This window comes from Notolepis coatsorum, assembly GCF_963971535.1.
Source record: "Notolepis coatsorum genome assembly, chromosome: 18".
NCBI classification, from domain to species: Eukaryota; Metazoa; Chordata; class Actinopteri; order Aulopiformes; family Paralepididae; genus Notolepis; species Notolepis coatsorum.
This window is the reverse complement of record NC_140182.1, coordinates 50,619,807-50,691,895: the sequence shown is the minus strand read 5'-3', so window position 1 is coordinate 50,691,895 and position 72,089 is coordinate 50,619,807. Positions and strand designations below refer to the sequence as shown.

The 72,089-nt window shown below is 44.5% G+C and overlaps 1 protein-coding gene across 1 annotated transcript; it reads right to left on the bottom strand.

Annotated features, from left to right (window-relative positions):
• Positions 1-42,042: 42,042 nt before the first annotated feature.
• Positions 42,043-65,805, bottom strand: morf4l1 (mortality factor 4 like 1). Its single transcript, XM_084334648.1, has 12 exons — positions 65,691-65,805; positions 64,990-65,036; positions 64,794-64,861; positions 64,616-64,702; positions 62,689-62,769; positions 62,493-62,518; positions 62,086-62,177; positions 58,717-58,818; positions 51,718-51,806; positions 46,029-46,201; positions 42,839-42,923; positions 42,043-42,509 (listed from the first exon to the last, which is right to left on the bottom strand). The coding sequence occupies exons 1-12, from the start codon at positions 65,728-65,730 to the stop codon at positions 42,425-42,427; spliced, it is 975 nt and encodes a 324-aa protein (XP_084190774.1). The 5' UTR covers positions 65,731-65,805; the 3' UTR covers positions 42,043-42,424.
• Positions 65,806-72,089: the final 6,284 nt, after the last annotated feature.

The window sequence follows — 72,089 nt, the reverse complement described above, 5'->3', positions numbered from 1 at the left end:
AGTTTACCTATCCTTAATATGTCAAACATAGATATCAATCTCTACACACTACTATCTAGATAACACTTAAGACATTTTAAATCATATTAGGATAAGATATATATCTGATTTGTCACACTCAGATCCTAAAATTCAAATTAGCCATTTCAGTTTTTGTGATCATGTGCAGTCTTTAATACTTGTTCTCGTACCAAGATCAATAGAGCATTTGAGGAGGGGGGTCCATGTTTTTTAGATTTGACCCTGCCTCTTCTTTATTGCTCAGAGCTGGTGCAATATCACGACTGCTGGGTGCAACTCAGAAAGCAAATTGCCTTTCTTATTACACCCCATCTTCTGTCAAGCACATCTTGACTCGTGGAGATCCTCTCTTAGGGGGTAGAGCCCCCTGCTGTAGTTTCTTCTATTCTTCACAGCGATGGGGAGGTCGTTGCTGGCTGCTCGACCCCTTCGCTGGTTGACCCTCGGATCAGTGGAAGAGGTTTGTGTCTCCTCCCCTCCGCCTGGTCGTCGATAGGGGCGATAGCAGCTCCCCCCCTTCGCTTGTTGACCTCCTGGTCAATAGTTGAGGCCTTGCTTCTGTTGACAGCCGGAGTTGTTGCTGAGGCCTAACTGCCTGTCTCCTCGTTGGTTGTCTGTCGTTCCCTTCTGAAGCCTCAAGACTCGGTCACTGCGTTGGCCAAGACTCTCCCGGCCCGAGATGTAGGCGTCTCCTGGTTCTCCGCAGTGTTGTGGTTCCCCATGGAACCGCTGGGTAGACACTAGCCAGTGTCCTCTCCCATCCGTATCCTGTAGTGAATATATCGCTTCGGGGCACAGTGGGGATCACTTCTACCACAACAATTGATTGAGAATCCATAATTTCCATCCCTCAGACTCTTTTTACTGGTCTGAGCTTTTGACAACTTTCTTTTCCAAATCATTTATCTATATATTTCATGGCTTCTAGATCATTAAACTTCAAAATTCTGAAAAATTCACATGGCTCTCATTTTATTATGCTGTCAAAACAGTATACTCTCCACCTCTCGATGTGAAATACACATGAAAACATCGTTACCGTCTTCCTCTGGTTTCGGACAGCTGCATCCCGGACCGGACAGCACTGACATCCATTTTCCCAGTAACCTGTGTGTATGGCAACAATCACAGTCCGCCTTAAACACACATCTTTCACATCACAAGCCAATCATCAATCGCACATGTTCACACCCTACACAAGACTAATTTGGCCAATAGCGACCAAATCTATTGAGCTTCATTAATGTACAGAGAATCATGCTCCCCAACACTATAAGCAACCACGACACACCCCCAGCCGCTAAAACTGGGTATTCAATGGGCGGAGAACAAAAATCCATAACTAGCTCATGTTCCTTCACTTTGTTCCCAGTCCATTTTACAGACACATACTACCCCGTCCTGATGTGTCGAGATCACTCCCAGCTTGCCAGGTATCCTAAGAAAAAACACACAGAAAGAAAGAAAACAGAAAACAAAACACAAAGAAAACGCTGCCAAATCAATAAATGAAAAAATAAACCAAACTTGTGAGCTTCCCAGCTCATTTTTAACTAAGAAATAAAAAGGGAAATCAAATGAATAAACGAAATGTACACTCCCGGCCTAAGTCAGGAATTGCTCATATCACACTAGAAAAGAGAAGTAAACAAACACCTATCCTATTGCTCATAACTGTTAATATGCTTCTATCAATACTATAAAATACTAGAAACAACTATGAGTCTTTTCAATTCCTTAATCATGCAGTCCACCTCTTGATCAATCTGAATGTTGACCGAGCATGGATAATTTACTGCAACATAATTTAAACAAACTTGTTAGTCTGATTAGTTCATGCATTTGTCAGTCACCCATACATCCGTTTTTAGTAACTTTCATTCATAATCTAATTAGGAGCATATTTTATCATTCAATATATCCCACCTCTACCCTAGTCAGTTGCATATATTTTTATTCTGCCGGTGGCCTCTGCAGACATGACCTTTGAAAATGACCTTTCACTCCACAGCCCCAACAACACTGGCGGTCTCCCCCGGGTTGTGAGACCCGGTGGGTCAGTTGCCTGTGACCGGATGACCCTGGGGTCATCGGGCCCAGTACATGTCCTGGTGGTATGCCATCATCGCCATGGTTCCCTGGAGCCTGTTCGGAGGAGAAAGCCACGTACCTATTTGGTCCAGTCACAGTTCCTTGAGAGGGGCCCGTGGTTGGGAGGGGCCCGGCACCTGTTCCTGCACAAACACGCCCTGTTGGGGATATATGGTCCTGCTCTGCACAGTTCCGAGCAATGTGTCCGAGGGTCCCACACGTCCAACAGTGCACCTGCCGCACACGGTAGCCAATCGGATTCCTGCCTTTGCCTACACCTTTTCCTCGTGGTTGCCACCTCGTGGGTGGTCCTATTGGGGTTAGTTGTTGTTCCGGCACGGGTTGTGGCCCCAACTGGGCCTGTCTCTGGCCATCTGGTTCTCCAGAGGGAGAGGGAGAGAGGCGATTGGAACCTGTCTCCCCTCCGGGCTGTGTGGGCTGGAGTAGGCCTTGGAGATAGTCCACTACCCGTCTAGCCTCGGCTAGGTGATCTTCGAGAGGGAGGCACGTCTGTAACTGGCAGTCATCTGCAACGGACACTTCAGCTTGGAATACAGCTGTCTCTGGGTCGCTTGCTGCAACGACTCCCTGTGGCGGAGTAAAAGACATTATTTCCAGTCCCTCCGTCTCACTGGACACTAGAGGGGAGTCGATCAAATTCCAGTCAATCAAGTCAACGTCCAATTCGGTCAATGTAATGTCTGCAGAGGTTATCGGCATTATCTTGATTTGGGTACGCATTCTACACCGGCCTCCTTTAACTACAAGGTTCTGTAATGGCCTGAATATCTTTGGCCATCTTTTCGTCACTTTTATTGTGACATCTCCAGTCGTTGAAATAGACAGATTGTCTACCCTTTCTATGGTCAGTGCATCTAACCCTCCGGTTGCTCCTATCTGTGTATTTTCCATTCTCACCTTTCCTTCAAACACTCGTAACGTCACCGTTTGGAAAGCAAGTTTCTCTGTATTCAAACTATTTTTACCAAACTTGAGTTAATTTCACTCACACTTTTATATTGGTGTAAACAGGAATTGATAATTTCGGTCTTGTGATACTATACCCCCTGACTGTCAACAGTCTCTTCGATTTCCCTGTTGGGGTTCGGAATTGTCAGCGCCGGCCATCCGTCCTGGAGCAGCTGTGAAAAGAGAGAAGCAAAAAATACACTTAATTATCAGTGACATTTGCCATTCACAATCCATCATTTGTCTTTAAGCATGGAATGTCGGGCATCTCCTAGACTATGATCATATGAGAGCATTTGTGCAATTTTCGTTTTTGATTTATCAATGACACCGCCTTAATCTTTTTTCCAGTTGTCTCCATTGGAAACCCAGATTCTCAATCCTGTTGTCAAGATCCTCCTTACTACCACTCCGGGGAACTTATTTTCCATCAGCTGTTTCCTGAGATGGTGGTCAGCAGAAAGTTGTTATTTACAGCCTATCATTTCTAAACATCTGTATCGGACATTGTAATTTAGGTGATTAATCTCACTTTTACTCTAATTTGCAAATGACTATGTGTATGTGTAACTATATTTATTTCTGTCCGTGAAAGCCTAGTATGTATTTCGCTCATATTACATTACACATATCAGTAACACATATTTTCCATTCACAATCTCTCATACAGTTATTATATATCCCCCGTAACACCTAACCCTTTAGGTGTTAAAATAACGCTCTTCTCACGGGAACAGAAATCAACTTCCAGTGCCTTATGTCACTGAAGTCCCCGTGCAATTAGAACAGTGTCACACAACCCGTTCATAACCACAGGTGGCGACACCATCCCCATATTGAAAATCCTGCCGACCAATGAGATTCCACTGGCCAACTCGTCCTGTGGCCCACGGCATCACCCCCAGTTTCGAACCTGGAATGCGAAGCCCCGGGCCCCCTATTCAAGGATATTCAAAAATCATTTCACTCACAACCCATACAACCACCGTAACCAGTCACCCAAATACCCACACAGAATATAATTCGACGCGCGTAGTGTGGCAGCGAGCCTTTGACGAGTGCACGCTTAGCGCACCCCGTTAATGCGCGGTGGCAGACAGCGAGCCCACCCCCGCCACGACGTTTAGCAGTCCCCGTACCCCTGGTAAAATGAAAAATGTGCGCAGTGTGGCAGCGAGCACCGACGAGTCACACACAGCGCACAAAGCGTGGAGGCAGACAGTGAGCCACGACAAACTGTCTACCCACACCCCCATCGCAGGCGAGTAGAGTAATTAAGCTCCAACTTACGGCCCACCAACATGAACTGGTACTGAGCCCCAGCCGGGGCCCGTCCAAATGTAAGGAAAGAAGTACGAGTGCCTTGTCGAACAAAGCGTAGCGCCAACGCAGGCAATACCACTGCCAGCACTAGAAATTCCCTAAAAACAACAATAAAACTGAATATGGAACAACATACGCACAATAAGTCCCAACCTCAGCCTACCGCCTTTGAAACCTTACAGTAAACAGCAATAAACAATATACCCAACACTACACCGCGTTTGAAACCCATAAAAAACTCCATATACAAGCCCTAACCTAGGAGAGAAAGAGAAGCGTTTCGGGGGGGGGGGGGGGGGGGGGAAGTACATGGAAGAGAGGCGGTGTTGAAATGAGGGGAGCGAGCGAGAGGGGGGGTAAGAGAGAGAGAGAGAGAAAGAGAGAGAGAGAGGGGGAGAAAGAGAGGGGGAGAAAGAGAGGGGGAGAAAGAGAGGAAGAGAGAGAGAAACAGAGAGAGAGAGAAAGAGAGAGAAAGAGAAAGAGAGAGAGAGAGAGAGAGAGAGAGAGAGAGAGAGAGAGAGAGAGAGAGAGGAAGAGAGAGAGAGAAAGAGAGGGGGAGAAAGAGAAGAGAGGGGGAGAGAAAGTAAGAGAGAGAGAGAAAGAGAGGGGGAGAGAGAGAGGGGGAGAAAGAGAGAGGGAGAAAGAGAAGAGGGGGAGTGAGAGAGGAAGAGAGGGGGAGAGAGAGTGTACAATGAAAACGTCCTGTGAGCAGAATCCAAACATATTCATCCTGTACACTTCTGCCCCCTACCTTATTCCCAATAAACTCCACCTTTCCCTTAACAATGGACGCTCGCCACCCCTACCAAAATGGACGCTCGGCACCCCCCCAAGATGGACGCTCGGAGCCCCGTCAAGATGGACGCCCCCTCGCGAGACATACCGAGAGTCCCGTCATGTCATGACGTCAGCACAGTTAGCTTAGCATGTTAGCTTTAGCATGTTAGCTTAGCATATTAGCTTAGCATATTAGCTTCGTTAGCTTCAACCTAGCGCGCGCTTACTACGTCACATCCGGCGACCGCTTTAGCCGTTTAGCGCGGCTAAGTAGCATTAGCTTAGCTTACCCCATGATCCCATAAAAACGTTCCCAACGACCCGTTCCGCCGCGCGGGCCGTCCCCTCGCAACGTTAATATAATACCACATACCCCACAACAGAATCCTATTTCCCTCAAAACGCCAGTGTAGCGATCTAATTAGAAATATAAAAACATAATAATGAAACACTAGTTTGACCCCTCCGTCGTCACTCCCGGCGAGCTTAGAACGCCTTCCGGGTCGGGTTCTAGATAATCCCGATCACCTTAAACATTACATCTCTATTTTATCCGCCACGAATATGAAAACTTTTAAGTGCATTACATATCCCCGTAATCTCAAGACACTATCGATCGACCTTACACATTTGAATTACGTCTACTTTTCGCTCCGCATGCTCCGGTGTCCAGAGGCTAATACCACAGCTAACGGCTGCTGCGTTCGACGGGCCTCGGAAAACCGGCGTTCTTCTTAAAATTCCCTACGGCCAATCGGTGCCCTAAATTACACAATAACATAACTATACTCTCACACGTCCCACCAATCACTCCTAACCATAAACATACGCCAAACATACATTCATACACGCTTCCTAACACAATTAAAAAGTACACAATTAAAAAATACAAAATCAGCATTCACGCACATTTCCGTCTTCTCGAACGCCGCACGCGGCGCGACCGGTAAACATTCCATTAAGCACTATTTTTGTTACTACACGCCCGCCCGCGCCCAAGGCTAAAACCAGACTTACTCGTGCTAACTCTTCTACTATAGAGAATACTATGCATCGGCGTGCTTCAGTCACTACTCTAAGAGACATACTACGCACGTTGTCTATCCCGGCTTAACTCTGAGCACGAATCTAAGACATGTTCCTATCCCCTTACTTGTTCCGACTGGCAACGGCGCCCCGTTCATAGTGCTAACATTTTTACTATAAAATATACTACGCCGGTGATTACAGAACCGCCCTCCCCAGCCAGAATATTTAATTTAATTGTCCCTTACATCATGATTACATGAGGTTAAATTCTTTAGTTTCTTTCCCCAACCCCTTGTTGTTCGAACTGAGCAGCCCATTCTTCTTCCACACTTACCCCTCCGTAACTTCGTCCAGTTACTTTGAAGACGATCGACCAGTTGTTCTCCTCGTCGACCGGCGTGTAGGCTGATGAGTGAAGGGAAAAAGTCTCGTCCCGGGCCGCCACTGGTTCACGGGTAACACGGCACCAAAATGAAGTGGATTCCCAGGCTGTTTTGGTTCTGCTCTGCTTCAGAACCTGTTGGTTAGTACTCTCGGCGTTGTGTCTCAATACTTTAAAGCTGGGAATCACTTCTCTTCAAACTGACTGAGCAGGCCGAAAGGCAGATGGAATTAAGGAGGAAAGATAGTTTAACAGTTGTTTAATAAGAGAGAAAGAGTGTATACAAATTACATTAAAGAATGCTATAGTTGTGATCAAAAACACTATGCCGTAATTGAACACAACCAGGCTAATATCACAGTATAAAGATAAATTGTTGCTGGTCTTTGTGTTGTCCTGGCTGACAAAACAAAGCAGTCTGTTTTCCCTCCAAAAGTCCTTTTGTTCTTCTCGTTGCCTGCTTCCTTGGTGTTGATGGTGGAGATGGTGAAAGAGGCCTTGTCCTTGTGGTGTTGGTTGGTGGTTCCAGAGTGTTCTTCTGGTTGTTTCCTTCCTGAGTTGTGAGTTCCCTCTCACCATCACACAGCCATTCTTATAGCCCAAGGCCAGTCTCGGAGTTGATGACATCATCACATTAATTGCTCCAATCACAAGCCAGCTAAGCTTGCATTTTGAAAATAGGGGTTTGGCCTATAGGCCAACCCCCTCCACCTAACTGCAAAAAGAGGCTGTCCTTTACCTTAATCAAAGTTTAAACATTGCATCATTTTCATTTCCTTATATCTTTTACTTAAACACATTACTTGACTTGTTAGTACTTTGATGTACCTCAAAATATATTGATTACCTAAACACAGCTATATTTCTAAGTCTGTTTGACTTTCAGAACATATATCTAACCATTCTGTTAGCTTAATAGAATACATTTCAATACCATATAACAAGCTTAACAGATTGCAGAATGTGTAACAATCAATTTAATCATATTGAACATTAATTGAAAATAGCACAGACACATTAACTAATTGTAGACATTTTAGTATGACCAAACACTAATTATATTTTAACTTACTTATTCAAATTACTATTTTAACAATATACTAGGAAATAGTTAGTTTGGAGATCTCCTGTGTGTGTGTGTGTGTGTGTGTGAATGTGTATGTGTGTGTGTGAATGTGTGTGTGTGTGAGTGTGTGTGTGTGTGTGTGTGTGTGTGTGGATGTCTCTGTGTGTGTCTCTGTGTGTGTCTGTGTTCCCAGGCCGTAAGCAGCTGATAACACTTCTTTGATGTAACAGTTGTTTCACTGTGTGTGTGTGTGGATGTGTATGTGTGTGTGTGAATGTGTGTGTGTGTGTGTGTGTGAGTGTGTGTGTGTGTGGATGTGTATGTGAAAATGTGTGAGTGTGTGACTATGTGGATGTGTATTCGAAAATGTGTGTGTGTTAGTATGTGTGTGTGTCTGTCTGTGTCCCCAGGCCGTCTTTGATCACTGTGTGTGACAGGAGATAACATGTCTACATGACCTTTTGGTCTTCTGCTTTGATCTACCCCCTAAAGGGAAGTCTTACCCCAGCTGCCACTATGCCATTGTCACCCCAGGAGGGCATTTGCACAATCAGTCTTATGTAACCACACACACACAAATCTATGAATTATTGTTTTGAGGCCTAAATATTTTAGTCTATGTTTGGGAATTTACTACAAAGTAAAGAATGAAACACTTTTGAGGTAGTTTATTATATAAAAATGAATGAACAAGGTATAAAAGTGAATAAGTTATAATAGGTGAAATAAACAAACACAGAGTGATCTGACCGGCCGGCCAAAGTGTGTGCTCCCCAATGAAAAAAGTGAAGTCCTCCCCTCTCTCCGTTCCCTTATCTCCTCTCTCCATGGCACATCATATAATTGGTGTGTGTGCGTGCGTGTGTGTGTGTGTTGGTGTGTGTGTGTGTTGGTGTGTGTGTGTGTTGGTGTGTGTGTGTGTGTGTGTGTGTGTGGGATGTGTTTGTGTGGGATGTGTTTGTGTGTGTGTGTGTGTGTGTGTGTGTGAGTGTGTGTGTGTGGGGGATGTGTTTTGGGTGTGTGTGAGTTAAAGTGGGGGTCTGTTCTGAAAGGGAGGGAAAGAGATTTATATGTGTCTGTGTCTTATCGTTGGTACTTAAACTCTACCTGGCCCCGTCTTCTAATCGCGGGGTAATCCTAGTCAAGTCATAATTTAGTCACTTGTGGCATTTCGTGTCAAATTAGTTGAGTTAAGGCTATATGTTCCAGCGTTGTGTCTTGGGGGAATGAATGTGTCTTTGTGTCTTAGGGAAGATGAGGATATTGCAACGTGTGTGTGTGAGTTTTTATGGTCACTGATAAGGATCTGTGAGTGGTCTGGCTGTGCCAGAGAGAGAGAACCCAAGGGAACTAGGTTTTGCATAGTGTAAAAATGGGAGAATGTCTTCTGCTATAAAACTACATGATTATACATGTAGAATGTCTCTGCTATAACTTTCATGATTATACATGTCATATTTCAACACATGGTACATACTCTCTGATATGACTGACAACGCGGCACCTGTATCCACCTCCATACATATTTTCTGATCATTACATTTCACAAACACATTGTATGGTTTCTCATACTCACAATCCATATTAGGTCGGACTGTATACAGTCCCATGTGAGTCTGTTCCTCTGAACCGGACCCGTACTCTGCCTGTTCAGTCTCTGTGATCATGTTGACTCCTCCTCCTCGCCCACCTCTGTGCTCGGCCGCGCGCGTTGCTCTCCCTCGCTGATCTTGTCCGTTGAATTGGCCCCTCTTCCTGCAAGTCCTCTCCAGATGCCCCGTCGTCTTGCAAAACCGACACTGGAAGTCCTTGTAGCAACAATCCCCCGCCGAATGCCCTCTTCCGTTGCAGCGGTAACATTCCGACGCATTGCCGCTCTTCTGCTCTGTTTCTGCTCTCGGTGGTCGCTGTCCACCCGTGGCGTCTTCACATTGTCTTCCTGTCATCTCCACTCTGTCGGTTCTGAACTGCGGCTCTGGCGCAAACCTTTTCATGCTGACCACTGTGCATTCGTAGTTGTTGGTGATCTCCAGCGTCTTGGTCCACGCTAGGACCCCGTCACAAGCTGCATTCAGCAGCTTACTGCGCAGGTCGTTACTCGTGATACCGCAGATAAACTGGTCGCGAAGCTGCTCTTCAATTGATGTTCCAAAAGCACACCAAGAAGCCAATCCTTTCAATGCCGCCACATATTCCGTGAGCGACTCACCAGAGAGCTGTTTGCGATTTCTGAACGTATACCTCTCTGCTAGCACATTCTTCTTCGGTGAAAAATAGGCTCTCACTGCCGTTAACAAGTCTTTCAAGTCCACATTGCCTGGCTTGTCTGGCGCCACCAAATCCTTGAGCAATGTAAACGTTTTAGCTCCTACCACGGAGAGAAACACAGCCCTTTGCCGGCCTGCCGCGATGTTGTTTGCGATGAAAAACTGCTGAAGTCTCTCTTCATAGGCTTCAAATGTCTCTATCGTCTCATCAAACACCAGTCCCGTTTCTAGACTGTACAGCGCCATTCCTTTTTGCACTTCCCTGCCACGAGTTCCAAGAAAAAAAAACGTGGAAGCTAGCTTGACTATACTCTTTCTTCGGCTACAACCTCTATTTCCGAGGTGGACACAAGCGTGTGTTTTCCTTTATCCTCGTCGCCACTGTTGTATCTTAATAGAAGAGACCGTGGTAGTGCTCAGTTGTGCTTTATTCACAGTTTGTATTAATACAGGTAAACAGTAGAACCGCAGGCAGTCCCTCTGGCGGCTGCCTCACACTGACCCAGAGCGCTCCGAGGCGCCTCTGGTTAACGTAACAGTAACCAATCATACGCAAGACACGTGACACAATAACATTGGGAGTTGTAGTCCTACACTACACTACAGTCTGAACTGTACTTTTTGTGTACTCGTTTGTACAATGTGTTTTATATGTCTATTGTACACAGGTTGCTCTTGAAAAAGATCTCAGTCTCATAGTGATTTACCTGTATAAATAAATAAGCTGCTCCTTCTCTCACTGGACTATCTTGTGTTTACTGCCCTGGCTTGGCCCTTTACTTCAGTCTGAAACGAAGAAAAATGATACATTTCCTGCCAGTGGCCAACCCCCCCCCCCCCCCCCTTTTGACCACGCCCCTAATCCGAGCCATCAAATAGTAGTTTATGTTTTTTAGTTTTAACGAGGCAGCATGACTCAGAACGTCACAGGTGTGATGTATGTGGCTGTGGGTGTTTGATTACCTCACCATTCCTACTCCTGCCCTCTAGGGGAGGGCGAGCACTTCTTAAGGTGACAGCTCAGGCCGCTTTGGTGTTCGTTGTTATGGCAATAAAGCTAGCTACAGCCATGGTCTGTAGTCCCTTAGCCCCTTTCGTGACTGCGGTTTGCAAGCCTGGGGCTTTTGTGACCGCAGTCACGTAAGGGGCTAGTAGTCCCTATGAACAGCGTATTCCGTGTGATTAATATGCTACCATTGTCCGGGATCACATATATAATAAATGGTGACGAGTACGGTTCATCCAGTGTGAGAGAAATCGGTGGTTTTTCAATGTATGTGATGTATATGTAACTGGTCTAAGGCCACCCTCTTTAATGTTGTGGTGTATGGGAAGTGAAGAGACAGGCCGTGATCCATTTCAGCATTTAATTCCCTGTTGAAACATCCCAGACAGGCACATATTAACATTTGGCCAGCAGATGGCGTCAACAGCTTACATAGGCTTCTCCTCGTTCAGGCCAGACTGCACGTTTTGAATGATACATTGAAATATCACATTAAAATAAAATACACAATGAAATAATACAAAATAAACAATAAGATATCTCAAATTACCTGTTGAAACATCCCAGACAGGCACATATTAACATTTGGCCAGCAGATGGCGTCAACAGCTTACATAGGCTGCAATGGGGAAATATCAAGTCACATTTCAGACTGGGGCCTTCAACACATTGCTCAACCATTTTCACTAGCTCAGTCACATGTCCTTACAACAGTTCGCCACCACAACTAAACCACATTACAAAAAGTGCACAACTGTTCATTATTGCATAGATACCATTACATACAACCCGGTTCATTTGCCCGGTAACTTATTTACAAAATGTAAACCATTAATACGTTCTTTTAAACCAAGGATATGTTTAGAGACACTGAGCCACTCTCACCTTCTCCTCGTTCAGGCCAGACTGAACGGGAAGAGGCACGCACCAAAGTAAATACGTCACTTCGGGAGGAAGTGACAACGGTTTCAAAATAAAAGACTTTGAGAAAATAAACAAATTAAAATAAAACGTGAGGGAGGGATTCTTTGTGGAATACATATTAGTATATTTTATATATACCTGCTACATATAGATTGGGGGGAGATGACCACATCTAACGGTGCCGAGTCAGAGAGATCGAAATGTGCATGGTTTGCCTTAGAAGAGGGTGGTGGAAGAGGTGGTTCAGAGCAAGCAGGAGTCACTGAATAGCAGCACACTGAGCAGGGGATGTTGACATTCCAATCTGGAACACAGTGATAACAGCGAGTGTGGACGCAGGCGATGGAGGTTTTGACAGTAATGAAACGATTAAAATGTGTGAAAGGTTATTAGCACGTCGCATGACAACCAGAAGAGGGGCGGGCTATCGCTGCTATGACGAAGATCCTATAAAGCGGACAGTGGTTCCGGGTGTAAGCCAGACCAAGAGCGGCTAAGGGCAGACTACAATCTGACTAGAGACTCTCTCCTCTCATCACGGAGAGGGGGGGGGGGGGGAAGGATGCCACATCATTATTAGCTTCGGCTACCACGAGGATGGTCTTGGCTAACGACCAGGCCTGACCACCATTGGACTGAATAGCAGAAGGATGATAGCAAGGACGATACAATTTGATAACATCTGATTATGAGGTTCTGTTTATGTAAATAAACACTGCTTCTCCTTGTAAGTTATTACGCTGTGTCAAAGTGTCGAATTCTTACGAAGGTGGAGAATTATTATGGTTTGCGGATCGCACTAACGGGGAGAGATAAGGATTGTATCAGCCCGTATATGAGACGTCAGGACCATTAAAATTACACAACGCAGAGGAATGGATGGAGAGCCAAACAGACGAAGACGTGATACTGGCCAGATTGATCAGGATCTAACAAGTGACTGCACTGGTTGAGAAGAATCCACGCTAACGTTGGTTTAATGATGGAACGGGTTGACGAGGAGTCTACACTAACGCCGGTTAGCGAAGGGGCTAACGTTGGCGGATCTACTACGGGACAATCACACAGAGAGATGGCTGGTATCATCGGGCATATCGTGGCTTTTGATGAATCGACGGAGCAGTGGCCGACTTATGTCGAACAGTTTGAACATTTTGTGGCTGCAAATGACATTTCCAATGAGAAGAGGCTACCGGTGTTTTTGAGTCTGATAGGAGCAACAACATACGAGTTACTGCGCAGCTTAATTGCTCCGGATAAACCGGGGGATTTAACTTATGCTGAGACTGTGCGAGTATTGCAAGCCCATTTTTCTCCCAAGCCCATTGTGATTGCGGAAAGGTTCCGTTTCCATAAAAGACATCAATCGGAGGGGGAGACAATCGCCCAGTATATTGCATATTTGAAAAAGCTGTCGGAGCACTGCGAGTTTGGCACGTACCTGTCAGACGCGTTACGGGACCGGTTCGTGTGTGGTCTCCTCAGCGAGTCCATACAGAAGAGACTATTAACCGAGAATGCCCTCACCTATCACAAAGCAGTGGAAATCGCTGTTGCTATGGAAACAGTGGCGAGGGAGGCCCAACAACTCAGCAGCTCCGTAAAGGTGAATGCAATGTCTCTCTCATCTACACCGGGGAGGAAATGCACCCGGTGTGGAAGGACCAACCATATGGAGAGTGACTGCTTCTACAGGGACCAGACCTGTCACCGCTGCGGTAAGAGGGGCCATATTGCACGTACATGCAGAGAGAGCAAGCAGGAAAATAAAGCAGCAAGTAACACAAGGTGGGAACAAAAAGACAGAGGGGGTATTAACACAAGATGGGAGCAAAGAGACAGAGGGGGAGAAAGGTCAAAAAGGCGGATAAATAAGATGTACACCAGGGAGAAGCAGAGTGATACGGGGTCTGATTCAGATGTGGAATTAACCCTGCACAGGGTGGATGCAGCAGATGATATGTCTCAGCAGGGCAGTTCAGCCTCATCAGTGATTTGGGTCAGGCCAAAAGTGGAGGGGCAAATGATTGACATGGAGCTAGACACGGGGGCAGCCGTTTCACTTATGTCAGAGAAAATGTATAGTGAAAAATTCAGTCATATTCGCCTGCGCCACACCCACACCCTGCTGAAAACATATACAGGTGAAGTGATCGCACCAGTGGGGGTGGTAAAGGTGAAGGTTCAAATGAACAGAGAACAAGCATGGCTCCCACTAGTGCACTGCAACCTTGCCCAGGCCCGACGGGGCCCGGCCCGGCCCGGCCCGGCGGGTTCGGGCTGGGTAGGGCTTTTTTTTTAATAAATAATTCGGGCTCGGCCGGGCCCGGGCACCGCCGTTTTTTTTTTGTTTTTTTTGCATTTTTTTTAATTTTTATTTTTTTTCATATAACTAGGGTTATAGGATAACCTTCGTTTTTAAGATTCGTTTTCTCTTTTGCGCCAAGCTGTCATCAGAGAAACATTTGGATGTAATTACCGCAGCGCGCAGGGAGAACTCAGGCCGGGGACAACTCGATTGGTTGTGTTGGAATATAGCCAGTTGGCGAACGTTTTATTTGTTCTTGGATGTATGTAGCCGGTTGGCAAAGTTTTGTTAAAGTTGTTCAACGCGTTGCTGACGTCGTGGTGAGTGATGTTTATTATTTGCTGGGTCGCGTTTTGTTGTGCTTTTCATTATGTTGCTTGCTCTGCTCGAAATCTGATTTCTGTTAGTAGGCTATTGTGTGTCGTGTGTGTGTGTGGACAGTGTGTGTGTGTGTGTCAAAGAAGATTCTATAGCCTTCAATACGTTTTACGAGGCTGCTCTATAAGCGAGCACTGGGAGGGAGGCATTCTAAGAGGAAACAGGCTATGTAAATGCTTCTTAGTTTTCAGCGTGATATGCGTTATTTAGGCAGACCTATTGGACATTTTCGTTTTTGTTTATTTATTAAGTTAATATATAAAGTGTTTAGAATATTTAAAACAAATACAAAAAAATATATATTTTAATAATAATAATAATAATATTTTTTCAGGTTTTCACGCGGGCTAGGGCTTAAAATATTATTTACAGTCGGGCTTATTTTCGGGCAGGGCCTGAAGTTCACGGGCTCGCGCAGGGCTCGGGCTTTATTTCAAGGCCCTTGCAGACCACTAGCTCCCACTATATGTGGTGAAAGGCGATGCACCCCCCTTGTTCGGCCATGAGTGGCTGAGAAAAGTGAGACTGGACTAGAGAGCCATAAAAACTGGACAACGCATGCAGGGGAACACGCTGGAAGCCGTGTTAAAGGGCCATGCCAATGTATTTAAGGACGAACTGGGGACATTGAAGGGCTTTGAAGTAGCTCTGACACTCAAGCCAGAACATCAGCCGATGTTCTGTCAGGCCCGGGTGGTTCCCTATGCACTAAGGCCAAAGGTGGACACTGAGCTAGAGTGCCTGCAACTGCTAAATGTGATTTCGCCTGTGCAGTTCAGTGAATGGGCGACCCCCATTGTGCCTATCATTAAGAAGGATGAGAGTGTGCGCATCTGCAGGGATTTTAAAGTGACTGTGAACCCGGCCCTCTGTGCTGAACATTATCCAATACCCCGGATAGAGGATATGTTTGCTTCCCTAGCGGGGGAGCAGTGGTTCAGCAAACTGGATTTGGCTCATGCATACTTGCAGGTGCCGGTGCAGGAGAGTTCACGCAAATATCTTACCATCACAACGCACAAGGGGATGTTCTGCTATAACCGACTGCCTTTCGGCATAACGTCAGCGCCCTCTATCTTTCAGCGTATTATGGATCAAGTCCTTCAGGGGCTTCCCAACGTGCACTGTTTTTTGGATGACATCTTGGTAATGGGATCTAATGATGCAGAGCACCTGAAGAATCTGGAGGGGGTGCTGGGTCGATTGGAGAAGTTTGGTCTCAGGGTGCAGCGAGGGAAATGTGAGTTTTTCAAGGACTCACTGGAATACCTGGGACATTATATTGACGCCACAGGCCTTCATAAATCCCCAGAAAAGCTCAGGGCGATTGCTGAGGCCCCAGCCCCGACAAATGTGGGCCAGCTGCGCTCCTTCCTGGGATTAATTCATTATTATGGTCGGTTTGTTCAAAACATGGCAACGACACTCAGCCCCCTTCACGCGTTACTACACAAGGGAACACCATGGAAATGGTCACAGGAGTGTGGGAAGGCATTCTGCTCAGCTAAGGATCAACTGCTCTCGGAGAAGGTGTTGACACATTACAATCCCCAACTGCCAATCGTACTGGCATGTGATGCCTCGCCCTATGGCATGGGCGCGGTGATTTCGCATGTGATGCCGGGAGGTCAAGAGAGGCCCATAGCGTTTGCCTCCAGGACATTGAATAAAGCGGAGCAAAATTATGCTCAGATTGAGAGGGAGGCCCTGGGGATCATATTTCGTGTGCGCAAGTTCCACGCCTATCTGTACGGGCGCCATTTTACCCTGCTCACGGACCACAGGCCCCTGACTACAATATTGAGCCCCAGTAAAGCTATCCCATCGATGGCGGCTGCAAGACTACAGCGATGGGCCCTAATATTAGCTGCTCACAACTACACGATTCAGTACAGGGGGGCGGCGGAACATGGCAATGCAGACGGCCTCTCACGCCTGCCACTGCCGGTTGAGCATAAGGACAAACCAGGTTCAGTGGATACCGTACTGATACATCACCTTGAATCACTGCCAGTATGCAGCACTGACATTCATAAGGAAACGAGGTATGATCCAGTGCTCGCTCAGGTGATGGACATGAGTTTGTCAGGACACTTTCCTGTGGCGCAAGGGCAGGACAGTGCACTGACTCCCTATTACACAAGAAGAGATGAACTCTCAGTGGTGTTTGTTGTGGGGAAATCGGGTGATTGTGCCTCCAAAATTAAGACCCCAATTGCTACAGGAGCTGCATGCAGGCCACCCGGGAGTAGTTAAAATGAAAGCTGTGGCTCGTAGTTACCTGGTGGCCGGGGATTGACGCTCAAATAGAGCAACAGGCCAGAGTGTGCCAGTCATGTCAGCGCAACCAGAAATCTCCCGGTCTCTCCCCACTTCACTCCTGGCCATGGCCAGGCACTCCGTGGCAGAGGATACATGTGGACTTTGCAGGGCCCTTTGAGGGTCATATGTTTATGGTGGTGGTGGATGCCCACTCCAAGTGGCCAGAAGTGAAGCTGATGGGATCCACCACAACCACTAAGACTATTCAAGTGCTACGGGGGTTGTTCAGTCGCCATGGACTGCCAGAAGTTCTTGTTAGCGACAATGGGCCGCAGTTTATTTCATATGAGTTTGCTAGAGACTAGTAGGAGGTACCCGGTGAGGGTAACTAGGCCCCCTGATCGCCTCACATTGTGAGCGGGACGTTCTGACAGACTCAGTTGGGCTATGGGGGTTATTGCACTATTGTATTTTGGTGTTATATTATGAGGGGTCATTCCGGGGCACTTTATCACTATATTAGGTACCGGGTTTGGAAGTGGGGACAGCAATACAATTAAGTGGGGAGAAGTGTGATTTATGTGGCTGTGGGTGTTTGATTACCTCACCATTCCTATTCCTGCCCTCTAGGGGGAGGGCGAGCACTTCTTAAGGTGACAGCTCAGGCCGCTTTGGTGTTCGTTGTTATGGCAATAAAGCTAGCTACAGCCATGGTCTGTAGTCCCTGTGAACAGCGTATTCCGTGTGATTAATATGCTACCATTGTCCGGAATCACATATATAATAACAGGCCTCCTTGAAAACATATTTTCCGTCTGTAGTGTGGTAGTGAAAGGGTTAAGATATTGTGCCCTATACAAATGGAAGGAACTACTGAAAACCTTAAAGCTAGAACATTTCATTCTGTTAGAAGATGTTTACATTTTGAACTCTGATATTTAGATGTTGTTTGTACCATCTGCGTATTTAGACCACTATCACTGGGGCACGTGCCTTCACTTTGAAATATTATAGTGAAATATTTCGCACTGTTGTCGCATTTATCTTGTTGAAATCCTCCAACAGGCTCTTTTTTGTAAGTTGACTGGTTTGCACACCCCTATGACAGCTAATACATGGTACATCCCATGGTGCTCAGCTGTCAGCAGTCAGCTGGCCTCGCACAGTTCACAGGTAAAATCACACAGTGCTGCGGTTGCATTCTGTCATGATGGCAACCCCGCCAGCTAAGAAAGTTAAAGCAAAGGAAATTTGGGCATTCCAGCCCTCGTGGACAGACTACTACGGGTTTGTGTGTCAGAAGGACCGTGCTGTGTGTACTTATGTTGAAGGCTTGCCAAACAAAGAGGCAATCAAATCAAGGATAAAAGATATCCCCATGTCAGCTCGAAGTGTCGAGCGACGCATCAACGAAATGTCTGAAAATATCAGAGAACAGCAAACAGCTGGATTAAAAGATGCTCCGGTGTGCAGCTTAAAGGGACCAACCAACACAGCCCCCAGATAACGGAGCTCAGTAAAGCAAAACAGTGCCAGGGATCTCAGGTAGCAGCTGTTTATTTTCCTACACATGGCGCTGCAGCATGTTAACTTGAACGTCTTTCTCTCTCTCTCCCTCTCTCTCTCTCCTCTCTCTCCTCTCCCTCTCCTCTCTCTCTCTCTCTCTCTCTCTCTCTCTCTCTCTCTCTCTCTCTCTCTCTCTCTCTCTCTCTCTCTCTCTCTCTCTCTCTCTCTCTCTCTCTCTCTCTCTCTCTCTCCTCTCCTCTCCTCTCCTCTCCTCTCCTCTCCTCTCCTCTCCTCTCTCTCTCTCTCTCTCTCTCTCTCTCCTCTCCTCTCTCTCTCTCTGGCCTTGCTCCGGTGGAGGGATTGGAGGAGGGTGTGCCATCATGTTAACGTTAGCCTCAGTTAAACCTTGCGACGACTGAGCTGTGTTCTGGTCATGTGACACTACACATATTTAATTTAGACCCTTTATTATTTCAATTTAGCTGGAAATACATTGATACATCATTCAGTAACATTTTCAGAGCCTTATAACAAAAACATTATTACGGTCACCATTGTGACCAGTGGGATTCTTTTTACTCAAAATGTGAGTATTACCAAGTCACCTTGTGTTCTTAAAACAATGACAATAAACATAGTTTTATTAGGTTGAAATAATGGTTGTGTACTTATTTTTTCTGTTAACTTATTATAGATTGAAAACTGAAAACCAAACAAAATGTGCTATATATAGCCTACCGTCTGCGTCGAATATGAAATGAAGTTGCGCTTGACTCTGTTCCACTTCTGGCGTTCCTGAAGCTGTGGTATGTACTCCCTTGTCCATCTTTTCCAAAACAAATCAGCCATATACTGCACTTGTTTCCATCTGCGAACAGCATACAAGTCCTCCTTTTGGAATTGACCAGGTGGAAAAGATGGCTGACCTTTGAGGAGAAGAAGATGGTTTGGCGTCAACGTCTCTAGGTCATTAGGATCTGTGGATGTCTTTGTTATTGGTCTGCCATTAAGAATAGCTTCAATAGGTACAATACAGTACGGCTAAATACACACAATTGTTAAGGGGATGCAGACCAGAGAAAGACGTTTGTCTTATTTACATCAGGGTCCCCCATTTTCAATTCATAGTGACATTTATGACATACACAACATACATGACATCATGACATTTATGGCATAGGGACATACATGACATACAGGTATATAGTACCTATGAACCTAAATAATACTAGAGTAAAGTACAAATCCACAAAAACAGTACTTAAGTATTGTAATGAAGTACAATTACTCAAGTACTTTACAACCCTGGTCACTCACCTGCATGCTCAGGGGCACAAGGGCCCGGGAGATGTCCACGCCGATCGAGTTGTTGATGATCGCCAGGCGCGTCAGGTTGGGGAACGCCTTGAGGTCCTCGACGTTCTCCTCGGTCCAGTTCTCCGCGGTCAGCGTGGTGAGGGAGGGCAGCGAGATGGCGAGGTGCTTCAGGTTCTCCCTCTTGCCCCCTCGCACCACCACACGGCGGGTGTTCCTCCGGCTCAGGGTGCTCCAGAACGGCCGGTTGTAGGCGGAGAACTTGCTGAGCACCACGGAGAAGTCTCTCCAGAAGGACGCGTACGACTTATCCACCCTGAAATACCTGCAGCTCCGGCGGACGCGGTGCTTCTCTTCTGTGGTCAAGAAGGAGAACACTTGGATCCATACTTCTTCTGGAAGTGTCCGCTCTATCCGCGTCATGGCGGCTGGGGAAAAAGTATGCCAATATGTCGTTTATTTTTTTATTCTTTCATCATATCAGTTGTGCATGGGATGCATTATAGTTAGGTCTGTGAAGTTGAAGTGTGAGAGGAAACAACTCCCCCCTCCGTGTGTCATTACTCGGTCACTACAGAGCTCTGACGTCTCCATGTAGAGCAGACTTTTGTTTTATTTCTAAGCCCACAAATGGTCCACACAGGATTATACTGACATTGCCGCGCCTCCAGGAAGTTCACATTGTGGTTTTTTTTGGTCAGAGAACTCTGTCCAAGTCTGGTAGTGTTTCTATTCCTGGGGGGTGGGGAGTAGATTGTCTTAACACCTCTCCTCGCCCGACGCATCTGGTTGGTTCATCTGCACACACTACAATCTGCATACTTAATTGATGGCGCCTCCTCTCGTCACTTCACCTGGACTCTCTCTCTCTAACCCACTACACACAGTTCAGCGGTATCATCATGTGTTTTCAAGTCGCACACTGGTTTCTCTTTGCTGTTAATTATTACACTGGAAAGGACGTCACGTTGGCGGATGTTTTGAACACATAGACTTATAGTAAGTATTTATTTGTTTTCATTGACTTTTGTCGTGGGAAATATTATCATGTCATTATAGATCTGTGTTGAGATATAATTTTGTCTTTGTACAGCTTGACTGGTTCAAAATGACCAGCTAGTATAATGTGTGTGTGTCTCTAGCAGAGACTCCAAAGTACCAAGGTTATCTTTCCAGCCAGCCAAAGCAAGGTCTTGTTGTTCCTGCCTACTGAGAACCCAGTTTGTTTATACTTTCATCATCATATCACAGTGGTGTCAGGAGAACTGCCTCTCCCTGAACGTCAGCAAAACAAAAGAGATGATTGTGGACTTCAGAAGGTCGGGGGTCAAGGACTACAGCCCCCTCAGCATCGACGGGGCACCGGTTGAGAGAGTGAACAGTTTCAAGTACCTCGGAGCCCACATATCCGAGGACTTGACATGGACCACACACATTGACAGTGTTGTGAAGAAGGCACGACAACGCCTCTACTTCCTCAGGCGCCTAAGGAAGTTCCAAGTCAGTCAGAAGATCCTTAGGAACTTCTACTCATGTACAATAGAGAGCATCCTGACCGGCAACATCACCTCCTGGTTTGGGAATAGCACTGCACAAGACCGTAGCAGACTACAAAGAGTGACACGTTCAGCCGAACGCACAATTGGAGGGGGGCTTCCCACCCTCCAGAACATTTACAACAAGCGGTGCAAGGGGAAGGCTAAGAGAATTATTAAGGACTCGAGCCACCCGAACAACTGCCTCTTTGAACTGCTGCGGTCAGGCAAGCGATACCGGAGTCTTAAGGCGAGCACAGAAAGACTCAGAAGAAGCTTCTATCCCCAGGCCATCAGGCTGCTAAACGAACAATAATCACTATGCAACAACCATCAAATGCACACAGCACACACACCCACACACTCACTCAAACAAACAACACACTGCAGCACCCACTCTCCACACTTTAGATCACACAAACACACTTACACTTTATATTTATTGATAAAGGATTTGCACTACAACTCGTACACCTACTGTGAATTGTACCTAAATTGCACCTCGTCCCATTTCTCCATTTCTGCCTTGCACTATATAGTATTGTATATTAGTACACTGCACAGTATTGTATATTGTATGGTAACTACGTCTATTCTGCATCGAACATTGTACATATGTCTAAACTGAACACTGTGACCTCATTTTTTTTACTTCTAATTTTACTATGTTATTTTATTTCATACTTATCTTGTCTTGCACAGTCTCTGGAGCGCAACAGTAAGAAGCATTTTGTATAAAAGTATTCTGTACTTCTGTATGACAACTATTAAAGAAACTTGAAAAACTTGATATCTGATGTATAATGTAATGTTACGTCTATTTCTGTGTATAATGTACGGTGTGACCAGACCTCTTGGTCACTTTGCTGGTCAGATTCAGTTTGTGAACACATGTTGTCTCTGACTGTAAACTGAACTTTCATTTTGTGGCCACAGATGAAATAAACTATGTTTCTATTTTTAATAACGACTCAGAATGATTTATACAAACGGCTCATCGTTTTGTCCTTTAACATTTCCCATAACACTTTTTCGTCAAAACAATTGTTTTTAGTGCCCGTTTAGCATTAATGTAGAGGAAAATGCACTTCAGTCGAAGTTCTGTTCTGTCGTCTAGTGTTTTGATCGGATGCAGGGATGGAAAAGCTGGAACCTCTTCATAACGTCTCTCAGTCTCACCAGCAGTTGAGGCGAGAGGTTTCTAACGGGTCTGAACCAGAAGTTTATTAAAAGCTCAGCTCACTGTCTGCGTAATGTTGCATAGTTTTAAAGTAAGATATTACTTTATTTATTGACCCTCTTGGGGGAATTCGGGCGTCATAGCAGCATGGGGGAGGGGAGGTACAGGTAAGGCAGAATAATAGTAGAAATACATAGATAAGCAATACAATTAGATCTGGATATAAAAATAAGGAAACATAAACAATGTAAACAATATAATTAACTGAATATAAATATACCTACGACAAGATAAGGGGGGAGGAGTTGATGGAGAAGTTGCAGAGAGTGGAGGCAGCGCATGGTGAACAGCAGTACGGGGAGGCATGGAGGGTCATCAATGAGATGAGTGGGAGGAAAAGGTCGAAGCAGGGACAGGTAAAAGGCAACAGCCCAGAGGAGAGGGTGACCTCCTGGTTCACTCACTTCCGAAATCTACTGGGAACACACTCGAGAGTGGATGAAGATGAGGAGACGATACCTGCCGTCCTCACGAATCTCACCATTGACGATGGTCCCTTCACAGCCAGGGAGTTTACCAAAGTGAAGTCCACACTGAAGCAGGGAAAAAGTTCTGGGCCGGACGGCATTCCCCCAGAGGTCTATAAGAACTGTGACCTTGACAACATCATCCTGGAGTTCTGCAACCATGCCCTGATGAAAAACAACCAGCCTGATATGTGGTCTCTCTCTAACATCATCCCAGTGCCTAAGTCCGGAGAGCTCTCGAAGCCAGACAACTACCGTGGCATAAGTCTGACATGTGTCATTGCAAAGATGTACAATTGCATGATACTAAACCGGATAAGGAATGCCATCGACCCCCACCTCAGGGAGAACCAAAATGGTTTCCGAGAGAAGAGGACCACTGTGGCCCAGATCTTGGCCTTGAGAAGAATCATCGAGGAGGTGAAGAAGAACAACCTGACAGCGGTACTGTCGAGTCAAAGGCTTTTGACTCGATACACAGAGCCGTGATGATGAGGATACTCAAGGCCTACGGAGTCCCTCCCAATCTACTCCGGGCCATAGGGACCATGCACACGGGTACAAGGGCCAAGGTGGTAACCCCAGACGGCAACAGTGAAGAATTTGACATCCTGGCTGGAGTGATGCAAGGGGACACCCTTGCCCCCTTCCTTTTCGTCATAGTCCTCGACTATGCGCTCAGGAAGGCCATCAATGGACGGGAGCAGGAACTTGGTCTCACAATAACCCCAAGGAGATCGAGACGACACCCCGCCATAGTCCTAACAGACCTTGACTACGCGGACGACATCAGCCTGCTCTCTGACCACGTGGAGCAGGCACAGGAACTCCTGTGCAGAGTGGAGACGGAGTGCGCCAAGGTTGGCCTTAGGCTAAATGCCAAGAAAACCGAGGTTATAATGTATAACATCCTCCCGGATCATCCACCTCTAAGGACAACAGGAGGCTCTGCTCTAAAGGAAGTCGGTGATTTCAAATACCTGGGCTTGTGGGTCAACTCGTCCGAGCAAGACCTTAAAGTGAGGAAGGCGCTTGCGTGGAGGGCTCTGAATGGCATGACCATTGTGTGGAAATCCAACCTCCCCCGTCAAATCAAGCTCAACTTCTTTCATGCAACAGTTGAGTCTGTCCTTTTGTATGGCAGTGAATGCTGGACCTTGAAGCCCACCCTGCAGAAGTCCTTGGATGGGTGCTACACCAGAATGATGCGTGTGGTGCTCAACATCAACAGGGATGAGCATGTCACTAATGCAAACTTGTATGGGGGGGTGCTAAGGGTGAGCGAGAAAGTGGCAGTCAGGAGAATGAGGCTGGCAGGTCACTGCCAGAGACATCATGAGATGCCAACCAGCAAACTTGTGCTGTGGGAACCAACACACGGGCATCGATCACGAGGACGTCCCACATTAACCTACGTGGACGTACTCAGGAGAGATGCGGGAACAGAATGCACCGGCGAGCTAGCCAGATGCATGGAGGATCGGGATGAATGGAAGCACCGATGGAGGGCCCATCCGAGGACGACCTAGATAGATAGATAGAATATAAAAACGTGTTTTTTGTGCAGGAGAGAAGTTGTAAAATACGACCTCGCAAGAGCGTTTGCAAATGGCGGACTTGAGGAGGGAGAAACCAGACATTCACACCTTCAACGTAACGGCTGCATACCAGAATATTAATGAACAGTTCCCTGCTCTTTACTATTTCTTTGTCAGTGTTTATTTTCTATACGTGAATTAGCCAATAAATCACACACATGAAGTCAAGTATTCCTGTATTAATCCCCTTGGGGAAATTCAAGTGTCATAGGCAAGTAATACTTATAACAGTAGTAGTATTAGTGAACAGTAGCCTACTGAGTGGAAGGATTAGTAATAGTGATGATGGTATTATACACGGTCCAAACCGTAGTAACACACTGCACCAGAGTCCTGCAGTGTTTATTATTAACTAACATATAATTTATGTTAGCTTATTATTATTAACTAACACTAACAGTTCTCAAGTTCGCCAGCCGTTAGCTCTCCAGCAATACATTCCAGAATTGGAGGACATTTTCAGTCCCACCCATGAAATTCCAAACAATCCATGCACAAAATACTAAAACATGCACTTGTTATGTAAAGTGTACTTGTCCTGAGACAAAATGTAAATATGGTTGTGGAAAAAGTGGTTCCAAAATATTATTTAAAATACCAAATAGCTCTTGAACACCCCCTAAAATGGCACTTTTATCTTGTCCCACCTTCTTGATGACCAACTTGCATGTCCAATATAACATTTAAATATATGTTTTAAATATACTTTTTTGGTATTAGATTGTTGATATATGTCTTTTGTAATTATAAAAACAATTTGTTTACTCATCAACATATTTTAAATAATAGTAATTATGAACTGAAGTTGTGTCCCACAACATGTGTGCAACCCTGTTACCGAAACCTATTTCACCTGATAGAGGAAAAAAATAAAAACAGTAAGTCACATGACACAGGAAATGACATCATCAAGCCATCTGCTAACAAAATGGCTAGACCAAAGGTAAGTCCTCTCTTCTACTTTTTATATTTTTCTAATATTTTCAGCCTTGATTGACTGTGTCACTCTAGCTAACGCAACCCTGTTACTCATATTATCACAATAAGACACTTTTATTTCAAATTTGTCTTTCTTTATTCATATAACTATGTTTAACCTTGACATTGACAGTAACTTACATTCCTCAGCTAGCATCTTTTCCTGAGGTAAAAGCTAACATTAGCATTGATTTGCAACCCTGTTACTTGCAACCCTGTTACTATAATTAGAGTAACAGGGTTGCACTACAGTAACAGGGTTGCATCTCCTTCAGTTCAGCAGTATGTCTTTACAGAAGTAGAACATGAACATGTGTAATTACAAGAACATGTGTAATGAAAATGGCTGCAAGTACCAGAGGAAGAAACACAAGGGTTTAGCTGCTACACTGAGGTCAACAGTGAGATTGTTCTTTTCACGTGACGATGTCAGCAGGATCACAACTGGAAAAAAGAAAATGCAGAAAAGGTTACTGATGGATTCAATGAAGAACCACCTCCATTTGAAGTTCCTGGCTGAGCACACCAACCTCCATCTATCATACTCACTGTTCTGCACGCTTCGCCCCTACTGGATTGTGCATCCAACATTGGCAGATTGTGAAACCTGCATGTGCAAACAAAATGAAAATCTAGGCTTTATTGCCAAAAGGCTTCACCAGATGCACATCATTGACACATCCAATTTGGAGAGCCTGACACAAGCCATCATGTGTGACACCACAAGCAAGCAATGTATGGGGAATGTGAGAACTGCAGCAACAATACCTATACACTCACAAGCCACTACAGAGCCACCGATCGTGTCTCCTACCTTCAGTGGGCCACTGTGGACAAATAGCACAAAAATTATCCTGGAGCAGCCTCAAAGGTCACTTTGAAAAAATAATTTGAATGCTCCCAAGAAGAGCTGGTGGAAACTTTTCAGATTTTGCTCCAGAAGTTCAGGCGCCATCTCTACAACATCAGGCAGCAATATGCTTTCTCACGGGCCCTGAAGCTGAACCTCCCTGCAAATGAATGTGCCGTCCATATCGACTTCTCAGAGAACTACAGCTGCAAGTACAGCACTGAAGTACAGGCTGTCCATTTTGGTGCATCACACCAACAGGCCACTTTGCACACTGGGGTTTACTATGTGGGGGAGGCATCTGCCCCTACCTCCTTCTGCACTGTATCAGCATCCAGACTGAAGGGACCACCTGCCATATGGCAACACCTGCAGCCCATCCTGAGGGAAATCAGAGAGAAACTCCCAGATGTGAAAACCATAAATCTTCTTAGCGACGGACCCTGCACACAGTACAAGCAGTGTGGACATTTTTACCTGTTTTGTACTGAAATCTTCAAAAGGGGGTTTACAAGAGGATCATGGAACTACTTTGAAGCCAGCCATGGAAAAGGTGCCCCAGATGGTGTGGGTGTCACATTGAAGAGGAGGGCCGACAGGCTTGTCGCCCAAGGAGTTGATATCCCTACGGCACTGTCCCTGTACCAAGCTCTGAGTAAGGAACAATCAAAAGTGAAATTGTTTTACATTCAGGAGCAAGCTGTGGATAATGCAGTGAAAGAAATGCCAGCTGACCTTCCAGCCGTACCGTCCACTATGAGGCTCCACCAGGTGGTCACTCTTTCACCTGGGAAAATGCTCTACCACGATGTCAGCTGCATATGTTCTGCAACAGGGAATCTGGAGTGTGATTGCCAAAAAACCAAGAGCTTCAGCTTTAATCCCACAGATGACCACACAGAAGACCCCATACACAGCACACGTGTATGTGAAGAAGGGCAGTGGCTCAGTCCAGGCGTTGTGGGGAAATGGTGTGCCCTGCTGTACGACCACACCATCTACCCTGGGATCATCCAGGAGGTGAATGAGACCCACTGCCAGGTGAAATGTATGCATAGAGTGGGGGCAAACCGTTTTTTCTGGCCATTAAGGGATGATCTCCACTGGTATCCCTCAGGCTCAGAGGATATGCTGACCCTCATTCCTCCCCAAGAGAACGTTACCTTGCGCCACATGGCTATAGCAAGAGAGGTATGGGATACTCTGGCCAGCCACGAATGAAATCTGAACATAAAATCAGCTTTCTAAAAGATTGATCAGTTCATTACTATTTTTGATATGCTTATTCAGGTGAGGAATGCAGCAATAATGCCAGGTTGTTGGCCTATTCTGATCCAGTTTGGGGTTTTGTTGACATTTATTTATTTTAGTTTATTTTGTATCATTCCCTACTCATCCTGTTGAGTCCCAAAATAAAATAATATTATTAAACAACATTCCTGTGGTCCTGAGTATGTATTTGTCACATATGTCATGATCTACAATCAAAAGTAAAGTAACTGTTACTTAGCGCAACCCTGTTACTCTAATTTGAAGGCTGTTACCATATCATTTTTATTCAAATAATCATACATGATTTTCTCAGCTCACAGTGGTTTAACCTATTGTAAATGTAATAGTTTTCATGATTAAATGCATAATGTATTTGAACAAATATTTGAAATGAAATACTGAAATTAGTAAAAAGAAAGATGTGACTATTGAAAAGTTGGGCAAGATCGATTTCAAAGTTGCTTAAATTAATATAAGTGAAGTCTTATCTGAAATTAAATCAGTATTCAGTAAGCATGTGACTTTCTTTACTTAATTGTAAAGGATTTATTGAAAATATTTTAAAGTGTACTTTTTTCAGCTTCCTGAGTATTTGTAACAGGGTTGCGGCAAACATAGCACACTACAAAAAAACGTATCATAAAAAGTGTACCTTTGATGCCTGAGCTGGACGAATCCAATTATTTGATGGTTTAATACCTGTTTTTATGAAATACATACCAGAAAATTATCAAATAAAGGGTCAATTTTTCAAAAGTATTGATGCCTAATTGTCCTCCAATTCTGGAATGACGCCTGTAATGAAATTACATGTTTTCAGTTTGAGGACATTGGTCGTGGAGTTACATCCCCTACGCTAAGTGCAGTTAGCTTGATTGTCCAACAGATGGAGCCAGAGCTCCTTGTGTATCTGCAACGTGAGAGAACAGAACATAAAAACAGGGAGAGAATGGATCGTAAAGTGAACTTGATGTCACCCGCTGACATCAAGTTCAGATTAGTAGAACATAATATGCAACTTGTTAACAGAATTTGGCTATAGGGCGACAATAATGTGGTCAAGAGGCAAGGTTTCTATCTTGAGCCTTAACTGGCGTGGTTTATTTATTCACATGAAGAGCAGCAGTTCTACAGGTCTTCTCTCACTGAGAGACATGGGGGGAGAGAGAGAAGTGGGAGGGGACATAGCTACTTATACTCGCCACCTGGTAGTACTCCTGAGTGTCTCCGCCTAGATCGCCCTCTAGTGGAAACAGTTATATATGCAGTTAGACAGTTACTGATGGAAACAGTTATATATGCAGTTAGACAGTTACTAACAATCCTACACAGAACCTCTGACTTCAACACTCCCACTTAGGTTTGTATTAGCATACTGGATAACTTCTTTGAAAAACATTTGACAAAGGAAATAATATACTCCAAAAACATCAAAAGAACATGACAGTCAATATCTACACACCAAACATGGCCTCTGCAAATCTCTTCAATTTCAATTTGGAGGCAGGTTTCGTCATAGCGTCTGCTACCATGTCGTCCGTTGGACAATACATCAGTGTCATCCTTTCTTCTCTGATGACAGATCTAATGAAATGATATTTTATATCGACATGTTTACATCTCTGTTGGCACACAGGGTTTCTAGCAATCGCAATGGTTCCCTGGTTGTCCTCGTAAACAACAGTCTTCTTATATACATAGGTATCCATCCCTTCGAGCAGTTGTTCCAGGTAAATACACTCCTGTATGGTCATAGCTAGAGCCATATATTCGGCTTCACAAGTTGATAAAGCCACGGTGGGCTGTTTCTTTGTTTTCCACGAAACCAGTGAGCTGTCTGCGTTCAAACTCACACAATATCTGGTGGTACTCCTTCTATCTGTGGTGTCAGCTGCCCAGTCTGCATCACTGTAGGCTTTAAGCCCTAGACCCTCGCTGCTCTTTCTGAAACACAGTTGTCTGTCTGCTGTACCTTTAAGATAACGAAAAACAAGTTTTACCGTAATCCAGTGCTCCTCTGTGGGATCAGCAAAATGCTGTGACAACTTAATCACTACAAAACATAGGTCAGGGCGAGTACATGTTGTCAAATAGATGAGGCTACCCACCGCTTCCCTGTACATTTTCACATCTGTCAGTTTCTGAGCATCTTCCTGGTAGTCCAGTTTTTGATCACATGGTGTATCCCTTGTTCTACATTCCTGCATGTCAAACCGTTTCAGAATCTTTTCCACATATCTCTTCTGGGATACTGTTACACAATTGGCAGACTGCTCAAAATCCATACCTAGAAAGTGTTTTAACCTACCAAGGTCTTTCATCTTAAATCTGTTGGAGAGCATCTCTTTCACCTGTGCTAGGCTCCTGGTATTGTCCGCTGCTATGATCAAATCGTCTACCCAAATGACGATGATCACTTTTCCCGACTCCTTTAACTCCCTCGAGTAAACACAGGGGTCTACTGGGTTCTGTAGGAAGTGATCTTTGATAAGGCATGTATGAAGCATCTCGTTCCAATTTCGCCCAGACTGTTTCAGGCCGTAAATGGATTTTTCCAGCTTACACACTAGCTTCTCTCCTTCCTTTTCGTAACCCTCAGGTTGTTCCATATATATCTCCCTATCTATGGGTGTCTTCACATCCATCTGATGTAGAATCAGATTGTCCTCAGCTGCTTTCTGAACCACTACCCTTACACTGGTCAGATTGGCTGTGGGGGAGAATGTTTCACCATAGTCTATCCCCTCCCTCTGACTGAAACCCTTAGCTACAAACCTAGCGTTGTACTTATCGTGGCCTTCAATTCCCTCCTTGATTGAATACACCCATTTTCCTCCCACTGTCTGTCTGCCCTCTGGTAACTTGGTTAGAGTGAAGGTGTGGTTGTCCTCTAGGGACCTCATCTCCTCGTCCATCACTCTCTCCCATTTACTTGATTCAGGGGACACTATGGCCTCTTTAAAGGTCTCAGGGACCCCACTAACTACCCTGTAGCAGTAATCAACGGTGATGGGTGTACTGTCCTCCTCGTCACTCCCTTTCCGAGCATAGTCTGTCAGATACTTTGGGGGTCTGTGTTCCCTCGAGGGGTACCTCCCACTGCTTGGGGCACTCGACGTCACCCTCGGGTGCTCCTCGTCACCGCCCTCTGGGGGTGGCTGACTGTCTGCCTGCACGACCGTGCCAAGTATACTGGGCTGATGTGTCTCTGTTTCTACACACCTTACTCTGGAGTCCAGCTCTGGCTCCTCTGTCTGTGTCTCGCCCTCACATGTTGTCTTTGTGACAAACTTGACTAGCCTGTGTTTCTGCACTACCCCTTTACCGGGATAATAAACCAGGAAAGCGGGGCTTCCCTTGTCGTGCCCTACAAAGAGTCCTTTTACACATCTGGACTCGAGCTTTCCTCTGTCCTGCAGGTATGCATAACACACTGATCCAAATCGGTGCATTCTGGCTAGATTACACTTCTTTCCTGTCAGTGCTGTATACGGGGTGGTGCCTGTGTGCTTATTGAAGCACCTGTTTCTGGTGTAAGCGGCTTCTTGCACCGCATAGTGCCATAGGCTCTTAGGTAAGTTACTACCTACTAACTTACACCTAGCCATCTCGAAAAGAGTACGCCATTCTCTCTCTGCCACTCCGTTCTGGTGTGGGGAATATGGACATGACGTCTCGTGTCTTATCCTGTTCTTCCTCAACAGTGATTGAAACTCTGTTTGTGAATTCGGTCCCGTTGTCGGACCTCAAACATCTTACTGTACAATAAGGGGCTATGTCCGCCAGGAATTTTCCCGTGGCCTGGAGTGTGTCACTCTTTGCTTTAAGAAAGTAAACAAACACTGCCCCTGTGCACACGTCTGTAAAAGACTGTACATATCTAAAGCCTCCTATGGACTCGTTCCTTACTGGACCGGCAAGATCTGTGTTAACCAACGCAAGTGGTACTTTTACTTTTTCTGTGGGATTCCTGTTTCTCGATTGAGCAAACTTCCCCTTTATGCACACGACACATTCTTTATCAGGTCTACGCTTTTCGCCTTCAATGTGCATGCCCTCTGTCACTGCTTGCAGTTTCAGTAAATCCTCGTAATTACAATGACCCATAATCTCATGCCATGTCTGAATATCGTGGCTGACGGTTACTTTACACATATCATTGTCATTACACTCTGTTTTCAGGTAATACATTCTCTGATACACCTCTATGTCAAATCGCATACCGTTGGGCTCTACAAGAAAATGTTTACCTTCCATGAAGAACACTCTGGCACCGTTCGCAGTAACAGCTATTACAGAGAATAGTCCTTGTGGGAACGATGGCACATAGAGAGCATTCTTTAACATCACTGTACGCCGGCGCTCCCCGCTGTCCGTGAGGCATACCTGTGCGTCCCCTCTCTCTTTCGCCAACCCGTAGGTGTGCTTTCCGTCTGCCAGCTCCATGCTGTGTCTTGAACAGACTCCTGTCGTTGATGACGTGGGATGACGCACCTGTGTCCACGATCAGTCCCTTCCTTTGGGCCTGTTGCAGCTGCGTTGGCCTGATGACGTACGCCGTCTGCGCCCTGGGGATGAAGTCCTCTCGTTCCGCTACTCTCCAGTCGTCGCGTCGATCCGTCTCACGCCGACCATCGCCGCCATCTTGTCCATGCGCGTGTCACGCGCCCTGGTCGCGTTTCTTCATGCACGCTCTGCCTGCGTGCCGCGTGGATCTGCAGGGGCCACACCAGTCCTCGTGCAATTACTTCTCCGATGGCCTTTCTCTCCGCATCGCCAACACGCCTGCTCCGTCGTGGTCTTGGTCCTCTCCCTTGGCGTCGCTCGAGCCTTTAGCGCCCTCTCTCCCGCCTCCGCGGCGGCTGGTTGGGTATCTTCTGAGGCCTCGAAGTTCCTTAACTTAGCCTTGAACTGTCCCAGCGTCATGTCCGTTGAACCGTGTGTTACCAGGAGTGTGAACGGTTTGTACAGCTCCGGTAGTCCTCTCATCATCATTGCCACCACTAGCCCATCGCTTGGTGCTTCTCCGGCACTCCTCAATGGCATCGTGATCTGCTCCGCTCTGTTGACGTATTCGGTCACAGTCTCGGTTTGCCCCTTCCTCAGGGTCGTCAGTGCTATGTAGAGGGCCATGACTCGGGGTCTCCCTCGCCCTATGTAATGCTCTCTCAATACCTCCAGGCTTTCTCGGCCTCTGTCTTTAGTGTCGCGGAATATCAGCCCCAGGCTGGTGTCGTCGAGCAGCGGCGCTAACTCACAGTATGCGTCTGCGTTACGCTGGTTGTCCAGGGCTTGCTCTTCCGCCGTCAGTTCTCCCGTGGGGGCTGCCAGGATCGTCTCCTTCAGCCCCGTACCGACCGTGCATGTAGCATAGCATGCGCTCTTCCCAGAGCTCATAGTTCTCTGCTTTTCCATTGAATGAGGGCCCTTTGTTCCTCCCTCTGGCCGCCACGCGTTCTAAGATGGGGTTCTCCCCCTCGCCTCCGTTGTGCTCAGCATGCTCCGTCTCCCCCGGTGCCGCCTCCTCTGGGCTCTTGGCTGCTACCTTCCAGCGACTCCCGGCTGCTGCCTTCTTGACTCTCCTGTGAGGCTTCTTGGCTTTCATGTTCTCCGTTGGTGGTAGGCGTAGCTTTAGCTCTTGTTGGCCTAGCGTCTAGCCGCGCGGTGCTCCCGGCGCTAACCTAGCCTATACTTCAGCTAAGCTTGCTACCCTTATTATTTCGCCCCGGCGTTATCTGGGCCCATAACCTGTTAACAGAATTCGGCTATAGGGCGACAATAATGTGGTCAAGAGGCATGGTTTCTATCTTGAGCCTTAACTGGCGTGGTTTATTTATTCACATGAAGAGCAGCAGTTCTACAGGTCTTCTCTCACTGAGAGACATGGGGGGCGAGAGAGAAGTGGGAGGGGACATAGCTACTTATACTCGCCACCTGGTAGTACTCCTGAGTGTCTCCGCCTAGAGCGCCCTCTAGTGGAAACAGTTATATATGCAGTTAGACAGTTACTGGTGGAAACAGTTATATATGCAGTTAGACAGTTACTAACAATCCTACACAGAACCTCTGACTTCAACACAACTCTTCCTCTTTTAGGTGTTTTTGAGTTTAGATATTTTGCTCGTATCCTATTGGAGGGCGGCTGCCACGTGACGAGGGCGTGTTGGGAAGTAGAATTTAATATCGTTACATAGTTCTTTAATAATTCCTCCACGGTTACATTTGTATAAATATATCGGACGGTACACGCATGTTGTCTGAGAGTATTTATCTTAAACATTAAGAGACATTATGCATAATTTCTGCTTAAACCCATGACAGAGTGTGAGCTTTCTGGGAACGACCCCGCTCCGGCCGACTGTTTGTCGGTATCGCTTCTCTGCCTTTTACCAGTATAGCATTGTGGCTAGCAGCGTAGTGACGTTAATGCTAGCAGAATGAATGGATGTAAACTTTATTTAACAGATTGCAGAATGGGTACAATACAATACGGCTAAATACAAACAATTGTTAAGGGAATGCAGACTGTTGTAGCTTGGACTGGGCTCCTTATAACAATAACTTGACAACATGTTGGTAGCCGCCGCTACTTGGGACAGCTCTGCTATAAACACTGGAAATAACTAATGGACGGAGTCGAGGTCCAGCCAGGGGAGAATTTGGCGTCGTTCTCTACTGCGCATGGGCATTGGGCAGAACGGCTCTGTATCCGGCTTGCGCAAATTACATGGCACCATTGTTGGCGAGTTTAGAAAACGAAAACACCTTTTCAGCGTTCCCGCTAGGGAAACGCGTTTTCCTGCCAAAACGATGTTTCTTTTTAACTTGGACATGCAAACGTAATCATTCAGCAACAAAACGTTGCTGTTTGACACCAGTGTAACCATGGCCTCAATTGCAACAGCAAGAACCAACCAGCAGCAGAGACTGCTATTGTTTTTTGGGTGTACACAGTGGTTTAGTAGTAGTTGTTGTAATAGTAGTCGTTTTTGTAGTTGTACAAAGCAGTTCTGACTAAGTGTTGTATAGATGTATATGTAGAAGGGTGGATTATCCCTGCTTGTGGGAGTAGTAGTACACAGACACTGGGTAGTAGGATACTATAGAATTGGACCTATATGTACCCCCGTCTTTGGCCCGGAACGTCGTTCTGGAGGGCTTGCAGCAGGAGTGGATGGGGCCCAGGATTTACTAACCTGGGGACTGGTACTCTGGTCTCCCTCGCCTTCCAAGGCGGTCAGCAGTAGCTCCCCACACCCTCTCACTTCCCCCAGTACCTCCGACAGCCCTCCCACACCCAGTGACTGTCAGTTCAATAGTATTATTGGGCTTCCCTTTAAGCAGTACCCTTCCTTGACCACCTGTATAGACCCTTCAAATGCTATTCTGTGAATGGGGTGTAAGGGTTAAATAATTATGCAGTCACAATATTTACCCAGGGGTTAGATTAGCAAATGGAAGAAACAGACACACACACAGTGCTCCCAATAAGGTCTACTTTGTATTGAAGCCTGGGCAGGTTATCAGTTACAGATAATACTTCAGATTTATTCATACATGGCACCGGGTGCTCTCACTGATAATGTAGGGGAAACTATTCCCACCATAGGCACCGCATGCTCAATACATTAATAACACCCCGCTTGTACTAGGGGAGACCCAGGCATAAAGTAGAGAAACATTGGGAATTCAAATAACAAGAATAATAAAATACCAAAAGAAGTAAATGTGGGCCCACGTTACCAAAATAAAACCTACACTAAAGCCGGCTTAAATTGTTTGGGGTACCCCTTAGACACTGGTTGTTAGCGTTCACTTGAATGGACGTTGATGTGGATACACGAGGTACCGTTCGTACTTAGCCAAGATGGCGGACCCACTCTTATCACCTCTCGTCCAGGTGACAAGATGGCGTCGGCGATCCCGCGAGCACAGCCAGCAGGCTGGGCAAACAGCATGGGCAGTGGTTAGCTGGAGGAGCGTGCTGTGATGGTGACCTCTGCTGGTGGGAAGAGGCGTCCTCTGTAACGTCTGGCGAACGTCCACTGCTGGCTGTTGCTTGCTGCTGTTGCACGAACTGCTAATACTGTTGCTACCCTAAACACAGCTAAACTTCGGGTCTGGATGCACCTTTCTGCTATATCGATTGTACTACTAACGCAACGTGGCTGACTATACCACCGGTCTTCAGCGCCGCGCGCCCGGTAGTCTACTGGAGTCAGACGGAGCCGTTAGCAGCATGCTAATACACTGCACACTTACTACTATAACCCGTTAACTATAGACGTTAGTCCCGTTAACTCTAGACGTTAGTCCTTCGTTCTGTATCGCTTACTCACACACTATCGCTGGTACTTCTAGGATAACCCGTCAACTAGCAAGTACTTCTTATCACCCGTTGCTCGTTCCAACGGGGCTCTCCTCATAACTTCTGCAACGGGGCTCCTCCAGAGCACACGCCCGCTGTGACTGCGACTGTTCACGGTCAAGTCCACTGCCGAAGAGAGCTTCCTGGTTGCGTGTTGCTTTTTAACAGCGCAGCAGTGCAAGAATGTGACAATTTGACCATGTGACCGCGGCAACGCGGGAGAGCGGCAGTGCGGAAATAGCTCCTTAACAGCGCCTAAACTTAACCGTTCTAACCTTAACCAACTCCGAAACAATGCCTAACCTTAACCTTAACCTTAACCATGCCTAACCTTAACCATAGAAAGAATATTGCCATTCTCTAAGACAAACTCTAACCTTAACCAGCTCCTTAACAGCGCCTAAACTTAACCGTTCTAACCTTAACCAACTCCGAAACAATGCCTAACCTTAACCTTAACCTTAACCATGCCTAACCTTAACCGGCGAAAGAATACACGTTAAAAAAAAATCACGTTAAAAAAAAAAAAATTATGGGATTCGAACTCGTCAACAACGGACCGCAGGACCGCAGGACCGCTGCTCTGCCAGGTGAGCTGAAGCGCCGAATGAAAATCATGGCGGAGGTTCCATAATTCCGCAAGCTCTGCCGCTCCGCTCGCTCTGCCGCTCCGCTCTGCGGTTGCCGCGCCTGCCGCGGGGCATGGCGCAACCAATCAGGGAAAACGCGGAAGCAAAAGCAGCACTGCTGCGCTGTTATTAAACAATAGGCTTCCTGGTCCTCTCGCCCCCAGGTAACTCCCTCTTCCTCGTTGCTTTCCTCTCTCCTCCGCTCCACCTGCCACCACTGCCACTTCGCCCCCTGCTGGCAACCGCCACTGATCCCACTCTAGGACCACTCCAGAAAGGGAAAAGGTGCTTCAATGTTATTGTTAGTGATCCATACTGAAGCCGGAGAAGAGTAGCACCTCACCTCGTTATTAGACTGGGCGAGCTATCCAAAGGAACACTGTTTATCACACGTTATACACACACAAATATAGTATAGTCCAAGTGTTATTGAATAGGCATAGAAAAGTAGTGTATATCAATCTTGCTGTTAGTAGTGTATAATGTGTCCTTGTAATAAAGATTTTGTGTTTGTTGTGTGTGGTTGCCTTCAAGGCTGTGCTTTTGTGCAAAAGGCATTTAGTGTACGCACATTTGAAATATGTTCTACAGCGGTAGTAGACTAGTAGTACATGCAATGTGTTCTGCACTAATGTCACACAATGCCCCTTTGTTATGTTATGAACAGTGCATGTTGCTATATATATATATTGTATATTAGACATTTGATTGTTGTACATTCATGGTGTTGTCTTTGTCTAGTTGTAGTGAGGCTGTTGAGCAACATGTTATGTTTGCTCTGTGTCAGGCCATTCATAACCTAAACTACTGGTTTAGTGCACATACAGTCACTCTCAGTCCCCTGCTTTACTTTATTTAATTCTAACAAATAGTTATTAGAAAAATGCATTCATTTGGAATATTTGGCCTTCTCTGCAGTAAGTAGTCTTTGGTAGAAAATAATATTCAAATAAGAGTTTGTAAAAGTGGTCACAACATCTCCTCCTCACTCTCTGCTCGTAATGATATACATCTGGAAATTAGGCAGATTGCAGAACAGGCTACTAATCTGCAGTGTAAAGTAGACAGAGGAAGCCAGCAGCAGGTGTAATTGCTTAGGCACCTACAGTATGTACTGGTGAAAATTGCTGAGACAATGAATTGGCTAACAATTTTAACATTGTCAGATTATATGGTAAAGCAACAATCAGGGTGGCTATCATAACCTACGGGACAAAGGAATAGCCTAGACAAGGCGAACACTCCAGGAAGGACCACTAATGCATCACAATGCAAATAAGCAGACATTGTAGCATGGCTGTAATGTTATTATCACTTATAACACTCATCAGTTACCGGTACTCAAGAACTGGTTTACTAGCAGTTCATTTCTCATTCATTCCTCACTTGTTCCCTGGCAACTACTCAACATGTTGTACCTTATTGTAAAGTCGATTGGGTGTCGCCAGGAAGCCACAAGACGCGTACGCAGGAGACACTGGTGATCCCAGAGCCCAGAACTCTCCCACAGAGCCAACATAGCTCCCCCAGAACTCTCCCACATAGGGCTCATTCACTCTTGTAGTATTACTCATTCAATCAAATCTGAAGAAAACATGTTGTAGAACAAATGTGGCCATTTGCACTATAGTATCATCGGAGAAGAGTTTGTTCTCAATGTTGGTTCAGAAAGTATCAAATCGCCTTAATGCCTCCATCATGTGGTACATTTGTGTAACTTTGCAAGTATAACGTCATCCTTGATGGGAGGGAATTGTTCAACAGTTGTAATCAACCATGAGTCTCAGGAAGAAATGCACATATTTTCAACAGTGCAGTTGTGAGTTCTACCCTGGAGACCATTGGTAGTAACTAACTAAAGCTCCTTCCTCCCTGCTTAAAAAGCTGGATTCTGCGTACCATACTGCCATACGTTTTGTAACGGGTGCAGGCTCTCGCACCCACCACTGCACTCTGTATCAGTCCTTAGGATGGTCCTCTCTGTACCAAAGAAGACAATCACACATGTTGATTTTTATCCTTAAGTCATTGCTAGGTAAGCTGCCCTTATATATCTCCAGACTTCTGTCCTTTTTTTTTTATCCACTTTTTCTCCCATTTTCTATATTTTTTCTCCCATCCCAATTTCGTATCATCCAATTCAACCCTCCCCTGTCACGAACGCTGTTTCTTGCCTCCCACAAGCCGGCTGCAATTTGGACTAAGTCATACATAGCACAAGTCCCCTCCGGTACTTGAGGTAACAGCAGTCGCATCTTTTCACCTGCGCAGCTCGATCTCTCAGTGGCGAGGAGTAACGCGTGGGAGGCTCACGCTGCCCCCGACACTTCCTGATTCTACTGCGCAGGCGCACCAACCAACCTGTAGGAGTCGCTGTCCACAACACCCGATCCCCACCCATCAGTTTCCCACCCCCTAATACGGCCAATGTGTATTAGTACGGACGACCAGCTAAACTGAAAGCAAATGTGGAGCGCTGGGCTCGAACAGCCGAGCCCAGCGTCTCCGGATTTCGTGGCGAGCGCCTTGCCCACTACGCCACGTAGCCGCCCTCAGACTTCTGTCCTTTTATATTTGCCCCTGGTGTGTGACTCCCTCGACCCCCTGCAGTTTGCATACCAGGCAAACATCGGGGTGGAGGACGCCATCATCTACATGCTCCACAGAGCGTACACGCACCTGGAGAAGCCGCGCAGCTCAGTGAGGATTATGTTCTTTGATTTCTCCAGCGCCTTCAACACCATCCAGCCGTCACTGACTGCTAGCGGAGAAGCTCTCTGCGATGCAGCTGGAGCACGACTTGGTGGCCTGGATCAAGGACTACCTCACTGAGAGACCGCAGTACGTCAGACTAAAGGACAGTCAGTCTGACGTACTGGTGAGCAACACCGGCGCCCCCCAAGGAACTGTGCTGTCACCCTTCCTCTTCACCCTCTATACCTCAGACTTCTGCCGCAACTCAAGCGGGTGCCACCTGCAGAAGTTCTCAGACGACTCCTCCATCGTAAGCTACATCACCGACGATGATGAAGAGGAGTACAGAGCCCTGGTGGAGAACTTTGTGGGGTGGAGCGACAGCAACCACCTCCAACTCAACACCAGTAAGACCAAGGAGCTGGTCAAGGAGCCTGCCGGCTGTGGAACTCTCTGCCCAGGGCCATCCAAAACTCCCCCACTATTGCTGTCTTCAAGAGGGGTGTGAAGCGACATCTGCAACAATAGGTTGCAGAGGGTGCTTGGCCACCACTCTTGAAGAACAGGAACATGACATGCTGTAATGAGGCTCTTAGAAAATTGTGTTGTCTATTTTATCTACTTGTTGTATCTATTTTATCTTAACTCTTTCTTTGTGATTTATTGTATTTTTCTTGGACCATGTTGGAAACAAGTCGACAGACTTTCACATGTTATCCTTGTACCCCTTGTTTTTATACTATTGTATAAATTGTATGTACTAAATAAAAATCAAATTAAATCTGGTGGTGGACTTCCGGAGGGGCAAGAAGAGGCCCACCCCGATTCCCATCACCATCCGAGGGGTGGAGGTGGAGGTGGTGGACTCATATAAGTTCCTTGGGGTACACCTGAACAATAAACTGGACTGGTCGGATAACACAGAGGCCCTCTACAGGAAGGGACAGAGCAGGCTGTTCTTCCTGAGGAGACTCAGGTCCTTCAACGTGTGCAATAGACTGCTGCAGTCATTTTACCAGTCTGTAGTGGCCAGTGTCCTCTTCTATGCTGTGGCATGCTGGGGAGGCTACATCAACTCAAGGGACACCAACAAGCTCAACAAGCTGGTGAGGAAGGCTAGCTCCGTGGTGGGAGTCGAGCTACCTAGACTAGAGGTGATGGCAGAGAGGGGGATGAGAAGGAAGCTGGCTGCCATCATGGAGAACCCCTACCACCCCCTCTACGACGAGCTAGTCAAGATGAGAAGCACGTTCAGCCACAGACTCATACCCCCCCCCCCGACACTCAACTAACCGCCTCGGACAGTCCTTCATACCAGCGGCCATCAGGCTCCACAACAGTGGGCAGCGACTAGCGGCCTCCAGGGTCCACAACAGAGGGCAGCGACTGCTGCCAGACATTGACCTAGGACTAATAGGAACCCAAGGAGGACAATAACACCTTATGTGGATACTGTGAATAATGTATATTTCAGTGGATACTGTGATAAATGTATATTTCAGTATATAGTAAATTATAACTACCTTATGCATACTGCACCTTATGTGACACTGTGAATATATTTTTCAGTTAGTTAGATAGTAAATTATATTGACCTATTTGTTTACACTGCTTGTGTTGTTTTTACTACCTGTACCCCCCCCCCTTCCCCCATGCTGCCTGAATTTCCCCAAGGGGATCAATAAAGGAATATCTTATCTTACTTGCTTTTTTAATACCAGACGAGCAGCAAATGGGATGCTTTTAAATGTTCCTTTGATGCAGTCAGAGCTTGGTAAAGCTGCATTCTCCCACTATGCTCCCTTTTTATGGAATACGCTGCAAGTAAAACTTTGTCTAGAGGCACTTCCTACTGTAAATGCTTTTAAAGGTATGCTACGATTAGCCCTTCACGAAACATGTAACTGTTTTACCTGATGCTATTGTTGATGTGATTATGCTCCTTGCCACTGCACAAATGACCTTCTGTATTTATATTTGAATTATATGTTTTTTGTTCAATGCCGTTTTATGTTGAAACGTGTTGTGCCGTGTTGGTCAGGACTCCCTGGAAGAAGAGATCTTGTATCTCAATGGGACATTCCTGGATAAATAAAAAACAAAAAAATTGGGCCTGGAGGTGCAACGTTAATTAGGCTTTCGTGTATTTTTGGTATATATGAATACATATTATCAAGAGCCACAATTCTACATCCCTCATCGGCAGGGTTTCACAATAGCCCAATGGTTGGATCAGATTTCAGTTAAAGATGCTATAGATAACAGGGAGGTGTAGTGGTTACGTCATTGTTGTTTCTGGCTGGTCCACCTCGCTTGAAATTGCAATGTATTTCCAATGGAGACATTTCTAAATCGTCTCGTATAAAACAAATAAAGCATGAACATTGGCATGGTGTACCTTTCTGTGTGTATTCATCCACAATCTATAGCTCAACATTTCGCAATTCACCGTAAAAATGGAAAAAATGGAAAGCTTACCAACGTTCATGAGGCAGAATTATTACAATAGCCAATAATACATTTTCCCAATGATAAATCCATAAACGGGTGGACCGCCGGAAACTAAAGTAACATCAGACTACACATCCCTATACTAAAACACCAGCATGTAATTTATTCATCAGGTGCATTCCACGAACCACTGATCTAGGTGACAACATTGAGCTGTAATAGTAAATCCCCTACACATAACTCTAATTCACAGTGTGGCCATGGGGTCCAACTAGACCAAGTCCTTGTTCTTCTTGTGCCTAACGAGGTGAAATACAGATACACAAAATACTGAACAAAGAATGAAAAACTTTTATTATAAAATGACAACAGCCAACAAAAACAAATTTAGCCAGAACTGGGACCAAAACACATGATGAAATTTCTTTTCAAAAAGATCTCGGTAAACACCAGGTACAAGTATAGAAACTAAAAAGTGGTACTCAAGAACATACCAAATAGGGGAACAGCGTCCTCAGCAGCTTTCCAAATGAAAGTAAATGGTTTTGTCCAGGGAGAAGTCGGACATCTTGGACTGACTCTTAAAAACACCATGATGATCAACAGAGACCTCCGACAATCCGTTTCTCCAAAAGGCTTTTTTAGTGAAAATCCCATCCTTTCAAAAAGGAAAGAGCTTTCATCAGCGGACAACTCGATCAACACTACGTTGATCAACCTTACACTGCCTTGCGATGGTACTCTGGAGGGGCCACCTCATAGTCACTCGCATTGAACAGAGACGTAGAGTTCTTCACTAGGTACCTGGAAAATGAAACAAAATATATATATATGAATTTCAGACCATAATCAGTCACTACAAAGAGGTCCTGTGACACAGGTTTGTTGTGTGGTGCTCTTGTTTTTGTTGTTATTCACCCAATGTTCACATTTACTTGTTTTCACCTACAATATCACACTACATACGTAATATAAATGTGTAAAGGGGGGGGGGGGGGGGGTGCACTCAATGAAAATGTGTTATTATATATGTTCTTCACAGAAAATTTGCCAAGGCCAATCAGTCTCCGGTTTAAAAAAGTATTCATTTTTTGTAAACATTGAAACCCAAGGGTTCAGGCATGAGTACTGACTTGAGGAAGTCCTGTAGGTAACTCAGCAGCAGCGCTAGGCTCTTCTCATCCAGAGGAGTGTAAGCCAGCATGGCTCCGATTCTCACTGTTGGAGACAAAAGAGTAAAACAACATATTCATCATCTCTCACTTTAGAAAAAAAAACACATAATATGAAAGTCATTCAAAGTTACTAGAAGGGCTGCATCTCATCAGCTTTCAGAGTATAGAGGGCGTTTAGATCCAGCGCAGAGCTATAGGCTATAAATGATTAGAAAATGTGCTTGTGCTACAGAGGGTCCATGAAATAATCTAATGATTGACAGCTGGCACCCCGTGGGCTGCGTCTGGCCACTGCACCATTTAAATACGTCCAATGCTCAAACTCCGCCCTCTTCTCTGGATCCTCCTTGCGGTAAGTTTATCTGAGGAAAGCAACGGTTGTGATTGGAGGATGGAGAAAAGAGGGCAGAGTTTGAGACAGGTCCATTTCTAACATTCAGCCACTAGATGTCACAATAGAGCACCAGCATGTCATTTATCCAATCAGGTGCATTCCACGTGGGGAAATTGGAGGTAGCGAGGAGATACATGCACGCAACATATAAACGACAACATTAATTTTTTTTAAATGATACATTATTGATACAATTATGATACAATGATACATCATTTTATATGTCTGCACTTTATGTGCTCATTTTATGCCTGTCTTTTGTCTGTTGTGAAGCACTTTGAGCTGCAGTTTCTGTATGAAAGGTGCTATACAAATAAAGTTTATTATTATTATTAATCAATGTAAAAAAAAATTATGGCAAAAAAAATCTTTCATTCTGCACCTTTCTAAAAGCTGTGGATGTATTATTTCGAATTTTTTCTTATCTATCGCACCTTTAAGTTGTAGTTTTACGGCACTCAAACTAAATGTTCCTGTGATTTCATGAACTTAGCAATCTAAAATATGCATGTATTCAGTATTATTGAATGAGTGGCTCAGGAGGTAGAGCAGTCGTCTGGTAATCTGGAGGTTCAAGGTTCAATTCCCGCTCCTCCCGGGCAGTGTGTCAAAGTGTCCTTGAGCAAGACTCTTATCCCCTAATTGCTACAGATGAACAGGTTGGCACCTTGCATGGTCGCCTCCGCCGTCGGTGTGTGAGTGAATGGGTTAAATGTGAGGGATAAAAGCTCTATATAAATGCACCATTTACCATTGGAGAGGTAAATGTATCTATGGGTTAAACATGCTCTTGCAACACTGGCAACGTCTACATGCATGAAGAATTCCCCTCATAACCCAGCAACTCAAGTAAGCTGGTTTTGGGTAGACTTGTGTAAACGTCATAACCAGGCTATAATTAAGCTTATATTCTGGTTATGGGAAACCAGGTTAAAATGACAGTTTTTTCTCCAATATTAAATTAGGTACTGTGGCATATTGCCATCTGCACAAGCTCACCTTGCACGGGGTCATAGTTCAGTGGTCATGGGTCAATTTGATGTCCAAATAAAACAATGCCAGCAAGCCATTATATAATGCCCTCAAGAATTCTTGGCACCCTAGGTAAATGTGAACAAAAAGGCTGTGAAAATCTGCTTGAAAATCTTACTTTTTTTTTTTTTTAAATCAAGTTCATGTTTCTCAAAAACATCCATGTCACAATCAATAGCACCCCAAGAAAGGTTTATTAGCTAACTCTATTAGATGTATATTCTGATAAAGATTTTACTTTTTAAAGTTCATCTGCGAGTGGGGAACTCTTAAATGGTCATTCATGGCATTATTTTTGTCTTTCCTGCTAACAAAGCAGAGACCAATGTCCCTAAATACATTTGAATGGGACTTAATGGGATATTAGGTGTACAGTGGACTCTTCATCAGAATACTCAAACACAGTAAGGAATATGTAGTTGACTTCTGATAATAATAATATATTTGATTTGTAGAGGCGCTTTATAATTGTGGAACAAATCGCGCTACAGTGTAAACATTTTAAGTTTTTTTGTTATGTTGTTCAGTACCTGAGGGTTCAAAGAAAATATAAATCATTACCCTCCTGTCACTATAATGCTAGAATCAGACGACACAAATTCAGCCACATTTTGACACATTTAAGCGCTGTGCCCGATTATGAACGTCAGGAACAACGAGCGGGCGACTTTACCCCTAGTGGTGTGACGTAATCAAAGAACAGCGATGTGGCGTCTGGGACGTCCCACAACACCAAGCCTAGCAAGTTAGAATATTTAGCCTTTTTTCTTCTAAAAAAGCTAATCTGACCTAGTGACCATCATGAAAGACAGATGTTATGATGCTATGATAACCTAATCTGACATAGTGACCATCGTGAAAGACACAGTCAGATGTTATGATGCTATGATAACCTGATCTGACATAGTGACCATCATGAAAGACACAGATGTTATGATGCTATGATTACCTGATCTGACATAGTGACCATCATGAAAGACATGTTATGATGCTATGATAATCTGATCTGACATAGTGACCATCATGAAAGACACAGATGTTATGATGCTATGATAACCTGATCTGACATAGTGACCATCGTGAAAGACAGTCAGATGTTATGATGCTATGATAACCTGATCTGACATAGTACATAGTGACCATCGTGAAAGACACAGATGTTATGATGCTATGATAACCTGATCTGACATAGTGACCATCGTGAAAGACACAGAGAGATGTTATAATGCTATGATAACCTCATCTGACATAGTGACCATCATGAAAGACACAGATGTTATGATGCTATGATAACCTGATCTGACATAGTGACCATCGTGAAAGACAGTCAGATGTTATGATGCTATGATAACCTGATCTGACATAGTACATAGTGACCATCGTGAAAGACACAGATGTTATGATGCTATGATAACCTGATCTGACATAGTGACCATCGTGAAAGACACAGAGAGATGTTATAATGCTATGATAACCTCATCTGACATGGTGACCATCGTGAAAGACAAAAATATTGTGTAGTCCCGGCATTAGTTAAAAATACAGATCAGTGCAATTTCAGTTTTTTACGTCCAATTTCTCTCTTCGTGCAGGTAAGCATGAACACGCGCAGCAGTTTTCAGCTCCATTTTCATGATTAGTTTTGCCCAGACAATAACAACGCTGCCCTCCCTGTTGTAACCGGTACATCAGTGTAGCGATGCTATATAGGGGTGTTTGTACCAAAGAGTCTGAGTAGATGAGGAGCTCCGTAGATCTGAGACATGGACGTGTCGGGGTGATTGGCCAAGACGTCTGCATACTGCGGCCTCTCAAATTTGTAGAGCAGTTGTGTCCCGAGCATAACGTTGAAGTACTCTCTGATACCGGCCACCACTTCATTCACAGCAAACTCCCTGGTTAGAGAGAAAGATCAACTCAATCACTATGGTAGGAAGGATTATGACAAGCTAGACATTAACAGGAGGCAGGGTTGTGCGATATGACAATATATATTGTGGGACAATAGAAACATTTCTATCGCCATTATCACAAAAAAGCTGCATAACAGCAGTATTTTACATCATTCAGACCCTGCTTTACAGCAGTATTCTACGTCATTCAGACCCTGCTTTACAGCAGTATTTTACGTCATTCAGAAAGCCCCGGATGTTTTTCTCCTAGCCCCGGAGCTTTAAAAAGAATAAAAACTTAAATAATAAAAAATAAAATTATAAGATAGCAGCATCCCCATTGTCTGTGCTGAATGTTTGTTAGTGTTTGGTATTTTTTGTTGGTTTTTAGTACTTTTAAACATCAATTTTTTAGTAAGTAGTAGTTTTCATTTGATCCTATAATTCTTTCATTCACCGATTTGTAGACTTGTTTTTTTAGTGTCCTGAAAGGCGCCTTATAAATAAAATGCATTATTATTATTATTATCATCATCCAGGAGAGAAAAGACACTTTGGATAGGGACTGCATCTCTGCCTGTCCTGACCAGGAAACACTTTGCAACTGTGATCTCCTCTGGCAGTAGTTGGATATTGTAATGTGTGGCGAGGAGTTGCAGCAATTCCACTGAGAGAAACTGGTCTGAGGCTGGATAACATGCCTGTATGCCTCTCATAAGTTGTTCTCCATCTCATGAGAACCTGCTCTCAAGCTCTTGCAGCATTCTGTCGAGGACTAGATAGAACAGTCTGTCTCAGCTGATCTCCTGAGCTGAGGTCTGAGCTTGTGCCACAAGATGACTCAACTACATACTCGTCCATCCTTTTCTGCTTCCTCCTTTGGCTGGTAGTATGTTCCTCAAACCCAAGGCCATTACATATGGCCTTTGTCCTGTCATACATGTCCACTGCCATCTCTGAGGTGCGATAACCTTTGAGTGTGTCCTGCACTGTGCTTTTAAATAGTACAGATAGGTATTGAAGATGTGCACTTTAACGCAACAGCACCTGGAGCCATCCATACCCATGTCCAGTGTCCACTGACAAAGACATGCTCATGATACTGTGATAAACTATAATAAGCTTTAAATGAACCCTGGTTCATTACCTCGGATAGTCCGGTTGGTTTGGGGTGGTGTGAAAGCTCATTCACTCTTGCAAGTGAACCCTGCTGCGGTTCATTTGAGATGTGAAGCAAAGCGGACCAAAGGCAGGAAAATACCCAAAAATCGTATATGTATGTATATAATGAAACACACAATACAGTTTTTTTCCTCGATTGCTTAAGCACGATTTTGAAAACAGGGCCCGGTGTTTCAAAACACTACACACAATTAGCACAACCACACACACAATTATCAGAACACCTCAGATCCTTTGCTAAATTAAACACTCTTGTCAAAACTATACACTAATTTATAAAAACTACATTTTGTTACCATATGAAACACACGTTTCATATGACTTCATTCTGTTTGAACCAGTTACACACTGCTGTGCTTAACCTAAAACACATTTAGCTATTCTACTTCTCAGTGATTAGAGTACTGTAAGTGAAGTACACAGAGAATGTGCAAATATACAATAAATTCACCAAACACTACACAAGACCAATGCTGTAGACTGATGAAAATATAATTTATTTATCTCCATATACCCAAATCAATGATGCAGACTGATGAAAAAAAACATTTTCTCTGCATATACCCAAATCAATGATGCAGACTGATGCAAATATAAATATTCTCTCCATATAACCAAATCAGTCAACATTTCAACATGGAGAATCACAACCAAACATGTCCCAGTTTTCATGCTACTACAGTGTGCATAACACTGTAAGCTCAGCAAATATCAGACACACATAAAATACTGTATCCAGTACAGGTTAAAATTACAGTAAAACAAAAATAGAAAAAATTTAAATAGAGTACAGAAAATTCTAGACATTATAGCCTAGCTGGATCTGGCAAGAGAATCTTTTGTTGACTGATTTGGGTATATGGAGAGAAAATTTATATTTTCATCAGTCTGCATCATTGGTTGTCTTGTGTAGAGTTTGGTGAATGTATTGTATATTTTCACGTTCTGTGTACAGTACTTCACTCTCCTTTCATTTTGGTTGAAGACAGGTGAACTCACCTGCTGCATTTTTATAGTGCTTAAACCTCATTGGTGTATCTACAATTAAGCAATGGTGTTTGTGCATCTGATGGCTGTGTTTAACCAATTGGCTCATATGTGTGGTAATTTGACATTCTGTGTCTAATGTAATGCAAGTGTGTTTAATAATAATAATAATAATAATAATACTTCGTTTTATATAGCGCCTTTCAGAGGACCCAAGGTCGCTTTACATACGGGGGGGGGGGGGGAGATAACAAGTCAACAAACATAGTGGACAGACACAACACATACATATAAAGTGAGAAGGTTAGGGGTTGAAGGCCAGGTTGAAGAGGTGGGTTTTGAGCAGTTTTTTAAATGAGTCCAGAGTTGGGGTGGTGCGGAGTTCTGCGGGGAGGGAGTTCCAGAGGGTGGGAGCTGCCACACTGAAAGCTCTGTCCCCGAACGTCCGCAGTCTGGTTCGGGGGATGGAGAGCTGACCAGTGTCCGTGGATCGCAGGGAGGGGTGGAGGAGGTCAGTGAGGTACTGAGGTGCCAGGGCGTGAAGGGATTTGTAGGTGAGCAGGAGGGTTTTGTAGGTGATGCGGGATTTGATGGGGAGCCAGTGGAGCTGGATGAGGATGGGGGTGATGTGCTGCCAGGGTTTGGTGCGGGTTAGAACCCTGGCAGCTGAATTTTGAACATACTGGAGCCTGTCCAGGGTTTTGCTTGGGACCCCGGACAGGACCCCGTTGCAGTAGTCCAGGCGGGAGGTGACGAAGGCGTGGATGAGGGTCTCAGCTGTGGTGTCGGAAAGTGATGGTCGGAGTCTGGAAATGTTTCGGAGGTGAAAGAAGGCGGATTTGGTGAGGGAATTTACATGGGATTGATAGGAAAGGGTGGAGTCCAGGATAACGCCCAGGTTGCGGACCTTAGGGGATGGGGAGATGGAGCAGCCGTCAATGTTGAGGGTGAGATCCCCAACCTTCCGGAGCAGGGCCTTGGGTGCCACAACCATGAGCTCGGTTTTATTGTTGTTGAGCTTGAGGAAATTTGATGACATCCAGGTTTTTATTTCGTGCAGGCAGTTGATAAGGGAGTGTGGGGGGAGATGGGTGGATGGTTTGGTGGAGAGGTAGAGTTGAGTGTCGTCGGCATAGGAGTGGAAGTTGAGGCCATGGCGGCGGATGATCTGACCAAGGGGGAGCATGTAGATGGTGAATAGGATTGGGCCAAGTACGGAGCCTTGTGGGACGCCTTGGTTGACTGGGGCCGGGGTGGAACTGGAGTCGCCGATGGTGATGAACTGTGTCCGGGTGGTGAGGTAGGATTGAAACCAGGAGAGTGCTGAGCCAGTGATGCCGAGGTTGTTGTTTAGTGTTTTGCAAATCACTGTGTGTATTGTTTTGCAAAAAGTGTGAGGCTGACATTGTGCTTATAGGGGTGCAAATCTGGGCCTATGTTTTGCTCCTTGAGTGTAAGGTTTTGATAATTGTGTAATACTTTTGATTTGTGTTTATGCAATCGAAGAAAACTGTAAAGACTAGAGATTAACTGTTTATTTCTTTTGTACATAGGCTGTGCATATGTTTGTTTGTTTATTTGCTTATGTGTATGATTTTTTTTTATCCTCTTTTTCTCCACCTGATTTTTCTATTTTTCTCCCCATCCCAATTTAGTCGTTATGCCAATTCCCCCCCTCCCCTACCTGGTTGTTGTGCGCATGGTCCTCCTACTGGTCGGTACAAGGGAACCCTGAAGTCCACCACATGCTTCCTCCGACACATGTGGAGACAGCCAGTGGCTCTCTTTCCACCTGGCAGAGAGGACTCTCTCTCATTGGTGAAGCGTAACGCGTGGGAGGTCACGCTGCCTTCACCATTTCCTGCCTTTCGCTGAGCAGGTGCCCAGACCTGACCTGTAGGCGTCGCTGTCCACAACGCCAGATTACCACCCTCGACTTCCCTCCCGCTAACTCAGTCAAACGAGTTAGTATGACGATCGGCCCAAACCGCAGGCAATGCTGACTCCGGGAGTCGAGACCGCAGCCTCTTGCATCTCCGCTACGCCATCCGACCGCCTAATGTGTGTGTATGATTCTTAACTGTGTTTTTATTTTGTTATTGGTGTATATGTGTGTATGTATGTATATGTATAATATATGTATATGTGTATATATGTATATTTGTACTCCTGTTGGGGTGTCTTGGACCAGATCAATGTTTTATCTGGCTAAAAAGGTTAAATAAATAAATAAATAAATAAATAAATAAATAAATAAATAAATAAATAAATAAATAAATAAATAAATAAATAAGAAACTGATGATTTGGTCCTGTTAACTTTGCATTTTCTATGGGGACTGCCCAGATCCCTCTCATGGACCTGGACCTCACTTTGAGAACCTCTAATCTAGTTCTTCAGTATTCGTCTCTAATTACTCTAAAATTGCGTAGGGGCTGAAGCCCCTAATGTTTTCTAACCCTAAAAACGCCCCTGATTCCGACCCTGATTTACAGCGGTATTTTACGTCATTCAGACCCTGCTTTACATCAGTATTTCATGTCAATCAGACCCTGCTTTACAGCAGTATTTTACATCATTCAGACCCTGCTTTACAGCAGTATTCTACATCATTCAGACCCTGCTTTACAGAAGTATTTCACGTCATTCAGACCTTGCTTTACAGCAGTATTTTACGTCATTCAGACCCTGCTTTACAGCAGTATTTTACGTCAATCAGACCCCGCTTTGTTTTTTTTTTTTTTTTTTACTGGGCAATCCAGTAGAGAGAGAAAGAGAGGAGGAATGGGAGACAGAGATGGGGGAAGACATTCGGCAAATAACGACAGGTTCGGGAATCGAACCTGGGTCGGCCGTGCCGCGGCTGAGCACGCTATGTGGTTCGCCACTGGGGCGCCCCCCCGCTTTATGTTCTTGACACGTGGGCTTGAATAATAAACACTTCCAAATAAAGGAAAAAAGAAAAAGGGTATTTTATTTGTATTGTATAGTTCACAAGATTTTCAAAAAGCAGTCATGGGGCATGTGGTTATTTTCTAAAGACAATTCTTTCACCAAATTTACAGAAAAGGTACTATATGGTGATATATATAGTTATCGAGATATAAAATTACCATTATCGTGATAAAAGATTGTCCATATTGCATAGCCCTAGCAGGAGGCACGATGGCAAAGGATATGATTACTGCTAACTAGTGTCTTTGTATAGCCTATGTAATGTACAATAAGTTAGTATGTATGGGGGAGAAGAATTATATACATGCATGTATACCGTGTGTGTGTGTGTGGGGGGGGGGGGGGGGGGTTACAAATTCTAGTGAGAAATGTGTTCTTTTAGAATAGTGTTTTACTTGTTGTCGGAGTTTCCTCTCGATTTCTTGTAGCTTGAATAATCTTCAAGGACTGCATCAACATTCTTTTTGCCAGGCAGGTGAACAAGCTGGGAGAAAGAGAGCATAAGGTTGTTAAAACTACCATCTATTTACCACCAAAGACCAATCAGAAACACTCACCATAGAAATAATATATATTAAACAAAAATCAGGAAATCCAGACAATAAATCTAAACAAACCTCTTAACCTGCAACGTCCCGCATGTGGGACGTTTTTAGGACGATTTGCCCACTGGCACTTTGGTGACCCCTAGTGGCTCGGGTGTGCATATTTTGTAATACAATATATATATCGAATTGAAGGCTTATTTGTTGCCTGGCGACAAAATCTGACTAAATCCGTTCAGCGGTTCTCGAGTTACATGCCGGTATTTGAGGCTTGTACATGGTATTGCGCAAAATACCACTCCCAACTCTTGGGGCTCTAGTTCCGTCAATCTAGATCCGATCTCGAAAATGATTGTGGAGGGTTGTAGCCAATAAGTGTGGCTTTCCAATGATACCCCATCTGGGGATGTATGATCTAGGATCTAGGTGAAAAACTAACAAGCAAAAACAGGAAGAGAAAAACAGCCGAATGAATTAAAGTCTATGAGAAAACTGAGTTTTTCATTGTACACAGTTTACCAAAATCACTCATTCCTAAATGGATCTTCATGAAATTTGGACATGTACTACATAAGGCTTCGGGCTATGTTGTTTTGGTTTGCAAAAAAATATGCAGTCCTCAAATTAAAACTAAAAAGGCCACTTTTGGGGGCGCAGGTTAAGAGGTTAAAAGTCCTTATTACATGGCGTTTTCACATTCGCCGAAATGCTTGCTTGTGATTGGTCAATAGCCCCCCGACAGTGGTAATTATTTTTCAATAATGACCGCTGTGGGACAATAATGACCGATGTGCGCAGCTGTTCGCAATCAAGCCCACATCAGTGCAGCAAATCAGACACACCTGCCGCGACTGCACTGACAGCGGAGTGTGTGTAGATTACAGCGGAGCCAGAACAGAGGCTGCCCGCGATAATAATAATCACTTTATTTGGGCTGACAGAGCCACAGAACAACTGCGATTTGTCAAATGAATTAGGTATATTGTTAGTAAGTTAGCCATGTAATAAGCGGGATAATGTATAGCTTTACTCGGTCATTGTCGCAAAATAATTGACCTTCACTGACGTTTAAAACACCTCGCCGAAGCGGCTCGGTATTTTAAACTACGTGTCGGTAGAGCTGCCGCTATAACCGCATTACCGCGGTATCGCTGTTGCATCACGCTCACCGCAGAGTTAGGCTGAATACCGCGTCACCGCTGTTTTTTATCATAATAATAAAGTTGGCTTGCGGCTTGCGGCTCTGCAGATATACCCTACTCGGTTCCAAGCGACCCTATTGGGTAGAAGTGGTACCAGAAAAGTCATGTGAATCATTGCAGACCACTGACTGGTCAGAAGAGAGACGCGTCACACTTTGTAGCCTCTGAACGAAAACAGAACGCCGCCATCTTTACTGCCTCGCTAAGGATGCATTTCATTCAGGATTTGTTTGCGACAGAACCAAGTGCAATAAACAAAAAAGAATGGATTCACTGTGTATTCTGCCTTATTTATTGATGAAACAAAACCGACATCAACCCAATTTACCACCGAGCGGAGAGTTTAGTGTCACAACAAGATCGCTGATGTGTTAAGTTTGTTGTTATGTCAGCCGATATACACGAGAGGTAACGTTAAACCCGGGTTTGCTTGGTAGAATACACAATGAGAGGTAACGTTAGCTTTGGCAGAATAGACGCAACGAGAGTCTGGTTAATGTTGTTATTGATTGATTGATTGAAACTGTGTTAAACTCTGGCTTGCTGCAAGCCCTCGGACATCTATGCCCACGGAGCTTTCAGTGTACACAAGCGAGCGGCCCCGCCTGCATCCCCACACGGAGACAAACGGAGTAGTACCTGGCTGCAGTGGAAAAGGAACAAAGTACCAGGTGCCTAAAGCGGGTCGAGTCGAGTAGGTACTATGCAGTGGAAAAGCGCCATTAGACTAGAGGCAGGCTATAAGAGTAGACTACTAAAAAAAAAAAAAATGCATTCAAATTATTTTTTTTTGTGCGCACTGTGCGGTAATAACCGCGGCAGTAGGAAATATTTTGCAAATTCGTGCGGTAAGGAAAATATCAATACCGCGGCAGCTCTACGTGTCGGTCAATTATTTTGCGACAATGACCTCGTAGCTATACATTATCCCTTACATATTGAAGGATGTCTATGTTTTTCAATGTGTATATAATGTATATATATCGGTTGGTGACAGCATTTACTCAGACGGATCTATAGATCTTAAAAGTAGCTGGCAGTCAGAGTGTGTGTCTTCAGTCGGACTGCAGATGAGGGCCTGTTATCAGCTGAGCTCTCAAGCCCAAAGATAACCAGCCAAGGTCATTGTCTACAGCAGCGCTGGCGTCACATAGCAGTGTAACCACAGAGGGGGGGTAATATCAACATTACCGTTGCTATAGTGATCTGGGTCAAATAGCTGTTGTCAAAGACAGCGCGTCACATAGTAACGAGCAGAGGGTGCGGGCCTGTTGTTAGGGGGAAGAAGGTATGATGCGAGTTTCTTCCGGGTAAGGTTAGACTGAGGTCGCTTTCACATATAGTTTTGGTGGACTCTGTGCGGTTCTGGTGGTGAAGTTGCAACATTGTTGCATTCTTCATTTGGTTCGCCTGCATTCACATAGCAATTTGTCAAGCGCACCGAACTTTCTGAACAATGTCACGCGGTCGAAAAGGGCGCTCGTCTATTGGACACAATGGAGAGTGGAAATCCCTCCCTTTCAGGAAGTGAAATGCGCGTCAACACAAACTGCGTGAAGCGTGATAGTAGCAGAGACGTGGCATTGATCCATCGTTCGATTATAATTCCCATTACCGCCATCCTCTCGCTAAACAACTTGTACACCTTGTTGTTTTTGTGAGTGCCCACATTCCCCACAAGCAGCTGTTTTATTTGGTCTTCTGCCCCCCAAGTCTGTCCACGAGACATGTTTACACAGTGTGCTTGTTTTGCAGTGAATGCCGCGCCGCGGTAATATTAATAATAATAACAGCTGTGTTTTTTTTCTTCCTTCTACCCCAAGATGCACAGTAGATAGATAGATAGATAGTTAGATAGATAGATAGATAGATAGATAGATAGATAGATAGATGCAGTGTGCTTGTTTTGCAGTGAATGCCGCGCCGCGGTAATATTAATAATAATAACAGCTGTGTTTTTTTTCTTCCTTCTACCCCAAGATGCACAGTAGATAGATAGATAGATGCAGTGTGTTTGTTTTGCAGTGAATGCCACGCCGCGGTAATATTAATAATAATAACAGTTGTGTTTTTTTTCTTCCTTCTACCCCAAGATGCACAGTAGATAGAGAGATAGAGAGATAGAGAGATAGAGAGATAGAGAGATAGAGAGATAGAGAGATAGAGAGATAGAGAGATAGAGAGATAGAGAGATAGAGAGATAGAGAGATAGAGAGATAGAGATAGAGATAGAGATAGAGATAGAGATAGATAGATAGATAGATAGATAGATGCAGTGTGCTTGTTTTGCAGTGAATGCCGCGCCGCGGTAATAATATACCCAAGATGGTTTATCAGGTGACTTCCTACGTTTGGTCCGTGTTTGGTCCGATGAAGCGAACCAAGACCTACGTTTTCAGGCGGACCAGAGTTCGCGTGTTTGGTCCGCGGACCGAGTTCGACGCGCATTCACACAAACCCGAAAAACCAGACTATCGAATTCTGGTCCGATAGTCCGGACCAAACAGCCCCTGTGTGAAAGCGACCTGAGATATACGAACCACCACAGAAGAGCGGACGCGTTGATCAGAGACTTTCATCCCTCTCCACCCTCGCTGGGTGGGGGAGGGGAGTGACACATCATCACTAGCTTCGGCTAACAGGAAATGGTGGTTTGGCTAACAACGAGGCCCGAACCATTGGAAGAGACGATGGTGAAGAGAATTAAGACTGAACAATGACAATACCGAACGGGGTTACATCTGATTACGAGGCTTTGTTTATGGAATAAACAACGTTTTTCCAAGAAAGGTATCACGTTGCCAGTGTCGAATTCTTATGATTACGGATTGCATATCAGGGGGATGACAACGATGTACAGCCAGTATGAGACGGTCAACTTCGGAGAGAGAGATGAACACAACGCAGAAACTACACGAACACAGATGAAGAGGTGATACTGGCTGATTATGGTCGAAATCTAACAATATGTAAATAAAGTTACTTGTAATAAAGTGGAATGACATAGGAAAAAAGTATTGAAAACACTAACTGAAATTAATTCAATACTTAGTGGAGAAGCCATTGTTTGTAATGACAGCTTCAAGGCATCTGTATAAAGTAACTAATCGCCCACAGTATTCAGGTGCGATTTTGGCCCATTCCTCTACACAGATTGTCTTTAAATCTTGAAGATTGCAGGGGGCCCTCTTGTGAATCTGGTTCTCCAGATGCTTCCACAAATGTTCAATTGGGTTTAAGTCAGGTGATTGACTGGGCCATTCCAACTAGTTGATTTTCTTTCTCTGAAACCAATTGAGAGTTTCCTTTGCTGTATGCTTTGGATCATTGTCCTGCTGGAAGGTCCACCCACGTCTCATCCTCAGCATCCTGGTGGATGGCAGCAGGTTCATCTCAAGCATCTCTTTGTACATGGATCCATTCATTGTTCCTTCAATGATATGAAGTCTGCCAGTACCACGAGAGGGAAACAGCCCCACACCATGATACTGTCTGCCAGGACCATGAGAGGAGAGACAGCCCCACACCATGATACTGTCTGCCAGGACCATGAGAGGAGAGACAGCCCCACACCATGATACTGTCTGCCAGGACCAGGAGATGAGACAGCCCCACACCATGATACTGTCTGTCAGGACCAGGAGATGAGACAGCCCCATACCATGATACTGTCTGCCAGGACCAGGAGATGAGAGACAGCCCCACACCATTATACTGTCTGCCAGGACCACGAGAGGAGAGACAGCCCCACACCATGACACTTCCACCTCCAAACTTCACTGTTGGTATAGTATTATTCGGGTGATGTGCAGTGCCATTTCTCCTCCAAACATGGTGCGTTGTGTGACAGCCAGAAAGTAACATTTTGGTCTCATCTGACCAGAGTACATGCTCCCAGTAGTTCACTGGCTTGTCCAAATGTTGTTTGGGAAACTTTAAACAAGCTTCAACATGTATTTTCTTCAGTAGTGGATTCTTGTAGACTGAGCATGGACAGAGGCCATGGAGGTCTTTCTGGAGCTCTTTCCTAGTGGTCCATGGCTCTTTGGCTACTCTTCTAAGTATCCTTCCGACTCCCTGATTTTGCGAGGAACACCTGTGTGTGGCCGGTTGATGATGGAGTGATGTTGCTTCCACTTACGGATAATGCCCCCAATGGTGCTTACTGGAAGATTCAGAAGTTGTAAAATACATCTGTAGCCAATTCCATTTTCATGATTTGCAACAATCTGTTAGTGATGGTATTGAGAGCTCTTTGCTTTTACCCATCATTAGATGTTTCTTGTGTGGCACCTTGGTAACAAAAAAAACGTTTATAGCCCATCAATATATTCTAACCCAGCTGATAGCACCAATTGGAGGTAGAGTTGCCTCCCAATTAGTTTTCAGCTGGTTCCTTGCCTTTCCTTGCTGTGGTGTACTGCTTTTTCTTAGTCTGTCAAATACTTTTTTCCTGTTTCATTCCATATTATTACACATAACTTTATTTAGATTTGGACTTTAATGTTTCGATTTTTTTTGTCTGGATATTTTGAGTTAATACCCAAGTCTAGTGCAAATTTCACTTGAACAGGCTGATTGGAAAAACATTTACTGGACAAAATGTTGATAGGATGCTCCCAGCTGAAATCCATGCAAGCTTGTTACGGAGTCGGCTGAGAGCGCAAACAATGAACCCCAACAGACGCACATCCTTTGATGATGTGATACCGTCAATATGCAAGACATCATAGCATATAGAGTTAGAGTCTGAGAGCTTATCTAACTCAAAGCGAAGCAGGCTATTCTCTGTCATTGCTGGTGGAATGAACTTCCCACCAGTCAGGACAGCCGAAACCCTTGACTAAAAACACACTTCAATCAATATCTAAAATAACATTTAAGAAATACTAACCTTCATACTGTCTTTCACTATTATGCACTTTGCTAATAAGTAATCTACTGTGCCTACATTACTACCTATTACCTACTATGCTAATATGCATTTACTACTATGCACTCAAGACTGCAGCACAGATGATGAGTGAGTGGCAGAACAGCTTAAATAGCCGCTTGGCACAATCTAGATTATGGTATTCTATCTCAACAAAAGCAAAGCTCCTCTGAATGAAATCGCTGCTCGATTATAGAGTTGCAAAGAAATTGCATGAATTACTGAAAAAAAATTATGCTGCGTGCAGAAAGAAAAATCAGTTTTGAATGGCGACTGCAAATCTGTGTTTTTATGCGATTTAGACCTGTCCTCTCTTAGTGGTTATTACAAATATTACAAAATATAATTATGTTGTAACTAGGGATGCTCGATATTGGCTTTTTTACCGATACCGATATTGTCCAACTCTTAATTTCCGATACCGATATCAACCGATATCACATTTTAATGCCGATATCGGCCGATAATATCGGTAGGCCGATAATATCGGACATCATTTCTATAGAAATGAAAATTTTGGAAAAAAAATGCGATTTTTCTTTTTTAAAACGGATACGGATATTTTCCGATATCACATTTTAATGCCGATATCGGTAGGCCGATAATATGGGACATCCCTAGTTGTAACTAATGTCACTGGTGCAACCACCTTTATAGTTGGTGGGCACTGGGGTTCTAACCAGGCTCTGTTTGAAGTGGCCCCTGGTCACCAACCTGCTTCTGCCGTGTGATCAGGTCCCAGTCGTCCACAAGCCATGGTTTCAGCTCCTCTGGGATCCTCACCTTAACCTCCACTCGGTTTATAAACGTCTCCTCCTGAACACACAGGCAACGCCATTAACTCTCAACTCCAGAATTCAAATGACACAACTCAAGTACTCCAGGTACAGACTTAACACAAAGCAGAATTCAGGCATGTTCCCGTTTACTTTCATTGTTAACTCAATCAGCGCCAGACCCGAGTATAGTCGGGTTTTCATCGTTATTTATTTTATTCAATATTTTTATTCATTTCTCTCACACGGACCTCAGGGTTACCATAGGGAACCACTCTGAGATCGCTAGAGTGCAATACCGGCCGCATCCTGGTAGGTGGCAATATCGCACACCCTTCAAAACCTTTTTGTCACACCCGGTGTTACGTTTAATTCACTCCGTGCACAGTTTTTTTGGTCAGGCGAGTCTAGCGGTTCATTCGATGACATTGAAGCACGTCCAATGCCCCCGATGCATGTGTTGTGGTGGATTATGTTGGCGACACGATGGACACCAATACTGGAAATCGCGATCAGACAATTGGAATATTCTTTTTGGGGTACCTCCTAGTGAAGGTAAGGACTATATGACATCAATCCTGCTTTGATCCAACCATGATTTCACATCGATCGCAACGACCATGTGTAACATACTCCAGAACGTATGCCATTGGTGACGATCAAAGCATCAAAAAACAACCCCCCCCCCCCCCCCCAACCTTTCATGCATTCATGATGAAACATAATACCTATTCTATACATTTGATTTGGAAATAGTAGCGTGTCCAGGCTAGCAATGCTAACGCTTTTACTCAAATTCATGTATTGCTCCATAGCGCCGTTTACTGTAATTAGCCAGGATCACTCTGAAACTATACTTATATTCACCACGGTATAACATGCGAACGTATGCATGAAAAAAAAATCTTTTTCACATATTGAACGATGGATAGTTGATGTCAAATGAGCCATAGTATTGTATCCATAGCTATAATATAGAATATAGATATAGCCCTGCAAACACCGCCACGCATTCCATTCCTGAATGAGTTAACTCAATCAGCGCCGGAGCGATATGCGTGATGTGTGGTTAAAAGGCCAGCGCTCTAAAGTATAGGAATACGTGGTGGTGTTTGCAGGGCTATAACTATATTCTATATTATAGCTATAGATACAATATTATGGCCCATTTGACATCGAGTATCTATCGTTCAATATGTGAAAAAGATAAAAAATGTCATCCATAAATTCCCGTTTTATACCGTGGTGAATAGAAGTGTGGTTTTAGAGCGGTCTAGGGTAATTCCTGGGAGGCTGGTAATAGCCTGCAACGTGTATTATACTAAATGCATTGGCGTTTCGTCCATACACACGCTACAATTAAAAAATCAAATGCATATGATGGGTATTATGTTCCATCATGAATGCATGAAAGGGTGGGGGGGGGTCGTTTCTTGATGCTTTGATCGTCACCAACGGAATATGTTGTGGACTAACGGTACACATATACGCTCGGATCGCAATGAAGACATTCTTGGATCAACGCAAGATTGATATCATATAGCCCTTACCTTGACTAGGATGTACCCCAAAAAGAATATTCCAATTATCTGATCGCCATTCCAAGTATTGATGTCCATCGTGTCGCCAACATAATCCACTACACAACATGGATCGGGAGTATTTGATTCTTCTCAATCCGAGCGTTATAACCACTCATCTTGCCCGGAGAAAAATAGCTGACCCGGACCCATATAATCAACGCACAGCCCAAGACACAAGGTTTCAAAGGGTGCTCGATACCGCCGCCTGATAGGATGCGGCTGGTATTGCACTTTTGCGATCTCAGACTCATTCCCTATGATAACACCAGGCTCCCTGGATGCAGTGTTAATTTTGTCAACGAAAATGATGACTAAATATGGTCATCAACAAAGCTTTTTCCCCTGACTAAATCTAGACTAAAACAAAAAAGAAGAAATCGAGACTAAAACTGACTAAGACTAAAATGCTCAGACCTGTAGTTGACTAAAACTGACTAAACGAAAAATAAATGAAGGTGACTAAATATGATGAAAACGAAAAAGGAGCATTTGACACATGACAAAGACTAAAACTAATATAGCTGTCAAAATTAACACTGCCTGGATGGATAATGAATGGAAATATCGAATAAAAGAAATAAACTATTGAAAACCCGACTTTTCTCTGGGTTTGGCACTCAAGCGTCGGCGAGTTAACCCGACTTTACTCGGGTATGGCGTCCATTGAGTTAACACTTTGACTGCCGGGAGCCGTCTTTAGACGTCTTTGCTGGCCATGCTAAAGTTGCCGGGGGACGCTGTACGTCGTCTTTATATCAATATTTCAAAAATCTGCGATCGGATTCATAATGTCCCTCCGCTGGCCTGAGATCCACCAGCAGGACCCACTGAGCTCTCTGGCGGTTCAGGAGCGCCATCTGGTGGCCGATCGGCGCAAGCGCTTAACAGGAAGCGCATTAGAGGTTTTGCTAGACGTCCGTATTGCTTCCGGCCACTCGGTACATGTCCCGTGACTCTAGCTCGTCACTCTACATAGCGATCGATTGCCAATAACTCGATAAACAACATGATTTGGACGTATATACCATTATACAAGCTGGAGATGGACCGGGTAATAATATATCCCATAATGATAAAATTTCTACTCGACGATGATCGCCCAACGGCGCGAGGAGACTGGGGTGAGTTTCAGCGTGTAACGTTACCGTCTTCGATAATAACTGATATTATCAACATTTGACCCACATTAGATGATTGGTATAACGCTGCCCACGGAATTATAAACGCCCCCTCGCCCATCCGGTCAACATCAGATGACGTGTAGTAACTTCTAGAAGTACGTCTAGTTGGAATTTTTTATATCGCGCTGATTGCCATCAAACTGTATTTCATCATCAATATAATGCATTTGGGGCTATATATCACGTTCTGGAGAAAGCTGCAGAAAGAGATGAAAACATACTTATACATTAGACCATACTTTACTATGAATATGTGAATGAAAAAGTTTAACGTTGCTACACAATGAACAATACATATAGGACTTTGAATGGGCCCTAATAATGGCAATGTAGCAATAGAATTTAAAAAGTTATAGCCCTGCAAAGAAGGGGACTTTCTCCATAGACAAATAGCGCTGGCAATCTATGGTATATCATTAATTTAACCTTAGGCAACCAAAGTGTTAAGAACCACATGCCAACAACAACAACAACAAAAACATTAATTAGGTTTTTCTGTATATATAAAAAAAAAATTGATATGGAAGTAGATTATGAACGTACACTTTCTACGGTCGGGTCAACGCGTGCCCTCTTCTTCCGTGGAGGGTGGGTAGGGTCTCCCCCTGAGCTAGTGCCCTCTCCTGCCCCTGGAGCTGAGTGGATAAACCATTATTACGTCAAGCATTATATTGTATAGTTAATATAGATAGAATATACGTTGTGCATTATGTTTAGTCTACAGTTTAGTTTATAGTTTTAGTTTATAGTATTTATAAACTAGCCGATATAGATAGAATATACGTTGTGTACCATATTTACAAATCTACTACAGTTGAGAAGCCGGGAAAAACAAACATCTCACGTGCACCTTTAAAAGTGTCATGTTTTGTGTTCTAGACAGAGAACATCCACACAGTGAAACTTATCACTTCGTATTATTCTATCAAATGTGTGAAAATGATACTCACTCTTCTGTTTGTTCTTTTTGGTTTTCCTGGGAGGTGAGGAGAGGAAGTCATTATTCTCAGGTATTCAAATACCAGAAACCATAAAGACAGATACTGACAAATATCTCAAAAGAACGTGACATGAGAGCAGCTGACTGGAACAACTACAATGACATTGGAAAGAAAATGTTCAAAAAGGTGGACGTCTTGAACTCACGCATCAACATTTTTCAGTGGCACAGGAGGTATCTTCTTATTCGGTGCTACTCCCCTCATCCTTCCCTCAACATAATGGTCTCTGGAAAAAAGAACAAAAATACAGTCTCCACATGAAATTGAATTAGGCGACTTGGACAATAAATGTAATGATGCTATCGTTTATATAACAAGACAGTGTTATTCCAAGAAATGAGCCTTCGGGGGGTTCCCCCCCAGCTTGTAGGGAAGCCTAGGTGGAAATGTTGCTGAGGTGGTACATTTTGCACTGGGATGTGGAAGGTGGGTTAATCGTTGCAAGTATTTGCGTTTCACTTTTAAAGCACACTTTTAAAGAATTATCTCCTGGTTAGGATCCTCACTGCTGCCGGGCTTGTAGAATAGTATAGTGAGCATATTAAATACTTAACCTGCAAACATAAGACAAGACACTACCATGTCCTTAATTTCTGTCCATGTAATTAACCTCGTCCTGCCCGTCTCATTTGTCTTCCAGGCAGTGTGAGCAGGTGCATCAGGTGCATGAGGAGATGGCTGACCAAATAACAACCTTCAGCTAAGGCTGTCGGAACCAGTGTTCATTTCGTCAGCTATTTTTTTATTATAGTTTTAGTCTTAGTCAAGTGTCAAATGCTCTTTTTCGTTTATCATATTTAGTCACCTTCATTTATTTTTAATTTAGTCAGTTTTAGTCAACTACAGGTCTGAGCATTTTAGTCTTCGTTTAGTCTAGATTTAGTCATTTTTGTTTAGTCTCACCACTCAGTTACAGCCTCATACGTTGGCGTGAGTTTTTTCTAAACAAAAAAAGCTAACGTTAGTGCTAGCTGGTTAGATTTATGTAAGCTATTTAATGTGTTCTATTGTGTAGACGGTGGATCAACATAATGTAGCGATCCGTCATGCAGTAATGTAGGGAAGAAAGAGGAGAGTTTCCTTTTCTGTATGGTGCTTTATTTCCAGCTCAATATGGGGTTTTACAAGTTGACACAACACTACGCTAGCTTCACAACAACAATGTAGCATCCGGTCCGTCCTCCCATATATCCCGGGGGGAAACAACACCCAACTAGAGCGACACACAAAACCCCAGAACATTACAATAATTCACCCACGGAACGATGTGTTGGGGATAAGGGTTCCACACGGACAATTATGTGTGTTACTTTCCTGTCAGCAAACGAGTTCCTGTTAGCTAGCAAGTAGCAAGTTGAATAAACATTTAGCAAGATTTTATTTTGCAAACTACATTTTGTGTCGTCATTTTTAGTCAACGACATTGCATGAATAATTTCGTCACGTTAGTGTCACATGATCTCCATTAACGTGTTTTCGTCAGGGGCAAAAGCTTCGTTGATGACCATATTTAGTCATCATTTTCGTTGACTAAATTAGCACTGGTCGGAACCCAGTCTGAAAGTCCATTGTGAAGGAAAGGGGGACATGGCTATATATTTATTGCCATCTTGGGATTACAGTTTTTCTTTAGGCCTGGATAAAGAAAAACATTTAGGTAGGCTACCAAAGAGTTAAACATACAGGTAAAAGCCAATATCGTATAACGTATGATGTACAGTATATCATGCCAGTTAGGGTACCTTGTGTATACTGCACCTGTGTATACTGTATATTTTACACTTTACTTACTCATAGGATATATTCAGATTCTAAGTGTTATTGACCATAATTATTGTAACATAATATAACTGATAGGGCATACAGACCCTCATCTGCACCTTTGATTACACTGCCTACTTGCTCATAATCAAGAGTAAATAATATTGTTTACACTGCTTATTTTTATAAATTGTATTGCCTAAATGTATTCTACTATTATCATGAGATAATATGACACCTGAATTTCCCCAAGGGGATCAATAAAGGAATATGTTATCTTATCTTAAGAATGAAGGAGAGAAGTGACTCACTGATTTGCCTTCTGAAGCTCTTTCTGTTTTTGTAGGTTACTGTCCACATACTTAAGCACCCGGCTTTCAGGAACCCATTCGTCCCAGCTGAAACACAGAGAGATGAGCACAGGCAAATCAGGCAAAGTATCCCTCACTTCACAAATACTATAATAAGAGGATTTTTATTCAAACTTACTTCTTGTTCCACCCACTATAATGAATGAAGTATTTGATTAGCTTCTCCTTGATGTTTGTTTTAACACACTGTAAAAAATAAACATTAGAAATTACAAAAACACACCAACAGAGCCATAAGTGAGGATTGTGTCTGATAAATGTTTGGGAGATTGAAAGTAAAGCTGATGACGACAACAACATAATTACTGGCCTACCTTTGCTTCGTAAAGCAATGGCCCATGAAAACACAGCACTCGTTCACCTGAACAGAGAGTCAGAATGAAACGAAGTTGCTTGAGACAAATTGTGCAGCAAAGTAAAACATTTGCACATAGAGGGTCTCAAAGATCATGACTAGATTCCCTCAAAACATGAGACCATATTTGTTACATCATAAACAAACAGTGATGGGGATACCTGGTGCGCTTTGAACAACTAACTAAATCGGCTTGTACATCTAAGTAACTATAACAAAGCACTGTGCTCAGCTGTGTCGGCGGTTTCGTCTAAACACGCAATAAGCCATTGTCCAGCACGTAGTATAAATAAAAACAGGAACCCACACAGCAGCAAAGACAGGCAAGTTACTTCACCACCACCATACAATCTAGCATCATAGTACTGTAATTACTACAACAACGGCAGTGAAAGGCAGTGCATTCATTTTGTGGAAGTGATTTGTAGAATTAGGGTTGTGAACAACACACGCTCTTAACGTGGCTAAATGAATAATGAGTTGGCAGCTGATTAGCTGTTTTTATTAAATGAAACCAACGCCTCCTACCCCTAGCTCGCAAGCTAGCTGCTGAGTGCGGCGGGAGGAGTGTGTTTTGCATTGATTCAGCTAACGATTTCATGCCAGTTCCTTGTGGGATTTCGTAAAAAAATATCTCATATGACGTAGTTGATTGTTTACCTTCTTGAAATTTAGGTTTAGGGTCCTGTTTCGGCGCCATTCACAGATTGAACGATCAAAATATCTGAAAAATCAAATCCAGGCATCGCCAGCTCCCATTCCATTCAGAAACGGCGCTGAACTATTACGTCATGACCATCAGTGACGCATAATCATTGCGACCTGGTCGCGACCATTAGACGCATAGCGTTATTCTTTTTCGTAGCCGCATTTTGCGGAGTCGCTCTCTGATTGGCCACTTCATGTGACATGTGCGCCCAATCATGTGACGCCTGTTTCTACGCCGGTGGCGTGTAGCATCATGTAGCATTGCCAGCGGAAAAGTGCAAGAATGCTTCCGTATTCGTCACCGCACGCCAGTACGGTAATGCGCATTTCCTTTTCCTTCGCCCAGGTGCACCGGCGTGCTCGCGGTGCATGAGATCCCCGCTTGGTTCGACACATATTAACACGCTTTGGTTCATATTAATCACGCTTTGGTTCATATTAATCACATACACGTGATGGACGCAGCAGGCGATCACTCCTACTGTTATTCAGCTGCGCCGAGGTACATGATTGATTGATTGATTGATTGATTGATTGATTGATTGATTGATAGTTAAAGACAGCCGAGGTTGAGTAGTTTCTTCTGATATCACTTTCAAGCTCCAAGTGATTTAGATCCAAAACATTTTCTAACACAGATTCATAATGGTTCTTCAGTGCAAGGGTTCAATTTACAATCAATAATCCATTGTAGGAAAATCCAGAACACTGTTTAGTCTGTGACGACGCGTCGCGATAATATACATGTATTCCATAGTAAAGTACAGTTGACAGCTGCGTTAACGTTACAATGTGTTGTGTTCACTCATAGTTAAAGACAGCCGAGGTTGAGTAGTTTCTTCTGATATCACTTTCAAACTCCAAGTGATTTAGATCCAAAACATTTTCTAACACAGATTCATAATGGTTCTTCAGTGCAAGGGTTCAATTTACAATCAATAATCCATTGTAGGAAAATCCAGAACACTGTTTAGTCTGTGACGACGCGTCGCGATAATATACATGTATTCCATAGTAAAGTACAGTTGACAGCTGCGTTAACGTTACAATGTGTTGTGTTCACTCATAGTTAAAGACAGCCGAGGTTGAGTAGTTTCTTCTGATATCACTTTCAAACTCCAAGTGATTTAGATCCAAAACATTTTCTAACACAGATTCATAATGGTTCTTCAGTGCAAGGGTTCAATTTACAATCAATAATCCATTGTAGGAAAATCCAGAACACTGTTTAGTCTGTGACGACGCGTCGCGTTAACGTTACAATGCGTTGTGTTCACTCATAGTTAAAGACAGCCGAGGTTGAGTAGTTTCTTCTGATATCACTTTCAAACTCCAAGTGATTCGTTGCAATGTACGCGGAAATGCTGCGTTGTGTTGCAATGTACTACATGCATTTGTCTGAGCGGGGCGAAAGGAAAGGCGCATTACCGTACTGGCGTGCGGTGACGAATGCGGAAGCATTCTTGCACTCTTCCGCTGGCAATAAACTACACGCACACCGGTGCTCTCGAGATAAAGCTGGGAACGAGGTTAGGTGCTTAGGCACTCTTTCGAAGTTGGTTATGGTTAGAGTTTGTCTTAGAGCAGGGCGATAGAACACCAGCCCTGATTCCAAACTCTAACCATAACCAACTTCGAAAGAGTCGCCTAAGCTACTGTTCCTAATTTATGCAAATGACATGTCGTCAGCTTGTGACTGCAACTTGTTCCTGTTTGCGGACGACTCAGCCCTGCTGGTCTCTGACAAGAACAAGTTACAGGTTGAAAAAACCCTCAGCTTGGAACTAGGCAAAATCTGCATATGCTCGCTGATAACAAACTATCATTACACATGGGCAAAACAGAGTCCATTCTCTTCGGTTCAAATAACAAACTCAGCAAGACCGACGGCTTCTCAGTTACAGTGGGTGACAATATTGTCACAAGGAAAGAAGAAATTACCTACCTGGGCTCCATCCTAGAGGCAAATCTTTCCTGTGACAAAATGGCATCCAATGTGATAAAAAAAAGTCAACCAACGAACTCGATTCTTGTACCGGATCTCCTCACTGGTAAACAAGAATACCCTGAAGACTCTGGCAGGAGCACTCATTCAAGGGTACTACGACTATGCTTGCACCTCATGGTACCAAAGCACCTCAAAGGCGCTAAAAACAAAATTACAAACATCTCAAAACAAACTGGTCAGACTACTGCTTGACCTTACTCCTAGAACCCACCTCACCCCTGCCCACTTTGACAAACTAGGATGGCTTAGAGTAGACGACAGAGTACAGCAACTTGCAATGGGCCTGGTCTACAAGATACACTACACGACCAAGGTACCCATGTACATGTCAAAATACTTCCCAAAGGTCAGTGAATACCACGATCACAACACCAGAGGGAGCTCCACAAATCATGTTAAACCCAGATTCGGCTCAAACAAGGGACTAAACACGTTTAGCAATTTTGCCACATCAATGTGGAACGCCCTACCCAAAGCTGTAAAGGAATGTGAATCACTACCCACTTTCAAAAACACTCTCAAAGAACACCTACGGGAGACTGCAATTCGAAACTGGCCCTTGTAAATGTCCTAACCCAACCCAATGTACAGTAAATGACCAAGTATGGTTTTGTCAATATTCCAATATACAGTTTTGCTTGTACAGTTGTACAGTGTCCCACCCCACCCATCCAACCACCTCCAATGTACAGTCCCCCCTCCTACCCTCCAATGTACAGTTTCTACGTCAAATGTATATACTCTCTTTTCTGGGAGCAAATGAATGAATGTGGATGAGAGCCGTGATGTAAGTGGTTGCAGCTACGACTGTGGGGGTGCTAGAGACATGATCCAATAGACTTTTATGCGCCTGAGTCTCCTGAACACGGCGTGACCCATTCCTAATAGATCAGAACTAAATCGGCAGAGATCAAGTCCCTTTTCCAGCACCTACTCCCCATACACATGCGCAGATTGTCAACGGAGTCTGGACGACGCGAGATGACGCACGAATGTGAAGGATTTGGGGTGCTTTTCCAATGTATGTGATGTATAGATTGGGGGAGATGACCACAGCTAAAACGGTGAGATCGAAATGTGCATGGAAGACGGTGATAGAAGGAGCGGTTCAGAGGCAGTAGCCAGCCGAATGTTTAGCACACTGCCAGCGAGAGAATGTTTTGAATTCCTTCGAAGACAAAACAAAGATAAGGGGCCACAGAGGCAGAGCGCGATGGAGGTTTTGACAGAGAAAAACGTTTTGAAATGTGTGAAAGGTTATTAGCAGTTGTCATGAGCGTCGCATGACAACCAGGAGAGGGGCGGGGTGCCGTCGTTGCTACGACGAAGATCTATAAGTCGAACAGTGTTTCCGGGTGTGAGGCAGACCAAAGAAACGAATCCCACAGGAGGGAAGGGACCAAGAGACTCTCTCCTCTTATCACAGAGGGGGGGGGGGGGGGAGAATGCCACATCATCATTAGCTTCGGCTACCACGAGGATGGTCTTGGCTAACGACTAGGCCTGACCACTATTGGACTGAAAGGACAATAGACTGAACACACCGAAAGATCATTAGAATAGACTTTTCAAGGACAATACCATCTGTTAACATCTGAGCTGAGGTTTCTGTTTATATCAATAAACCACGCTTTTCCTCATAAGGTATTTCACGTTGTCGAAGTGTCGAATTCTTACGGAGGTGGAGAATTATTATGGTTTGCGGATTGTACTAACGGGGTGAGATAAGGATTTAATCAACCGGTATCGAAGACGTCGGGACCATTAAAATGACACAACGCAGAGGAATTGGATGGAGAGCCAAACAGACGAAGACGTGATACTGGCCAGTTTGATCAGGATCTAACAAATGTGTGGACTGTTCCATCAGAGGGGGGAGCTTCGGTGGCCAGTGTCCTTTCAGCCGAACAGGATAATGAAAAAATTATCCCACTAAATGACCAGACGCGTCTTATTACCTCATTGAGTCTCCAGGTAGACTAATGTTTATATTTAAGTGCAGTGGTCTGTAGCCACTCACACTACCACCGAAGCTCCCCCCTCTGATGGAACAGTCCACATTAATTCGTGCGTCATCTCGCGTTGTCCAGACTCCGTTGACAATCTGCGCATGTGTATGGGGAGTAGGTGCTGGTGTGTGTGTGTGTGTGTGTGTGTGTGTGTGTGTGTGTGTGTGTCATATAGGCATTGATTCACATGTGATCTGCATCTAACTAATGTGGGGGAGGTCATGGCCTTGTTGAATGTAATTCCAAGTTCTTTTATTTGGAGATTATATCGTCATATATGCCTTGATTTATATTTATTCACTACATGTGCTCTCCATTTCATCTAATATGGGGGGAGGAGTGACCATCACTTTGAGTACAATGGCCTTTGATGTACAAGTTTTTACAAGGGTGTGTGTGTGTGTGTCATATAGGCCTTGATTCACATGTGATCTGCATCTAACTAATGTGGGGCCTGGTCATGGCCTTGTTGAATGTAATTCCAAGTTATTTTATTTGGAGATTATATCGTCATATATGCCTTGATTTATATTTATTCACTACATGTGCTCTCCATTTCATCTAATATGGGGGAGGAGTGACCATCACTTTGAGTACAATGGCTTTGATGTACAAGTTTTTACAAGGGTGTGTGTGTGTGTGTGTGTGTCATATAGGCCTTGATTCACATGTGATCTGCATCTAACTAATGTGGGGGAGGTCATGGCCTTGTTGAATGTAATTCCAAGTTCTTTTATTTGGAGATTATATCGTCATATATGTCTTGATTTATATTTATTCACTACATGTGCTCTCCATTTCATCTAATATGGGGGGAGGAGTGACCATCACTTTGAGTCTCACTCAGACGCAACCTGGCCTCCCTATCGCCCTCCACCCTCTCCTCTGACATACTGTCCGCTCTACCTTTGAGTGACACCTTCTCTGCTCTCTCCACAGAGATGGCAACCTCCACCCTCCTCTCAGCCCTTGCAACCTCCTTCGACAAGCTCTGTCCCCTCGTTGAGAAACCTGCCCGCCGTTCCCCACCCAGTCCATGGCTGACAGATCCAGTGAGAGAACAAAGACAGGTCCTGAGAGCAGCTGAAAGGAAGTATAGAAAGTCACGCCTCACTGCTGACATCGACACATATCACAACCTCTTGTTAACATTCTCCAAAACCATTACTAATGCCAAAGCTTCTTTCTTTCACCATAGGATCGAGGCCTCTGCCAAGAATCTTCGCAAACTGCATGCTACCATGTCCTCCCTCCTCACTCCCCCCCCACCCCCCCCTCCATCATCTTTCTCTGCCGAAGACTTTGCGATCTTCTTTGAGGAAAAAGTGGAGAACATCCGCAGCTCCTTCTCCCAACCCCCACCCATTCCAAATGCTGAATCGAGAACCTCATCCTTCACTCTGTCATCTTTCTCTCACATTACAGAAGCCGAGACCCTGACACTGGTAACGTCGAACCGTCCGACTACATGCCAGCTGGACCGGCTACCTTCCCCACTCCTCCAGACCATAGCACCAGACATCCTCCCATTCCTAACTGCAACCATCAACTCCTCACTCAACTCGGGGGTGGTCCCCACCTCCCTAAAACAAGCCAGAGTCACGCCCCTCATAAAAAAACCATCCCTGAACCCTACCGTCATAGGCAACTACCGTCCTGTCTCTCTTCTCTCCTTCCTTTCTAAAACACTTGAACGTGCTGTATCCAACCAACTTACTGCTTATCTCTTACAGAATGACCTCCTAGACCCTAATCAGTCAGGCTTCAGAACTGGTCACTCCACAGAGACAGCCCTCATTGCGGTCACAGAGGCACTTCACTTAGCAAAAGCGAAAGGCCTCTCCTCTGTCCTGATTCTCCTAGATCTATCTGCAGCCTTCGACACAGTCAACCACCAGATCCTCCTCGCGGCCCTCGCAGGAATGGGAGTGGCTGGCTCTGCGCTGACATGGTTGTCATCATACCTCAATGACCGCTCCTACCAAGTGTCATGGAGAGGGACCCTGTCGGCCACCCGCCCCCTGCGGACGGGTGTCCCCCAGGGCTCGGTTTTAGGACCCCTTCTCTTCTCCCTCTACACTAAATCACTGGGTAACATTATCACGTCTCATGGCTTCTCCTACCACTGTTATGCCGACGATACTCAACTCTTCCTCTCCTTCCCTCCCTCAGATATCCACGTCTCTGAGCGGATCTCGGCCTGTCTGTCCGACATCTCCGCCTGGATGACGACCAACCACCTCAAACCTAAGCAAAACAGAATTGCTCCACCTGCCGGCCAAATCCTCCCCCCTGAACGACCTTTCCATCACAGTCGAGAATGCAGCTGTGACC

Excerpts from the sequence above, each read along its gene's own strand:
- morf4l1 (XM_084334648.1), bottom strand. The coding sequence starts at position 65,730 with ATGGCGCCGAAACAGGACCCTAAACCTAAATTTCAAGAAG. Across the intron at positions 58,819-62,085 it reads TTGACCCGACCGTAGAAAGT|GAGGAGACGTTTATAAACCG; the intron begins GTACGTTCATAA and ends CTGTGTGTTCAG. Across the intron at positions 42,510-42,838 it reads TACCTACAGGACTTCCTCAA|GTACCTAGTGAAGAACTCTA; the intron begins GTCAGTACTCAT and ends TTCATTTTCCAG.